Source organism: Myripristis murdjan, chromosome 6 (assembly GCF_902150065.1).
Source record: "Myripristis murdjan chromosome 6, fMyrMur1.1, whole genome shotgun sequence".
Classification (NCBI taxonomy): domain Eukaryota; kingdom Metazoa; phylum Chordata; class Actinopteri; order Holocentriformes; family Holocentridae; genus Myripristis; species Myripristis murdjan.
In genome coordinates, this window is record NC_043985.1 from 5,140,501 (window position 1) to 5,201,448 (window position 60,948).

The 60,948-nt window shown below is 40.8% G+C and overlaps 1 protein-coding gene across 3 annotated transcripts; it reads left to right on the forward strand.

Moving 5' to 3' along the window:
- The first annotated feature begins 26,595 nt into the window (after positions 1–26,595).
- Positions 26,596–60,264, forward strand: kitlga (kit ligand a). Of its 3 annotated transcripts, XM_030053923.1 has the most exons (10): positions 26,596–26,887; positions 49,957–50,067; positions 51,207–51,263; positions 51,420–51,572; positions 51,847–52,030; positions 53,001–53,063; positions 54,143–54,243; positions 54,467–54,573; positions 56,175–56,239; positions 56,381–60,264. In XM_030053923.1, exons 1-9 carry the CDS (start codon positions 26,873–26,875, stop codon positions 56,203–56,205), a joined length of 822 nt encoding a protein of 273 aa, XP_029909783.1. In that variant the 5' UTR covers positions 26,596–26,872; the 3' UTR covers positions 56,206–56,239; positions 56,381–60,264. The 3 variants fall into 3 exon arrangements, with proteins under 3 accessions (XP_029909783.1, XP_029909785.1, XP_029909784.1); XM_030053925.1 differs by lacking the exon at positions 53,001–53,063; XM_030053924.1 differs by lacking the exon at positions 56,381–60,264 and having other exon boundaries at positions 54,467–54,577; positions 56,175–56,235.
- The last annotated feature ends 684 nt before the right edge of the window (positions 60,265–60,948 follow it).

Sequence of the window (60,948 nt, forward strand, 5' to 3'; positions counted from 1 at the left end):
AAAGAAAAAGTTTGCATCCTCAACTACAGTAACTAAAGGCAGTTAATGTATGAGTCAGAGTCTGAGTCCTGGACTTGAGTGTGCATCTAAGAATGCACTGCGGCTCTGGAATCTCTGCGGCTGAATCTTTGAATCTGTCATTGCACTGTTGAAATTAAAAAAACAACAACTGACAATGTTAGCGATCTGCTTCTCATGCAATTCCCAGAATCACACAAATCACAGGGCATTTAACAAACTTACAATGAAGCTACAGTTGGCAAACATAATAAATTAAACTGCATGGCATTCCTTTTGTTACATTTAAAAATATGCTACATGTTTAACCTGAGGATGGTGCTGGAGGAAAGGGCATGGCCTCACTCAAGTTGACAGAGGGTAAAAAAAATCCCACTTTTGTCAATGGTAGAATATCATTAATCATCATGCAAATTGTGCACTTGCCAGGCTGTGTTCGTTTACAATAAATGCGTACATTGAAGTAGGTCTGGCAGTTTGACATGTGTCCAAGTAAAAATCAGGCCACACCTAGTTAGCACCATATGTGAGAACCATGTGGCTGGGACAAGTTCCAACCTTGACACCGAGACTCTTGATCAAGGAACAGGCCTGTTCACTGATACTAACTTCAACCACACCTCGTAAGGCAGTTGTCTAGCCTAGCAACTTGGATGGCACACATCTAACAGGATTACCAAATCCTAATCTGGATAGAGTTGTATTGACAGATGCAGGAGTTAATTAAGTGAAGAGACACCTTAAGCACAATGTTCCAAACGTGAGGTATTAGAGAAAGTCTGTCAGGGCGTGACCTGCCCTGAGTTTTATCATCTTTTGGAAACGTGACTCATGCTGGATGTGGGGGCTTTGGATTGTGGCATGGAAAAGCCAAAGGTAGCAAGTAGAAACAACGTTTATCAGTCCAAGGTTCTAATGATATGTGGCCTTTATTAAATATGTAATGAAAAATCATGAAAAGAAAAGAATGCAAAATTAGTGTGGAAGAAAGCCTCCTCTCGCATCAGATAATTGCTGTTTTAAAGTACTTTTTAATAAGTCAGCTTTCAAATGAATTCATCTTTACATGCAACCAGACCCAACAGATTGGAGATCAGATCAAATCCTGGCGCAGGTTCCTGCAGCTAAGCTCCTTTATAAAGCTTTACGCCAAGGTACAACATATTGAATAGTCACCTGGGTCCAGGGGGCTGGAAAGCTGTTATTCATTTATTTATATATGTATTTAGTTATTTAATTAGTCTTAATTGGGGTCATGATGTTCCTGGCATGCCTCCAAGTTGGTCAGTGTCAGCTGGGTTTCAGGGCTCAGTGTTGGGAAATAACAGGCTCACTTATTACTCGCTCCACAAACTCACAGTGAAAGCCTGTCAGACCTAGCTGTCTTAGATCTTTTAGATCTCTGCTGAACTATCTCATTCACTTTTAGTTACAGACCGTTTCTCTGCCAGACAGGGCTGTCGATGGTCATTGGTTCATAATTCTTGGTAGGTACACAGCAGAACTAATCATATCAAGGAGAGACTTAATCACAGCAAACAAAACGTAAACGAGAGCAAAATGTGCTTAAATTTTAAAAAAGTGCAACATGTTGAAAATGCATTTCAGATTTTACCATCACAGAAAAGGCAGTCACTGAATTGTTGACAGTGAAGAGGTGGGGTTGTTGGGGTGGGTTAGGGTTGGAGGGGAGTGACCGCCTCCCCCCGTGCCCCCATGTTTGAAAAAGTATGGCTAAAGTGCCCCCTAGAGTGCCAAAACAAGAGGAAGGGCCCCACTGTCTTCCCTTGACATGGAAGAAAGACTGAATGCCCTCTAGGTTGCTCTTCCAATAAATAAATAATAATGATAAACTGTAATAAACAAGGTGCTCCTCTAATGGAGAAGTGCCCCTCCAGTAGATGAAATGTGCTGCAGTGCTATAAAGGCTGTCCTTACATGTGTGAGAATGTGAGGCGTTTCTTAATGGATGAGCCTCCAGTGAGGTGTGCGTGTGCATGTGTGTGTGAAACAAATGTTGGAGGTGTTTGTGAATAAAAATTTGCAAGGTTTTCACTTCCTTGTGTATTTTTTCAGCAGTTTACTTTTTGATCTGGATCACCAAATAACAAGATTAATCTTAATCGCGGACAAAGACTATTTCATCATACGCGATGCATAATGCATAACTTTTTGCATGCTGGTGGGACCACCTTTCGTGCAGTAGGTGCACTTTTTTTTGCCCCTGCCCTTGAAAGAGCCAGTCCACCATTGGTCGATGCTGTAATCCACTGTGGATGGACTCTTAATGGTGCAATGAAATATACTTTATTGTCCCCTTGGAGAAATTTTTCTTGGGCTCAAAGCAAAATCACTACATCATATAGTATCATACAACACATACAACATATCAAAATGATGATATGAGTCCCACTGGGAATCAAACAATATGACTTCCTACCTTGGGAAAATGCACAGCACCACAACACTCCATCTACAGCTCAGCCCATGAGCAGCTCCTGCAGCTTGAGACTCTGCACCTACCCACATTGTCACCCCAACAATGCTCTCAAGGCACAATGAGCAGGATTTGTCATCGAGGTTGTAAACACAGCATTCAAAGTTGTTCCCACCTCCAAAAGTGAGTTTTTGTTTCCTAGGAAGGTGACGAAATGAAATGACCATCCAAAATGTAAAATCATTGTCCTGGGAAAAAATTGGCCCATCTGTCCAACAGAAAACAGGCCAACACCGTGTCGCTCCTCATTCTCATCTTCTCCTTCAGTGCATCAGCAGGTCACAGCTAACCCTAGATTCACTCTCGGGGAGCAAACTTTGTCCACTTGGCGTTGTGCCTCGCTACATTTCCTTTTTTCCACAGTCGACTGGCTGGGAGCTGCATACCCACTGCATAAAGGCTGATGCCCAAAAAGTGCCAAGTTCAGCAAAGCAAGGAAATCCAGGCAGAAGACAGGGTCTCTGCAGATCCACACACCAGCACACGCTTTGATTGAGAGGGATTATTTTTTTTATGAACCCACACACTGCTTTTTTTTTTTTTTTTTTTTTTTTTTAATCCTCATTCTGGCTTCAGGTAAGGTTATGTGATATTACAAAACCTGGCCTGGTGCCAAGGTTCATAGTAAATGAAGGAACCCATTTTCAGAAAAATTATTTCCTTGTCAGTGAAATACAATAAGATTTCCTGGTTTTTGTTTTCTTGTCAAACATGACTACATTTTGAAAAATCAAAGCATCAAATACATACATGACAGTACATGAGTATATCTCACTTTTAAATAGGAAACTGTCATCAAGCTCTCATTAGACATCCAACAAGTCGTAATTGCAGCCAAGACAAATGCAGAATGCAGCAATCCTGAGTTGGGCTCAAAGGTGGGTAGCCCATGTGACTTTGGTTAAATAATTAGTTCTCACAGCAGCAAAAGGACGGCAGCTAGGACAGAGCAATAACACCCGCTGACGCTCACTGATTCTTAAGAAATGCCTTTCCTCAATACTCCCATATCATCCATACATGTTGACCTTATCCATATCTGTTACCATTTACTAAATCTGCCAGACATTATCACAGCTCTCTGGCGCCAGAGGTGATGAGATAAACTTTACTAGGAAATCAGTGGTTCCTCTTGTCCACAGGCCTAACCTGGAAATGATTCACCTGCAGCTCAAAAATGTTTCATTTGATGTAACTATCTTGATGAACTGTACTGATAAATTTTGATCTGAAAATCTGTCAGTCGCAGGTAAACTAACCCTCAGAAACAAATCTTCTGTATCTCACCATGACAGTGAAAGCTGGTAAATACTGAATCATCGTCTTATCTCAAGTCTTGTTCTTGTTCACTGAGGACTGTTTCACAATCCTCCACACTGTTTAATTGCTCTGTGCATACTGACCGCGGTAAATGCCACAGAAGTCTCACTGATTTGTAGTTCACGGAAGACAAAGATAAGACTTAAGCCGTGCGTTGCCAAGCCGGAAGTGTCTGAGCTGATTTGTTCGATGTAGGGGGTAAGGAAGAAAAGGTGAAAAGATAAGCAGCAGCAGAAGCAGGTTCTTTCTCAATGAAATGGATCATAAGACACAACACTGACTCACATAATCAAAACACAGCACTCTTAACGTGATAGCACCATGCAAGTTTTCTAATTTAACTGTTGTGTCACACGAGGTGTAATGTCATTTCATCTCTGTAACCATTCACTAGTGACTGTGTCATATTTTTTGGCCTATAGGAGATTTTAAGACATTATAAAACTGTTGGTCTTTCTTGGGTTTGTATTTCCTCTTGTAACCCTGGCCTATATCCTTACCCCAGCTATAGTAAACCTAAAAACTAGACCCCAACGGCTAACGTTTTTATCAAAGTGAAATAAATGAATAAATAGAATGATAAAAAAAAGACAAATTAAAAAAGAAAAATTGGCAACTATGGAGTTTTATACTCACACACACACACACACACACACACACACATACACACAGACCCTTCTGATGATTATTATTGTACAGTCCACCATGTGCAGCCATACACAGCTGCATGCCAACACCTTCACCTGTTACAACCCACTATTTCAACACTCAAACTGGCAATAAATTTATCACAAACTATCTGAAAGACAATAACCAATGTAAAATGTAATTTTACCATGTAAAATGTAAAGAAACTATAAAAATGTGTATGTAGGCTTCAGTGACATGTTAGTCCAATGTGGAATCAACAAATGAAAGAAAGGAGGGAGAAAATGGTATTTGTGGCTCACTACAATGCCACTTTGAGATCAAGCAAGAGTAGGCTCCCCACTGCAAAGTGGACTGAAGAGGTGGTTGTTTTTGCAGATTGAGATTGAGATTAAGATTTAGAGTCAGTCCTGCACAAATAATGACAGAAGCATCGTTCACAACACTGAAACTAGAGATCCAAGAGCAATCAGACTAGAAAACAAGATGAAGGACCCCGGTGGAATAGATTGGTATCACAGATGAGGGACACAAACATCGGAAATACCCATCAGGAGACAACATGGTTGATCCTCAGATGAAAGGCTGGAGGGGTTAGGTCACTGCTGGGAAAAGGCTTCACACTGAGGAGGCCCTCTACTGGTTGCCAGGGTGGATGGAGACCACTGATGAGCTGATGGCAAATGCCTGAGGTAGAACATAACTCGCCATAGGCTATATGGGATTACTTGAACAGGAAGCATATCGCCTCCAAATCACATCACCTTCCCCATACATTATTATTTTTTTTAATTTGCATGAAAATACTGCTCTTATCATACTTACTTTTCTCCTTTGCTCAGATTTCTTTCATTAACAATTCTCTGTCATGTCAGGGACTGCTGTCTGTTGTCAGGGTGTTGCCACATTGATTCTCCCTCCTTTGCAGTTGGATCACAAATCTTGTCTGGTGCCATCATGATAACTTTAGCAGCATGCAGATGACTTTAACTGATTTTGTGCGTTAACTTTAACCTACCCCCCTGCCTTGTTGCTGTGAGCTACACACCATGACATGTTAATTAAACAAACTCTTCTGCCAATAAGGTGGCATCAACTGAACATGTACAGATGTTGCCACACCATGGTGAACCACCTGGAATTTCTGTGGTTGAAACCTACAATCACACCTATCACTCAGTGTAAAAACACCAGATCAGTTCTTATAATGTCAATCAGCCATACCAGCCCGGGACAGGAAGAGCTGGAAATTTACAGATGGCTGAGATTATAATCAGGACATCTAACTGACACTTTCACTTAGCACAATTCACGAGTGAGTGGGTTCAACGTCAGTGTCAAGGATGCAGGAGGCAAGTCACATGGCTGATGATGGACACAACACTGGTTGTTTGAAAAACTGAACCTGTAACCCTCTTGTTACAGAACTTCATAATCTCTAGGCCACCTGCCAACCTCTGACAAACGTGAAAATAAGCCTTAAAGCTAAAACTTTCTCGCCTTATACTGGATTTTATATAATATCCACCAAGTTTTGTGTGTGTGTGTGTGTGTGTGTGTGACAGGAGAAGAGGATGTACAGTATGTGAGCATGTGACATAATAATTAAGATAAACAACAGTTAATGTCACAATTGTAACACTGGCATGAGGGCTGCATCACAAACATGTTATCCTTCTGTGATTTAAAGAAAATTCTGATCAGTAAGCACATGGTCAGGAGGGTACTTACTTGATTTTTGTTACATTTTCTATGCATGCAACACATCACAATCACTGACCACCCTCACCAAATTAAATCATAGAGTGGTCAATTGGTTTGCACTGTAACCTTTGAATAATTTTACTTCACAACCTGCACAGTTTTGCACATACAGTAGAGTTTAAAAAGTGTGCAGTTGAATGGTGGTGACTGGAGTTTGTGTAATGTGGAGTCTGATCAGTCGAGTAAGTAAAAGAAAAGAAAAGTGAAACTTGAATTACTGGTTTTTGAAGAGGGAGAGACACAGTGGGCATCAATTTCACAGACAATAAACACATTGGAAGTAACAAAGCAAACTCCCAATGAAGTAAAAAAAAAAAAAAAAAAGACATATAGAAAAAATTAAGAAGAGGTTCCTGTCAGTAAAACAAAACAAAACAAAAAAAGACTAAAAAGACTAAAAACAAGACTCATGCACACTTGTTGTATCCCTTCTTTGATTGGTGTTTGCCCATAAAATGGTCTGATAATTTGTTCAATATGTGTTTCAATTCATTGATGCACTCATTAAATAAATAAACTACATATTACAGGAACCTCCTAACTTGCAGATCCTATCTTAATTGTAAGGTAGCCATGTTAATTAGGGTTAGGATCTGATTTAAGAAAATAGTCATTACATATTAACGGTCAATGTAATTAACTTCATATAGGAAAAAATGTATTACATAAGCATCTTAGCTTCCCAAAAATCTTGAAATTGTTGATAGTGACTTTAGGATAATGTTTAAGCCATCCTAACCATTTCACTTGTCCATACAGCTGCTCTGTTATCACTTTTACAAAACCAACAATATGTCAACTGGCAGAAGTTATTCGCCAGATGATTACTATATGATGTGTTGAAACGGGCGCACATTTAAAAATAAATACAACCACGCTGTATCGATCAAATTTACACACCGAATTTACACCACAGCAAGCTTTATAAATTGATGGAACAATTTAATAGACTGTCAACAAGGTGTAAACACACAGCAACTTGGCACTGAAGCAGCTCAGCTATTACACACGACTGGGGCTGCAGGGAAACACTGAGAGCGTCAGCTCTGCAGGAAAGTGTGATAAACAGACTGATCCCAGGACACCTTGGACAGGATCTGGTCTGTATTGCCCCTTTTCCACCAAAAAGAACCTGGTGCTAGTTCGGTGCTGGTGCTAGAGCCAGTGCTTAACTGGTTCCAACAAAGAACCGGTTTGCTTTTCCAAACAAGAGCGGCCAAGAGCCAAGCGGAGCCAAGTCAGACCCACGTCATGACGTCAGCGTAAAACGTGATCACGTGGGTGTGCGAGACGCTCGCTTGGAATCATAATAACCAACATGGACGACAAATAGACGACCCATCGTAGTATACTAAATACTGCTCGTGTCTTTACAAGCCTACATTGTGATCCAGAGGTGAAAAACACATTTATTGCTGGCTACCTGTCGTGTTCGTGGCCGGAACGAATGACGACTATGTTTAGATATGCGTTTATAGCGTTCACGGTTCCCATGTGGGTCTGTAACCCCGCCCACCAATGACGTGGTGGGTCGCATCATTGGTTCTTTCTCTGGCCCCTGTTTAGCCCCTGCTCGAAGTTGCCTGCTTGCCTGGAACCCATTTGGAACCAGTTTGGCCCGTGCCTGGGCAGTGGAAAAACAAAGAACCGGTGCTAAGTCAGGCACTGGCTCCGAACCAGCCCTGGAATCTCTTTGGTGTAAAAGGGGTATATGCTGCAGCGTTTTAAGGCTGGGTCCTGAGGATCTCTGGATCCAGTTGAAAGGTTGATCACCATAGAAGCTGAAACGTGTATAACTTCCTCCTCATCATCATCATTTTACTTATTTAATCCTTGAAAGACAAACCTTCATTTGCAATGGTGCTTGTAGGCCTATATGGATGTAGTATTGAGGGTTTATATGAGTATAGGTGTATATAACTCTAGAATGTAATAAAATACAATTTCAAAATAAGTAATTTGCAAAACAAGTAAGAAAAAAAAACAACTAAGCAGGCCTACACGCAAATAAAAGTATCAACTTAACTTTCCCTTAAAAATAGAAACGAAAATAAAATCCTGTTCTCTTCAGTCCTCATGTGAACAGGACTGGGTCTGTATCCGGAGCTTTAATCAGTCATCTACTGATGACTGTAAAGTACCTGTTGCAAAACTGAGGTAACATTTGGTGCACAGCAGCTTTACTGGATGAAAAACAAAGTGATTATTTTGAACAATTGCAAATGCATGTTTAAGACATCTTGGCCATTTTTCTTTTTTTTTTTCTTCCTTCATTTGCTTCTGTGGCTCACTCAATACAAACACTTTCTGTGTACAACCACTTTGATTGGCCGAGATGGTTGAGTGATACAAATTACATACAGATTTGGACAAGACACAAGAGATACAGTGGCTACAACAAAACAACAACACTATGAAAAGTTAGGGAACTGTTTGGCAGTCGGACTGGAACCATCTCTGGGTCCAGACCTGGACCAAAGTCCAGTAACTGGCTGCACCTAATATAAGGGGATTAATTGGGGATTTTTGGGGTCTGTGTACAGTAACTGCACCTACACCAACTAAAGTCATGAAAATAGCACAGAATGCCTGAATCTCCACTGATATGTGTTCTCAGATGTGGAGGCACACCAACATTGCCTACTTCCATCTGATTTTCTATCACCTCTCCACGCCACTGTGCTCCACACAGGCAATGCTTTGGTGAGCCTGGAAATTAGCAATTAAATTACCACTCTGCCCAGACTAAGTCATTGCACTTACTCTGTGCGAGCACAAAATGACATGATGATTATGAAGTTGAATTCTCAAATGCACACAACTGAGAGATTATATAGTGAACATTTTAAAATTTAACATTCTTGCGGCCTATTTCATGCAGACTGTAAGTAAAGCTAATAGGACTAGATATTTCAATCCCTTTGGTAAGTAGGTCCCTCTTGATGTAGCAGTCAGTGTGAAGTGGTGAAAGGGAGGGTATGCATATCATTGGGGTCATCAGGTGGGCACCCTGCTTCATCGACGTTTCATTGATTGAAGCCCACGACGTCTCCAGAGGGCTCAACAGTGTACCCAGCGTCCCAGGTACACCCCCCTCCATACCATACCCTCCATAACCCTCGATGGACTCTGCCTGGCGTGGGCGCCTGGCCGCATTCCATTTGTCTCTATCTTGGTGCCCAGTTGTTGTCGTTTCGCTTGATCCAGAGCCAGTTGCTGCTTCTTTCGGCAGCACTTGACACGGTCTTGATAGCCTGTTGGAGGGAGCGGCCTCTCACCCCCATTTTCCTCAGCAGACTGATGGTAGATGTTGCAACAAATCCCCTGCACCCCACTTCTACTGGGAAGATGATGGTCTTCATGCAGACTGTAAAACAGTTATTCATCCACTGTTTCTGTATCTCTCATCATAAGTAGCATATTCACCTATACACTGCACTGGCACTCTTTTTGGGTGTGAATTTAGTGTGAGAAATAAGATGCTTCTTCTATCCTTGAAACCATTTTTACAAGCCTTGTAAAACCACTGTGCTTATGCGGACAAGGTACTGTTCACATTATGCTTCGCCACCATCATCTTGGTTCTAATTTAGCAGTCAGGGATTGAAGAGGAAATTTCCACTTATGTAATGTCTACTACAATACAAATCATTGGTTCAAAAATGTGAAAAGGTATAGCACATCCCAAATTTTCAAGTCAAGGAGGACAAAATGCTCACATTTCAAAATACATTTTACCTCCTTGACCTGTCCAGTCAAGGAGGACAAACTACTCACATTTTATTTGATATCCTTTGATTGAAAATTTGGGATGCACTACCTTTTTTTTTTTTTTTTTTTTTTTCAATTTTTCAATTTTTCTTTTTTTTCTTTCTTTCTTTTTTCTTTTTCTTTTTTTTTTTTTTTGAATATGCCAATTGGATTTTGGGTACCCTCTGAGAGTCATAATGTTGAAGTGCAACCTTCCTTTCCAACACATATCATTGATTGTTTCAAATGGCCAGCAGATATGGCTATCACAGAGGGACACTTCAGTGGCAAGGGTGTGAAGACGGAGAGATATCAATCTTTCTGAAGTCAGCAGACAGTTTTAGTGGACATTTCAGCAGTAGCAAAATATTATATTCCCACTGTACCGTCTGTCTGGTCAGCACCCTGTCAGGGATCTAGCACTGGATAAGACAGCTAGGAGCCGATGATCCCTTTTTGGAAACACTCCAACTCTGGGGTAGTGAGTTCACTTCTCTTAGCAAATAGAAATTGATCTAATCCCATAGTGCAAGTTGTCTCTAGAATGATTTCAGACTCAAACCATCAATGATCTAATTGCTCTCAAGGTGCATGTGTCCTAGACATGGCGCACAAACATTTGGATTTTAAAATATATTTAAAAAAATATCCTCAGAATTATGAAGTCATTTTTTTTCCTGATGAATGGTGAAACAGTTGATTATTACATTAGTTTTCTCTAAAATTGGTCAAAACCTGCTGCACCTGCTGTGTTCTGTTAGTAGTCTATCCATTATTTGTGGTTACATAAGTATTGTGTTGATGACTCTATACTGAGTACCAGCACTTCATTATAACTAAAGATGAAACAACAAGCAACTATGAGCATGTAAATGTTTCACCACACTACAGTAGAAAAAGAAATATGTTATAAAAATCTTCAGATCCTTGGAGGGTGTGATGGTGTGAAGCCAGTCACTTCAGAGGGGGAGAACTATCCAAAGAACTGCAAATTGGCTAATTAAGAAGTTTTCCATCCTTAGAACTACTTTCATGTTCAGTTGCTGGTAGTTACTATTTACCTCTGCTGTTTTGCTTGTAAAAGTGTTCAGTGCATTTTATACTCTGCCCACCCATGCTAGCTACTCTATATTAGAACATGTTAAATACAGCACACAAAAATATCTTACAATGCCCAGTGTGCATTGTGGAGGAGTTGTGACTGTGGGATTTTGGTATTCTCATGACAAGATATTCTTGGTGCATTTGGAAGAGGAATATATAAGATATGAAAGATTAATGTATTATCAGTGGGTATGGTAGGGGTTTTGTTACCACTGCCATCCAGAGTCCTGCTGTTGTGATCACTGCTCCAGCCATTATCTGCATTACCTACAGCTGACATGGAGTAAGTAGACAGTACAAAAAACATAAGGATCTACGTTGAGGAATTGCCAGAATTCTGGCAGTATGACCGTCTGTTAATGGCCAGTTAATGTTGACCATTATAGGAGTTGAAGCAATCTTTTCTTTACAGTAAGTTTGGACCCATCTCCAACTCCTCCCATTCATATGTCTCACATCTCAGGAGACCCTGATGCTCCACAAGTCCCATCTGCCACACCCAAAAATATATGCTGACAACCCAGCCACCTGTCAGGAGTTTGTAACTAAGTGGGGTCTGGTGATGGATCCCCAGCCCTCTGTGTTCCTTAATGACCAGATCAGAGTCTATTATGTGGTTGCCCTGGTCACTGGCCCTCACCTTGCCTGGGCTACTTCCCTGTTGGATTAGATGTCTCCAGTTTGACAATCCTATGAAGAGTTTACAGCTGAGCTTAACCAAATGTTCGACCACCAAATAACAGGACAGGACAACAAGTCCTCCAACCCATACCTATTTGTTCCTACCCTCTAATACGACCCACAGGAGCGATTCCTATAGCAGCAGTGCATGTGCGCTATGATGTTGGAAAACAAATGTTAGCTTGCTAGCTCATTAGCCAGAATAACTACTTGGTTAAGGTTAGGAAAAAGGTCATCGTTAAGGTTCGGAAGTGTTAGCTAACATTAGCTACTTAAAAATGAACACTGTTTTCACTTCATGTCTGCTACCTAAAAATGATCACTGAACGTCTTGACCTATCCACCACCATACCTGCTGGACTACTAGAAGTCACTTAATTTTAAAGCATAACTATAGGTCATAATAAGCTGTTTGTGCAAGTGACCTATTGGGTGGTATTTTGCCGGAGGACAGTCTCAGACACAGCACCACTGCTATGTACATGCTCATCGCATGCTGTGCGCAGGGCACCAAGTGCTGGATGGGGCACCAAAACAGCCTAATGAGCATCATAATAATCATAATAATCACAATAATAAATTATTTAAATTTAAGATGAAGCACAAGTACAATAGGCACTGTTAGACCACATAACTGTTTGAAATAATAAAATGAATTATGGTGCCCCCACCCCCCATCTCCGTGTGGTTGGTTTGATGGTGCCTGCCCTGACAAACTGAACCTTAAGCCCCAACCACCACGGCCAAGGGCTTCTTGTCTCCATCCATATCTGTATCCGTGTTTAACATTTAGCATAAATGAGCATCATCACTGAAATGCTCATTGCTGATCAAGCATTTCAGTGACGTTAGTGATGACAATACAATTCTTGAAACTTGAGCGCTGTTTCCAGCATTTTTCTTGTGTAATCTAGTCTGATTTTCTTTTTGACCGCTGTGAGCTGTCGATCAGGAAGTGTTTACATGGAGCATGATTTACAGCCTGTGATTGGTTAGATGGTGAAACAGAGAGGGTTAGGGTTGGGAGCGGGCAATATTTTTTTAAAAGGGGGCATTGATGTGTTGTTGGGGGCAATTTGTTTAAGGGGAGTTTATGCCAAAGATTCACGATGAGTTGAAACTTGCGAAAGAATGTGGTCTGCAACATTCTACTTCTTCCTGGGGCTTAGAAAGACCTGCTTCTGTTGAAGTGCTGCGTGAATGTTAACCCTACAACAATATTTGACCCATAAAACATCTTCATACTAAAACTGTAGGTGAAGCAGATCCGTGTAAAAAGTATGTAATCGATGGAGTCAGAATTTTCAGATTTTACCACATCATTTGAAGTGGAAAATTCCAGGAAGTGCTTTTGGGCAAATGGGCATCTTACAGAAATGTAAGAATGAAATGCATCCCTCAATTCCATCCCAAAAATGAATTTTTTGTCTTAACTTTTGGTTTTGCTACAACCAAGCTTCCGAGAACCCAGAGGCAGGACTGACTCTGTTTGTTTGAGTTTGTGCTCTCCACACCCTCTAGTGGTCAGAAATCGCTTAGTGCAGCTTTGTGGGAGAGGGATCAAGAACGCAAATGGGTAGTTTTGCAGGCACTAATTTAGAGATATTCCTCAAGAGAAATCAGTGAGACTGTACACAAGCCCCATATCACTCAACAGACATCAAACAGATTAATTAACCAATCTTCTTTTATTTTTCCCCAGTTTTTCAAGATTTCTTCTATTTTTCCCTGTTTGATTTCTGTTTTTTTTTTTTTTTTTTTTACAGGGAGTTTTTTTCTTGCTGGCTATGAGGGTTTAGGTGAGGGATATCATTTTTTTGTTTTCTATAAATTATGGGCCTGTAAAGCCCTTTGAGACAGTAGTGATGATTAAGGGCTCTAAATAAACTTGATCTTGAGCTTGATAAATGCAACAACAACAGGACTGAAAAAAGTTGTGCGTTTTTAGCAATTCACTGTGTATTTATTCCCCAGTATCAAATGTAATCAGTGAGTGGTCAGTCAGCATTGGAAGACACTCTGGCTAACGAGATCTGCACCCCAGAATAGAACTTAATCTAGACTAAATGTGATCATGTGGAAGTTGTAATTCATGCTGGGCAAAACAAATCAGTCTGTATGTTAATCATCACCTGCAATCCCAGCTCAGCCAGCAACTGCTCAAGATCTGTAAGACGGGGTTGAGGTTAACCTATGTGGCCTCCACAATTAAGCTGATCTCCATTTGAAGGGTTCATGACCTCAGCTGAAGAAGAACAATACTCAGCAGACAAGTGAGACTTACCGAAAGATACATAACATGCTCCCATCCCTACTCCCCTCTCTAATAACAAAGGCTGCAGTTTTACTGGTAATCGGGCTTGAGTTTTAAGACAACATTCTGCTGAACTGTAGCCAGAGGTTAGGAGTGATATTTTTGTTTTGTGTGTGTGGATGTGTGGTTGTATGGGTGTGGGTGTGCTCTGGGTATGTTTTGCATGTGCATGGATTTCAAGACTCTAACGGGGAATCCACAATTAAACAGATATACAGAAAATCATGAATGTGCAAAAAAATAATAATAATAATTAAAAACTTCACACAACAATGCAATTAATGGCTTTCGTTAATCTATACAATGTTTTCCAGTATGCATAATGTTTGACAAATGATGACACGTGTTTCAGACTGTGCTGTACAGAGAAATCCTGGAAAAGGCATGCAAACAAGCTGCTCACAAATCTATCAAACCCAAGCAATAATTTTCACTTTTAAAAACATGTCCCCTCAGCCCTGGTTCAGCATTTTCTTTTTCATAGCAAGTGCAGCTTCATTAACTCAAGTTTGTTTGTTTTTTCACTAGCACTGTCACATGTCACACTACCTTCTAGTCAAGTGTCATGTCTAATCTTGTATTTTGGTAATATTTGATAGATATGAATTTGATTTGCATAAATGTCTCATCATCATTCTTCCAAAGAGGATAATGTTCATTTTTAATAGAAAGATTTTGACTAAGGCTTGGGTACCTGACAAAGCTGCAGGCTGACCCAAAACAATGACAGCCACAGTTTCATGTGTGCATTTACTGTGTATTAAGGCAGAAATACATACATGCATACAGCAGGAGGTTTATGGTTGCACTTAGGCCACAGATTTCTTCTTCCCCTCAAAATAGAACTCTCAAATAATAGCTAATGTTTTTTGTGGTTACATGAGGACTGACCTTCTGTCAGTGTCTGTCCACAAACTGGAAAAGCTAAAGGAAGATGCTGCTGCCAGATATCATCCTTAAAATGAAACAGAAAAAAAAATCTTTTTCTAGAGGCAACTATCACATGATGTGATCCGAGCATCGGAAACCAATGTATCCTTGACCTTACAAGTCATCTAAAAAAAATTGCTGATTATGGCTATGGGGGAGTATCTGCAGCATTAGGTTTGAGTCCACAAACTCACACCTGGTAGCTGCTAGGACAACCACAGACTTCTCTCTTGGCACTGAGCCAGTGCTTGTTCAAAGACACTGAATGGGAGCTGCTATAGGAATGGATTGTTACACATTCACCTGCCCAAGCCAGATTTCCTTAACCATTCCAGGAATTCAATCTGACAGCCTTTCAGTCTGCTTCTCTAACCTCGAAGTCACTGTATGAAAGTCAGAAGAGTGACAATTTCCACCCAAACTTTAACAACCACTTTTATTAACAATAAATGTCTCGCTCCTTCTCTTCTTAGAGTATTCATGGCTATTTTAGGTTAAGTTGCCATAATTCAAGCTAATCCTATCCCTATAACAACAATTACATGCTGAATCAAGCACATCAACCCCAGACAGGTTCATTTGGTCACTTTATATCCATTTTCAGTTCAAGGGAGTCAGTAATGTACTTATAAGTAAATCCTTGACGTAACCCTCCAGGGGCCAATTATAGGTTTGCACACCAATGCTGAGTTAGTACTTCAGGGACTGCTGTTCCCTAACACAAAGACAGGCCTGAAAGTAGTGTGGTTTATTTTTGTGCATTTAATCCTGTCACCTAGTTTTTGAGGGGTATATAGTGCTTCCTGATGACACCAGAATTTAGGTTAAAATGTGGACTGATGGTTGGTCCCTATTTAGTTGCATGGCAACATTCCATCTCTCTTTTGTATTATTTTGTTTTCAAAGGTCCTGTGTTAGGATCGCAATAATGTGAGAAGTGTTCCCAGTAGATTGGGCCATTGAGTCATTCTGCAGAACAATAGATTGACTCACTGGAAAGAAAGTCCATTTTTTTTGTGGAGGGCTGCGGGTCAGGAACCAATGGCAGTGAGGATTCATCACCAGGGACTACTGTGAAACTGCCTATAACACTGGTCATCAGCGTGGCAAAAGTAGCTGCAGAGACAGACAAGACAAGACAGGACAAGACAAGATGTCAGGAAACAGTCTTGACCAACACACCAAATTCCTATCAGGTCCTGAGGTCAAGCAGCACTGTTTTTCTGGTGAAATTTTCACCCTGAGGTGAAAACTGAGATTCCCCCAGGGAATCAATTAAGCATCTCATTATTTATATGGATTTTAATCAATGGTGCAGCATGTTACACTAGACTCTATCCTGTCTACCTTTTATCAGTTTGTGAACTGCCCCACCAGGAAGAACAGGACAATAGATTTCCTGAATGCTAATGTGAAGGACGCATACAGTGGCCCCTGACAATGTTGAGGAAGTCTAAGCATAACCTGGTCCTTCTATAGCCCCAGTACAAGCCACGTGCTAAAAGGCGAACCACAACAACATGCTCCTTCAGGAAACAGTGGCTCTGCAGGACTGTATTCCTGCAGTGTCTGGGCAGAGCTGAAGCACATTCAGCAGAACTTAAGGTCCAGCTGAGAAAGACAAATGAGACCTACAGAATGAAGGTGGAGCAGATGTTGCAACACAACAGCATGAGCACTTCTACAACAGGTTTGACAACCTTGTTCATCATGGACTTTGTCATGTGGAGACCACAGTATGTCAGGCTGACGGCCTGCTCCTCTGAGACTGGAGCACCACAGGGGACTGTTTTTTCCCCTGACTTGGTCAGTCTTTATACTCCTGACTGCAAGTACACTGCCTTTATGACACATTTGAGGGCAGAGAAGGCTGAAGAGGGTTACCACAGTTTTCTGGCTGCAGCTGTTATGTCCCTGGCCTAGGGGAACCTGGATCCATAACATGAGTGAGCCCCCACTCTTCTCATCCCCAAGAATGTTGGACAATAGGGTGAAGTTTACAGAGCAGTTTCTTTATTATAGCTCGGACAGGAGACTATGCCCAAAACAACAAACAAAACAACTAAAGGAGCCCTGCCCTTACCTGGTAGAGAACCAAACAGCAAACAAAAGACATTATCTTACCTACCTCCTAGAGTCAAAACATGAGAAAAAGTTACAAAATGAAAAGGCTTCTCCTTCCTGCAAAGCTGCTCTGGGTTTTCCTTTTTACAATATATTATTTACAATTTAACACAAAATAACCTAGTAGCTAGGTTTGCACCAAACTAACAAAAGGTCACCCTAAGTGACTGTCAAACACAGTCAAATCACAACAGCTCTCTAATCAATCTCTGCATGGCCTCCATGGTTGGGGATGGAAAGAGGAAGAAGGGGCGGGAGACCAACACCGGCAGGAAAATATAGGCGGGCCCATCCAATCAGCTACAGCCTTCAGTCAGCTGACCAATTACCCCACACACCTGCAACTGAACTCACTGATTTGCAGGTATACTGAGGGAGAAGAGGAGAGGGGAGGGAGAGAGAGCAGTACACCAACACAACACAAAAACACAATTCACCTCCCCACCCAAAGAAAATCAAACATTTTCTCCCCTACAGAAAATGTTTGATTTATCAAACTCTCGACAAAGCATCAGCCATAACATTTTCTGAACCCTTCTTATACCGGATTTCGATGTTAAAATCCTGGGCCAATAGGGACCAGCGCATCAGACGCTGGTTGCTGTTCCGCATCTGGGTCAGAAACACAAGTGGGTTATGGTCAGAAAAAACAACAGTGGGCACCGAACAAGAACCAAGATACACAACAAAATGTTGTACACAATTCATAACACAGCTCCACTGCTGGTCGCCCAGCCCCCTGACTCAGTTTTATGGGGAATGACAAAGCAGTATGATGGTAGAATGGATGGTCAGGACAGTGAGACTGGGTCATGTTTTCCCATTTTTCTGTGTCCCTTCTCCATTCAACAGCATCAAGGAACCAAGGCTATCCTCCCAGAAGGAGATAGATTTTGTCTCATAAGAGATCCAGGACCTTAGAGCTATTACAAAGAATTCCACCAGGGTAATTCCTCGTAAGAGTTGGTGTAATACACAAGCAAGACTATTCTACTTGTTGATAAGACCAGAAACTAGTTTAGATTGGGAATGTTATTTTACAATGTCATAAGCACACTAATACACTCTGAAAGGCAGACAGGCAGGCAGATCTTTCCTGATTAGGAATCTATATTTCTACTCATAAAATACTAAAACAACTGACGTTAATCACACACACACACACAAAACTACAGCTACTGATTACAAACTTCCAAACTGCGTTACATGCAAGGTATTATATAAGGTTATATAAAGAGCATAAAACAATTGATTAGCAAGTGGGATGATTGATCAGTGCAACTCAAGGAAATTAGCTGAACCATTGGAAAACACACAGCTTGAAGAATCATGAACCAGTGGTATTGCCTTAAAATATTATGAAATACATACATTAACCAATCAGCTACCATATACCTGAAATAGCAGCACTGCATCATGCTGGACATGAATTCAGGGGAATTTGAAAGACATGAACCAATGAATTAGCGCGGTGTAATGCATAAAACACCACGAGGTCAGAGGTGTCTAACAACGGAGTTCGCATCAGGCTGCCTGTCTGATTGAAAGCCCCCCCAACCCCCATCCCCAATCTCAAATTCCTGGCCAATAAATACCACACAGGTGGCCTTCCCTGATGCAAGAGGCAATGCATATCAAAGATTACAGAGCTTTAATAACTTTAGATGCACTTGTTTTCAATAATGCACTATGTTAAACTCCTTCTCAGTCTGATGAGCAGAATGATACCTGATATGGCATATTGATTAGTGACATAGTTCAGATTCATGCTTATCACCTAATTTAATGATCAAAACATAATAATCAAAACATTGCAGGATCCATCTGGTCTTCTCCATCTCAGTAATATTAAAATAGAGCATTTACCTAACCTGGAATACATAGGGCATAGCGAATCATGGTGGTCTAACAGTTTTATGGATGATTTTAAAGCATGTCTACATTCAGTTCAATCATGTACTGGGTTTTTATGTTCCATACAAGATTACAATAATTTTTCAACTGGCACAGCTAAAAAAATGCAAGATAGATTTCATATCCACCCAAAATACTAGACTCATGCATGAAACAACATGACATAGATGAAAACTAAAGTCACTGTCCATTTTATTTATTTTATAAACACCCAATTCAGTAAATGATAATAACCTTGATTACATATGAAGTATAATCCATTTACAACCAACATGTGCTCCTGGCTTGGCCGCAGAAGAATTCTGGTTGATTGTCCTGTGACTGCATGAGTCTGTGTGTGTTTGCCTCTGTTTATCTGTGTGAGACTGGGGGGGTCAATGATCTTTACTTCCTGGTCAGAGGAGGATGTTCATGCGAGTCTTTGATTGCTGCTTGCTGGCTCCTTCTTTAACTCAGGAATTCAAGCATTAACTGTATCCATTCTGTCAGGTGGTTCTTCGATCTGGAAAAGGGGAATTAGTGACCTTGAATGCTGATGGTCTGGGCTCCAGATTGTTTGGGAGATGTCATTTCAATGGAAGTTTAATGCCGCGACTAACAGATGCCAGTCAGGCTTGGAGTCGGAAAGGAAGGCATGAGACATTTGGCTCCAAAAAGGTGACAGGGCACCTTTTATTGGTCTACCACTGATAGGGAGGAACTGGCTTGATGGGGAAAGGTCAGTGGTTGAATGCAGTTAGTCTGATCTGTTGCTCTGTTATATTATGCTCTGTCCAGAGCATAATATAACAGAGAGATTTACATAATCTGCACATTGCATAATTTGATTACACTTCCCAGACAGCTACGTGAGAAACAGGCAGCCAGGATTTAATCATTCAGGTGGTCATTGTACTGTAAGCAGTAAACAAACAAGCCTTTTTTTATAGATGATAATCCTATTGTTGTTTTCCTGCAATCTATCCAAGTTTGAAGGTCTTTATTGTGCAAATTCTGCACCCAAAAATCTTGCAACCAGGGCTTGAAAGTGCTTGCAGATTAGCTACATTCCTCTTGGACTACACTGCGTTGTTCCTGATGAACCACAGACAAGCAGGTAATTACTGTTTCACAATTATGCTCCAAAGCACTTACTGTTTGCAGATTCACTAAACTACTGACCACAAAAGTAGTTTGCGGTCTCCCTGAGGGAACGGACTCTTACTGAGCCAGATGCATGAGCCAGAAAGCCTGTCATTAGAGATTTCTGTCGCAACTGAATTTACACCTGCTGTACAGCCCCAATAACACACCCAATTGCTGTAAGCTCCAAGAGAATATCTGAATATACTGAACAGACAAAACATAGGGAACACTTACTTTTGCCATGAAACAGAATGAAAAGGTGAAACCAGGTGGGAACTGCATTGCTTATCATTTTCACCTTTTAAATCCAATTCTGCCATGATGACTCTATGTAAATGAAGATGAGGCAGGTAAAAGGCTTTTCAGCCTTTAGACAAACATTGTATGGATTTTTTTTTTTTTTTCAAAACTGAACCCTCCCCTTCATCTACAGCTGTTCTTTATGACAGAAATTGATTTCAAAGTCAAAATAAGTAAGAAATTTAATTTGCATCTAATATTCATATAGAAGGGGCATAATATCCCTATTAAACAAATAAATGCTGTAACATACACTCAGTGGCCACTTTATTAGGTCTACCTGTACAGCTCTGCCACAACTTTTAAGAAAGTTTCTCATGTTCAGTTTTTGTTGACATTGTAGAGAATTTGTGTAAATTTAATTCTGTGTTTATTATTGAGGTTGTAGTCTGCAGAGGTAGTTTGCAGAGGAGGAAAACACTATATTGTGGACTCTGATTGCAGCTCTGTGCACTCTTTCACTCTCCAGCCAATCAGCCAATCATTCTCACCTGCCCTGCTGCCTTGCAATCAGGCTCATTAGCTGCACCTGGTCTGCTCACTATTTAAGCTGCACTCTCCCCCTGCTCCCTGCCAGATTGTTCTTCAGCGTGATGCAAGACTCTCCAGCACTTTTTTCCGGATTGATCCTCTGTTGCCAACCCATCTGGTAATGCCCTTTGGACTCACCAATGCCCCTGCTGTCTTTCAAGCTTTGGTGAATGATGTCCTTCAGGACATGCTAAATCGCTGTGTTTGTCTACTTGGATGACATCTTGATGACATCCCGTGAAGAGCATGTCTACCATGTCCAGGCCATCTTCCAACGCCTGCTTGACAACTTCCTGTATGTTAAAGCTGAGAAATGCGAGTTCCATGCTCCCTCAGTCTCATTCCTGGGCTACATAGTGGCTGAAGAGAGCCTACAAATGGACCCTAGTAAGGTCTCAGCTGTCACGTCCTGGCCTGTCCCTGACTCCCGCAAGCAGCTTCAACATTTTCTGAGGTTTGCCAACTTATATTGACGCTTTATTCGTAACTCCCCTCACAGCCTTGACCTCCTCCAAAGTTCTTTTTACTTACAAGATGGCTGCTGATAAGGCTTTTCAGACCCTCAAGACCTGCTTCACCTCTGTTCCCATCCTCCAGGCGCCAGATCCTGACCGCCAGTTTGTTGTTGAGGTGGATGCCCCCGATGTAGAGGTAGGGACAGTTCTGTCTCAATGTTCAGCCTCCGATCAGAAGCTACACCCATGTACTTTTTTCTCCTGCCGTCTGTCACCTGCTGAGAGAAATTATGACATCGGCAAAATGGCCCTGGAAAAATGGCGTCACTCGTTGGAGGGGACCAAGACTCCATTCTTGGTTTGGAAGGACCACAAGAACCTTGAGTACATCCGTGTTGCTAAACGGCTGAACTCACGCCAGGCTCGCTGGTCCTTATTCTTCACCCGCTTTAACTTCTCTCTCTCTTACCGTCCTCCAAACCTGATGCCCTGTCATGCCAGTTTTTGGAAAATGACTCCCCTGCTGATCCAGCCTCCATCCTGCCTGCTCCTTGTTTGGTTGCCTCACTCACATGGGAGATCGAAGAGAGAGTTAAAGCAGCAACGCAGGGATAGGTTTGTGCCACAGGCACTGCGCTCTGACGTGCTCCAGTGGATGCACTCATCCAAACTCACGTGCCATCCTGGCATCCAAGGACTTTCTGCTGCAGCATTTCTGGTGGCCCACTCTCAATGAGGACCCTCGAGAGTTTGTTAAAGCCTGTCCAGTTTGCAACCAACACAAACCTACACACCAAGCCCCTGCTGGCTACCTCCAGCCTCCGAGTTCCTCATCGGCCCTGGTCCCACATCTCCCTGGACTTTGTCACTGGTCTTCCCTCATCTGACAGCAACACCACCATCCTTACTGTTGTGGACAGATTCAGCAAAATGGCCCATTTTGCTCCGCTCCCTAAACTACCCTATGCAAAGGAAACTGCTGAGTTGCTTGCCCTTCATGTCTTCTGGCTCCATGGTGTGGTCTTCTGGAGGGAGTTTTGTGGGCTGCTGGGAGCTTCTGTCAGCCTTTTCTCCGGGTTTCATCCCCAGTCCAATGGACAGACAGAAAGGATGAATCAAGAAATGGAAACAGCCTTGTGCTGCCTGGTCTCCCAAAACCCTGCCTCTTGGTCTCAACAGCTTTTATGGGTTGAATACGCCCACAACACCCTGACCAGCTCAGCCACCGGTCTTTCTCCCTTTCAGTGTGCTTATGGGTTTCAGCCTCCCCTCTTCCCTGTTCTTGAGAAAGAGGCCTCCTGTCCCTCTGTCCAAGCATTTGTCAACATACCTGGGCTCAGGCCTGCAACTCCCTTTAAAGCTCTGCTGACCGTTACTCTTCTGCTGCCAACCGTCATCGCTCTCGGGCTCCTGCCTACCAGGTTGGCCAAAAGTTGTGGCTTTCAACCAAAGACCTGCCTGTTCGAGTGGAGTTCAACAAGCTTGCCCCCAAATTCATTGGTCTATTTTCCATCCAAAAGATCATCAACCCTGTGGCAGTAAGGCTAAGACTCCCCAAGACCATGCAAATTCATCCCACATCCCACGTCTCCAAGATCAAGCCAGTACTGGAAAGTCCCCTAGTGCCTCCGTCTCCACCTCCTCGTATGGTGGAGGGTGGTCCAGTTTATGCTGTCCAGCGCCTCCTTCGCTCCCGATGTCGAGGACGGGGTATGCAATATTTGGTCGACTGGGAGGGCTACGGCCCTGAGGAGAGGTCATGGGTCCCTGGCAGCTTCATTGTTGACCCTCAGTTCACTGCAGACTTTAACAGAAATAACCCTGACCAGCCCTGTCTGTCCTCCACTGCTTTTGTGCCTCCTCGACCAGCTTGTCTTCAAGAAACTATCAGCCTTCTGGTTTCTGACTCTGAGTCTTGCCTCTGCCCTTTGGAGTCTGTTTTCTTGTGGCTGCCCTGTCTACTACTCCCTCTACATTGTGGAGTTAGCACCTGTTGCTGGAAGCCTACCTGCCTATTGTGCCCTGTGTCATCTGCATCTGCCCTCTTACTGCTGGTTGACTGTCATATCTCAAAGTGTCAAATTAAAGTCATTACCAACTATCACCTATTGTCAGTTGTGCTGCATTTGGGTTCAGAACCGACCCGTTACAATATTAAGAGGTTTTCCTAATTTTTTGTCCTCCTATTTGCATGCGTGAGGGGGATAGAATAGTGGAAACAGCTCACAATAAAATGCAGTCCAGTACAACAGCACCACTAACTATGAGCTCAATGCCAAACATAGAACTGAATGAACACCTCTATTACTGTGACAAAAATTCTCTGAAATTTGTTTGAAAATGCCAGACACTTAACGGCTGCATGTCTTTATGCTTCTGTAATCCATAATTGTTTATACTTCATTTTTATTGGTCTTAGTGTTTCATTGTTTTAGTGATTATATTATGTATTTCTGTCTTCCCTGTGCATGGATTAGATAACCAAAGTAACAAGGAGAGTTAGATTTATAATTTGGGAGAAGAAGAGGGCAGAGGTAGCATTTACTGGGATACATCCGATGTAGCTGATCATACAATAAAGCCATCAGCGCTTGGGGTAGGTCTGATGTTAGGATTAGGCTCCCTCATCAGTCCAACAGCATAGCTCATTTTAGAAAATGTTTGGCATTTTGCTTGCTAAATACTTGGCCAGGTTCCACTTTTCACACCTAGAGCAGGACCTTAAACTAAGGCATGCCAGTGAAAGGTGTTTTCTCATTTCACCTTGTGCCAGAAGGGCCTTGCAAAGAACCTTTGATGGCAGTTCATTTCTGTTATGAAACTGCAAGTTGTCTTTTTACTCTAACTCTTAAACAGGAGAAAACTATGGGATCTACATATAAGTTGTACAATGCAATACGCTAGAGTTAACAATTTTACTTTCAAGACTGCCATTGCCAAATTCAGGTTTTATAAATAGGGTAGCCACCATTAACAGAGTCTGCCTTTACTGGAATAAAAGTAAAAAATAAATCAGCTTTAAAAAACTTAAAATAGTATGCAGACACAAACTCCTCAGAATAACCACAGGTGACACCAAAAGGGAATCCCATTAACATAAGGTAACATAAGGTAACATAAGGTCACTGTTAACTCAGTGCTGAGTAGCAGAGACATCTCTGCTACTCAAATTCCCACAGTTGATACCATGGGATGTATAAACCATGAGGTCCCTATAAAAAAATATTTGGCAAACCTGCAGGCTGCATATCCATATCAGATTATTACTGAGCTGCTTAAAAGCACAGTACACCTCATTAGTACTGTACTATATTAATTTTTGAACAAAAAATGTCACCATCATTAAGGCAATCTGTTTGCTCCCTGATCAGAATCCTTGAATGAACAAAAAGGTCAGAAATCAGGCTTAGAGATGCTGCTTATAGTGCTAATGACACTGCAGCCCGATAGGAGCTAATCTTAAATGAGGAATTAAAGCAGCAAAACACGCCTACAAACTCAGTTGTAACAATAATGATCCCTGATGCATGGTGCAGGGTTTACAGGCCATTGCAGATTATAAAATGAAGGATAGCATGATTGCAAGCAGCGACCCCTCACTGGCAGAGGACCATAACATGTTCTGTGCTCACATCAACAGAGAGAACACCAGCAGGGAAATGGATAGACTGCTACCAGATCCTCATTGACTAACACTGGACACTAGTGAGGTCAAAAGGGCACTGAATGGGGTCAATGCAAGGAAAGCAGCTGGGCCTGATGACGTCCCAAGGTGTGTACTTTGGGCATGTGCCGACCAGTTAGCCGAGGTCTTCACCAAAATTTTCAACCTTTCCCTGTGCTGTTGGGTCAATGTGCCTAAAATCAGAAAGTATTGTGCCCCTCCCCAAGCAAAAAAATTGGAGCTTTCCCAACAGACTAGTGTCCAGACCCTGCAGCCTGGACCTGAACACAACCATTTGCAACAGGACACAGGAATGCAGGTTTAGCCCTCTCCTATGTGATCTCTTTACCTGTAAATGCGACAAAAACATCACGTTGAGAAAATACATGACAGTCATGGAACTGACCTTTAACAAGGTTGAGTCAGTGTAGAGGGACAAGGCACGAAACCCGACAACCTGGTGTTCTGCCAACAATCTTGTTCTTAACAACAAGACTAAAGAGATTGTGGTGGACTTTAGAAAGCTGAGGAGAACAGATCTTGGCCCAGCTTTCACTGACGGCGAGGCTGTAGAGAGAGTGTTCAGTTTTAACATCACTGAAGATTTCTCCTGCACCATTCACTCCTGTGCTGTCACAGGGAAAGCACGACAACGCCTCTGCTTTCTGAGGAGGATGAGGAGAGCCAGACTGCTGCAGAACCTTCTCATGAACTTTTCCTGGCGCACAGTGGAGAATATGCTGACATGCTGCATCACAGAATGGGACGCCAGCTGCACCAGGGAGGACCAGAAAACTCTGCAGAAGTTTCTGACATCAAGGCGGCCCAAAACATCACTGGGACACAGCTAAGGACATCTACCAGGCCTGATGTCCGGGGTCAGGCCCTCCAACATCAATTCTGACCCAGCCCCACCCTATCCATCACCTCTTGAAACTACTTCCCTCGGACAAGCGATACAGGATAATATATGTGCACACCGTAAGCCTGGAAAACAGCCTTTTGTTGAACAAAGCCCACCCCCCACTGACACACACACACACACACACACTACAATAAACACACATACCCTGTGCATATATCACTCCCCCCACTGAACAAACTCTCTACCTGTACATATGGTATACTTGTTTACACATATTCTTACACTGCTTGTGATAGTATCTTGTGTTGCTTGTATGCTTCTAATTGTTTATTGCCACACTGGATAGCCCTTTGAGTGCTGCTCTAATTTTGAGTCTTTTTTGTAATATCGTTTTAATATCAGGGGATTATATGCAAATGCGACTACCACAAGCAAAACTGAAGATGATGTTTGTATGTATGATTCTGTGGGATGAAGATGATTTAGGAGCGAATTCCTTCATGCTGTAGGCTCAGTGCAGCCCGTCAGAGGGCGGCTCCAGTGTGCTTTAACGCATCATAAAGGCTTGTCCTGCTGATTAGTCTCCAACTCCCTCCCTCAGTCCGCAGTCCCGCTCTGCCGCTGCGAGCCCGCTGTGTCTGGATGTAATATTTAGAAGCTTAGGTATATGGTCTGGATTAGACCCACATTGAGCCTACAGGTCGCAAAGGTTGAAAAGCTTTGTTTCTCACTTTTTTCACCCCTGCTTGGATACTACTGACCTAGGCATTGGATATGTGCACACGGGATGATGACAACCCCTTTCCTCCACGTAGAAGTAAGATAAAGTAGGCTTTCGCATAAACTGGATTTACTCCTGTCGTTCCATATGAAGAAGTCAAAAGTAAGTCATTTTTAAGTTTGCTTGTTTTTTTTATTTTATTTTATTTTATTGTAAGTGTTTGTCTCTCAAAAAACATTTTGCATTCAAGCACGCGGGACACTACGGGACATAGTCCACCGACACTGATAAAAGGATTTTTTTTTTTTTTTTTTTTATCTCAACGTGTTTGCATAGTCTTTTTTTTTTTTTAAAAAAAGGTTATTAGGATATGAATAGCCTTTACTTATACATGCAACCTGTTAAAAAAGAAATGACTGTCGCTATTATGAGGCTGTGTAGTCCTACAGGATACTGTGACTCACGTAGTTACAAAATAACTTGCGGTGCTTTCCCCAAACGCTCCACACTACCTTGAAGCAGCTGAAGCAGTTTGCCCTACATCCACGTCTTCCTTGTTTCGCAGCCAACAGACAAGGCAGAGGCTGTAATTGCTTGTAAATCAATACGTTTATTTTTTTTTACGGCGCCAGTCTGGTACTTGTGAGGTTGATGCCACTGTTATCTCGCTGTTAGCCCTCCTCTGATATGATTGAGATGATCATGGAGCGACAGCATAGAGCAGTCCCAACCGAACCGCCTTCCCAGCCATTTACCTGCGGGAAGGAGTTTAAGCAGCACACAGTTTTAGACCGGCATAAGTCCGTCACAGGTAAATTAAATTGCGGTAAGCTGGTATTAAGTATGCTGCTGAGCTCTCCGATGTGAATCAAAGCATACATCAGTGCTCTACTTAAGGTGTGTGATTAGAGCCCAGTGATGGCAGTTCGCATCAGGAGCTTTCCGCACTTTTTTATCCGCCACACATCACAGGTGACCTGCACTGGTTTTAACAGAGTCTGGAAGAGCTTTAGTTAGATAAGACTATTTGTATCTGCAAGCCTTTAGGCCAGAAGCCGTGGCTCATCACCTGTCTGGCTTACTTACAATACTGCACGTAATGATGAAGAAGATCAAAGCCATTAAGCGCTGCGGTGCTGCACAAATGCTTACACATTCCAGGGGCTCATTAGCCGCATCCATAATTACACCTCCAAAAAAGAAAATAATATCCTATATTTTCAAAAATGTTGAGTTGTTTTCCCGCTTTCTTGTATGAAGTAGCCTGCTACTATGGCTATTAATTTAAGAGTAAAAATGTGGATGAACTAGATTTAGACAGGTTTATCCTGCATTACATCCCACAGGCAGTTCCACTGAATAGCCGGGCATTTGCATATCAGGTTGTTGGCCACTCTGTTGCTTATCTCTGCACTCAAAGATATGCGACATACTGCACTCACCATGTCACATTGAAACAAATACATAAATACATAAATACATTAATAATTAAATTGTAAGTAGGCCAAGTAAATAAGTAAATCAATGAATAAATAAATACAGGCTATTGATGCTATTAACCTTGGGCTTCAACCTATACTTCGACTAATGACTAATGATCACTAATAATGAGGGTAATGAGCTGCGACTTATAAGGAAGGTCTTCATTATAACTAAGTGTGTGTGCATCTGGGAGAGGGAAAGACTTTGAAGTTTCCTGTTCGAGTGGTGCAGTTCTGCAGCGCTGCTGCCGCAACTGTAGGCTATTTATTACCGTTTCCTTTATGTTTTTGTTTTTGTGTATGTGTTTTTTTTTTTTTTTTTTCAATGAAAATGTGGTTTACTGTGCTTACATTTATGGCCATATTTCCCCTCCCTCCCGTGCCGTCGGCTGTTGATCACATGTAAAGCATATGTAGTGAATTTTTCTTATGACAGGAAGGCAGAAAAAAAAGTCAATTTCCACTTCCAGTTCTCGTCAGGGAAGCGCTGTAGGCTGTAATATTTCTGTAATACTCCCATCGAGAGTATTACAATAACTTATCGTGTCTATGGTGAGCTTATAGTGGCCTATAATCATAATAATAAAGATATCCCTTATGGGAAATTCAGGAATATTGACGTTTTGCTCCACTATTTGTGTAGTATAGCCTAATTTATTATGGGATTGCTATGGCTCTTTTCCATAAGTGGATCAGGACTATCATCTGCCGAGATGATTGTGGGCTCTGCAACAGAGAGAAAACAGATGGAAATACACTGGCAATTTAAAAAAAAAGATTCTCTCTCTATTATATTGTTATATCTATTGTATAATCATTGGTACTGTATTTATTTGTAGTAAGAATTGAAAATGTAATTTCAATTAGTACAGTCAAATTTATTCTGCTGAGTGAGACTATGCAACAGGGTGAAAATGCAGTGTAGCAGGATGAAAAGTGGCACACACGGTCTGTGTGTGTGTGTGTGTGTGTGTGTGGGTGGGTGGGTGGGTGTGGGTGTGTGGGTGAGGGTGGGCGGTTAGAATAGGGTTTCTTAAACTTGACAGAACATTTGGCACCGGCACACACCAGTAGATAGCGCCACTTTTCTGATTCCTGCTGTGCTAAAACACCTTAAATGTCAGGGAGGCAGATAAGGTGAAGATACAGTGACTGATGGCAGGTAAGAAATCAGTCAGATAATTTTGGGCAAAATTTATTGCTCAGATGTCCTCTGAAGTATTTGCCCTTTGGGGTCAGATAGTAAGTGCTGAGCTTGAGTTCGAAGTAAACACAAAGCGCATGACAGATATATGTTTCATTGTTTTATATTTTTTGGCACTATCATAAATACCTCAGAGATTATTGGTTTAGTGAACTATAATGTGCAGGTTTAGCATCTCCATCTGTGGGAAGAGCTGCAGGCAAGCGGTGAGGCAGGTGGTGGTGAACTGGATGGAGCAAGTTAAACTGGATGGATTATTGAGATGAGCACAGATGACCAAGCTGGGACAGTTGCAAACTCAAGCCCCTAATGACGTATGCTCATTTTACTCCTGTAGTTTGGTACAGTTTGTTCTGGGGCTCCTAAGCCAGAGTGTGACTTTTTAAAGTAGGTACATGTTCACAAAATGTAAAGGAATGCAAAGACAAATGACAGTCCATTAAGCACATACAGTGATTATACAGACTCTCTCCACTGATCACACTCAAATTGAAGAGTTTAACTTTTACTGTTTAGAGAGACTAAATTTAGCAAAAATAGAGCTGGATCTAATAAATAGTTTTCAAAACCTAGAAGTCATCAAAATTGAGTTTTACCTGGTTAACTTTCTGATAATTATTAGTATTACATTCCAGGTCTTGCGCACACATTGCGGACAGTAGGCCGTCATTTTGTAATGCAATGCAAGTGTATAAGACCTGAGAAAATCTGAAAGATTAAGACATCTTTTCTTTCTCTTATTCCAAGAGAATTTTCCATGTTTTTTTTTCTTTAACATTCCCATGCTATGGGGCCCTAACATAACTTGCACATACACCCACGCACACACACACACACACACACACACACACACACATGGAAATACGCCTCTTCTGTACTAGTGAGACAGTTGACCCAACAGCCCTCTAAACCATTTGTCTTTATGATTTGTCTTACCTTAAAATTGTTAAAGTGACCACTAGATTTCCTGTTATGTCTCTTAGAAAATGAAAATCATTTAAAGGAGATTTTAGAGCATAATGATGATCATGGAAAGGAGACATGCCACTCTGATCGGTCACTGGACGATCACCCTCCTGTGGTCTCTCTCAACTATCCAGTGTCTCAATGTGTTGAACTAATTTATGTTTTATTGCTGCTTTCTTTTGTTCATGATGTTCTTAAGTCTTTTATCGAAGTGTTTGAATGGTTTGTTTTACCTGTAGTTAAACTGACCTGGAACATAATAAATATTACTGCCCTTGATAAGAAAAAAAAAAAAAAACATTCAGAACAATGACACTTAATATTGATCTCCATAGTTCCATACATACTTGTGGTATGAATATTTAATGTCTAAAAGGAGTGTGGGGGGATTCCTGTGGTATTTTATCAGTTAGTAGTTCTGAGAGACATTTCATTTTAACATAATAAGAGGGTCCTCGGTGGTGTTTCGCAACTCTGTGAATTTCACTTGCTGCAGAGCATTTATCACAGGTTATCACTGTCAGTTTGAACCCAGTGAATTTCCTGAGAAGTGAGAAGGGCCAGTTAACACAACCACATTCCCGCATTTATCTTTACAGTGTTTCTAGTTATCAACGGATGTATCAGCCAGCTTTTGCCCTAGGAGCGCTCTGTCAGTTTTACATATTAGATAGGCTCTGTGACTCATGTTTTAGTCACAGATAATGTTCGACTGCACATCGTTGCGCTGGATGTTACTTAATGTTCACTTTGTGTCCAGCGAGGAAACCTGACATCGCAGCATTACTGTGCACTGAAGCCCAATATCACATGCTATTGATAAAAGTAAAACCTATTTGATTTGTTTATTCGGTTCATTTTGTGGTTAGGTCAGTGACTTTAAAGTGTAACACAGTTACATAAGCTTAAGTAAAAAACAGTTATATAAAATAATTTTTAGTATAAAGTGATGATTCTAACTCAGTTTAACAGCAGAATCACATTAGTCTCATTCATTTCATTTCATTTCATTACTGGCAGGGCGCTGGAGTCATACCTCCAGAGATTTACATCATGGAAAAGATAAAATATCCATCAAAGACACACCTTGTAAAAAATCCTTTTGGTTTTTACTGTCTGTCAAAGCATTTGATGGAATGGAACAATGAGGAGACAGGAAAAAACAAAATAAAATCAAATAAAAATCAACATGCGATGGGAAAAAACGCTTTGCTCAGCATTGTTGTAGTGTAAAGGGGATGAATAGCCTCATTTCTGACTGCACACACAGCTGGTGTTGAGCGCGCTTTGAGGAATCCCTTCTGCAGTGACATATTAAAGGTACGCTACGCAAAGTTGGCGACGGTGAGAACCCTTCAGACACAACTGACCAAAAATGTGGAATCAGTATTCCAGTGGGTGAGTCTCTATGATTTTCACTGTTGCACTGACTCACTGATACTTTTCAGGTAAATGGTCCTCACTTCAATCAACCCTCAGCAATTTTGCATAGTGCACCTTTAAAGAAAGCCCAGCTTTAGACTGCGGCTTGCATTCTCCTCATTCATTAAACAGGTTTACCTCCTGAGTGTTACCGCTCCCGCTGTTTTGGCAATACTGCCTCCCTCTGCTCATTTGCATGTCCCATAAACGATTTATTAAAGCACACTGCAGTGCAAAAAATATCACCACCTTTTTCCGGCTAATTATTCATACATTAAATTTATTTAGTGCTGTCCTTGAAAGAAGAGGAATATGGCAATGAACTCATTTTTATCATGAATTATGGTTCATTAGCTGGTCTGTTTTATAAATGCCACTCCCCAGTTCACTTTGATGCGGCAATGGCGGACAATGAATGGACAGCAGTGGGAGTGCATGGGGTCAAACCCCAGGTCGTGCGACAAAACCTCTTCTCATAATACACAAATGTCTGCTGGCAAAAATCTCAGCTTTCTAACTCTTTGTGGTGGTTCGCTTTGCATTGTGCTTCCAGGCGCGGCTGATTGTGGTGGGTGTTAAATAGGCCTATGCTTAAGCTCATTAACATGGTGATTCTCATTGGCTCTCGCCCGGGACACACCGGACAATAACGCCATGATAATGTGATCCCGCCGCGCTAATCAGTGACACAGTGACTTTATGAATCACCTCAAACTGCTGCGCCGCTACGTTTGTGTGGCACAAAGTTGTCACTTCTGAGTTTTGTGAACACAGGCCTGTATATTTGCAGACTTACAAGATTCTGTTCTAGATATTATTGTAGATATTGTAGACACTATTCCAACGGGATGATGTAGTGGCTGGCTGATGGTAGTAATTTGAAATAGTTTATGAAAGTCTTTCTTGATAAGAATGCTTTTCTGTATAACAGATAAATTAGAGAGTTCATGCTGATTAGGTCCATTCACCACACTCACCTGGCTGATGGTCTCTGTTAATGTATGATATTTTTTATAATAGTTTTTGATGATGTTTGTCATTAAAACCTCCACTAATACATAAAGAAATCAGTCTGCAAAAACCAAGGAGTGAGCTTGCCAAAATTTGTGAAAGTGCCATAGTAATAAACTTTAGTTTTACATGATCACTCATTGTGTAACAGTTTGAAATGTTACATGAAATCAGCCTGTGGAACAAAATGCTCCCTATACAGTTCATCGTTTGTTTTTGTATTAGTTCAAAACCCCACAACAGCCGTAAAAGAATCACAGTGAACACAGTTTGAGTGTAACCTTTGTGACTGGGAGTTTGGCAGGTTGCTCCTCCAACCGCACATCAGTGATCAGTGTGCAGTCGCTGGAGGAACTCTGGGTTTTTGAAAATACTATTTTCAGATGTCAGAAACATTAAGTGCTGCACGCTGAGGTCTGTCAGCTGGTCAAACATTTATTAAGCCAGGCTTCTGCTATGTAATACTGTGGGAATCTGTCAGGTCCTTGTGGAATACAACCAGAGCAGTGGTGGTGGTGGTCTGTTCTGTGGTTTGGCAGGAAGTGTAAAGGATTTGCAGGAGCAATCTATCAGTCTTAAAAGGCAGTTTCCAGTACTTACCATAAGAGCGCTTTCTCCTCGACAGTCAAAATGCCAGCTTTTGATGTTGTGTGTTACAGATTTCCAAGCATGACAGATTTGAATTCTGTCTTGTGAGTTTGGAGCTTGTATTCGAAGTTGAGATCACAGGAAGGGAGGAGGGTGGGGGGGTGGAGGGGGGTCATCTGCAAATCTTCATGTTGGCACTCAGACATCAACTTCATCCTTGCGCTGAAGCTGTCAGCAGGCTCCTCTTGAGCAGCTGCATGTGATAGTCTGATAGCTGCGTGCGACAGAGGATAGTGTGGAGGGATTGCAAGGTCGTTTGGAAAAACAAATTCTCCCACACAGTTTTATTATAGATTTTTTTTTTCTAGTTTTACTCTGATTTTTCCTTCTGAAATACATCACTGAGTAGTTTTCAGCCCATACAGGCATCCGCTGAGAGTTTATCAATCAGATCAATGTGGAAAAGACTATCTGGTCTGCCTGTGAGCCGGGATGGCTATGAGAAGGCATTGCTTCACTTTAAGGCAATAAGGTTGAGAACCACGACTTGTTAGGCCTCAAGCCATTAAGAAATAATAACACTAGATCATAGACGATCATATAATAGGTTTAAGGAATATAAATAATGATAATATATAATCAAAGGCAACTACATAACTGGAAATATTAGACAGTGTGTAGACCTCTTTTATATCTACAGTGTCTCTTTATAAAGTTTACCTTTTCTCATTTTGAGGCTGTGGCTTTTTTCAAGGCAAACAGAACTGTTAATGCCAACCCACAAAAATGTATTTATGCTAAAGCCTAGCAGCTCGGCTGGCAGGTGTGACAGAGAGGTGGTTTAACTATTAACTCATGTGACTAGAACACAAGGATTGTGTCTCTTGTAGATTTTGCCTCGGCTGAAGGATGCAGGCACATGACGAGTTGCGAGCGCCAACTCCAAATCCGAGCCTTGGTGCAAAAAGAATGAGTTCCTTCAAGAGTGTGAGGCATCGTAACTTTTTTTTATTTTTTTTCTTACATCTCTCTGATACATGATCGTTCATTCAACCTCACTTGGTCTTATGAAACCCTTTCAGGATCAACTGGATGCACTCTAAATGCATGGCGTATCAAGCTGAAAACAAAGATATTTTCTTGGTTCTGGAAAAGTCGATGCTTTAGACACACAAGTTTCACACTGGACAGCACAGATTTGATCTTTCCTGGGAACTGTGACTTTAAAACCTGCAATTTTATAGTTTAAAGTTACTGGAAATGTTGATGAAACAGGAATTTCAACATATTATACGGTTCCACTGACTGTAAGTCACTCTGGAGAGTGTGCAATGTGAAATGTAGCTGCAACTTGAGATCAGAACATGAGATCTGACATGCTTGTATCTAAAATCCCCCAAGAGGCTTAATTTTCCATCCATACATTTATTTACTTGAAGCGAGCCTTTTGCTTTGGATTCTATAATGCCGTGGTTAATTTGCCGTATCAAAGGGAGATTTTCAGTAACATGCCCTTTTGATTTCACTCCACAGTTTCATCCCACCCCCTTTCAGCGTGCTGCTGCAAATTACTGTAAGTGTAGGCACAATGGAAAATATAGTGGAAAAGGCAGCAAAATGTCTAGTGAACCGAGGATTATTTCCACCCTTCTGTGCGGAAATATCTCATTTAATTAGAACACTCATGACGTAGTTATGCTGTAGATGTGCAGGGTCTTTCTGCGCCCGTTCCACTTAAAGGGCGTGTCACCACAAACTCACATAATTAACAGGGACAGGAAATCCATCACGTGCAGAGCCCCTGGACATTTCCAGAGCCACAAAGTCAGCCAAAGAGAATATGCACCCCAATAGATCCAGCCTATATCTGACACAGAGCATTTACTGTTAGATATAGGGCTTAAAATATGGATTTGATTTGCACTGCGCTCCTATAAGCTCAAATACATTAACCAGATGATCAAGTCCTGCCTGAGGTGGTGTCAGAAGATATACGAAAGACCTTGTGCAGTTCGTACGCCGACTGAAAAATGTGCCACTGTTGTTCAACAAATATATTATATAGGCAAGGCCATACGCCCACTTAAATTCAATTTTATGCATGTTCATCTATGCACATGAATTTCTTTTTCTTGCCATACCAATGCTCACAGTAGTGCTCAAGATTTTTTCCTCTTGATTTAATAGGCTCTCGAAACTATTTTTGTCACAACTGGTCTTGTGAGCTTGACCCCTGTTATTTCTGGAACAGCAGCAAGCATTAAAGAATGTAAACTTGTTGCTTGTCTGCTGCATTATAACGTGGAAGAAGACTTTGGTAACTAGACTCTGGATGACTTACATGGTGCGCTAAAGCCCCGATCTCCTAAAATTATTAGTGCGTACTGAAATGTTTTCACTTCTCACAGTCAGCATTAAAACTTCTTGTTGGGGCAAGCCGAGTCTTCTTGACCCATCACAGTTATGTCATTGGTTTTGCACGCACTGTCATTCTGTGGGATTTGGCCATGTCTCTATCAGAGATGATTTATTGAAGTCAGTGCTTGTCCACCTGTGGGCCAAGACTGTTTGTCAGCATTAAACCAATCATAGTAGCTGAACTGGCTGCGTCATCAAGCTGATTGTTGGTGTTTTGATTTACTTGTGAGGTAAATTTTCTTGAGAACAGACGAACAAATTTAGCTCGCAGTCAACAACATCTCAGCTCCTCCCAACCACTGCCAAGTTTGTTTACTCAGCATTGCCACTCTTTTAAGGAAATACTTTTTCAAGGCCATATTCAATGACTTATTCAGTGACTTGTACATGTTAGCGGCCATCTTCGAATGATTATTTATTGTGTAAAAAAAAATGTGTAAAAAAAAAAAAAAAAAAAACATGTTAAGAACAACACAAACGATGTGCAAATGTGTTGACAACACTGTGTTTGCATATTTTTGGCTACTTGGCCTTCCATACATGTGAGACCGCAGGAAGCCAAAACACGATGACTGGGTGGGAAGGGGCATTGATGGATTTCCCAGGATTCCACTTTGAATTTTCTGGGTATTATCTATGACTGGAAAAAAATAAATTTCCAGATATTCCATGCGTGGGAACCCTGTTACTTGTCTGAAGTGAAGGCATCATCAAAAATCTGTTGAGCAGCCAATCAGCAATCTCACAAAGAGCAGTTTTGGACCTCAGGGACCGCCACATAATGTGGACTGAGCAATCCACAAGGGCTGGATCCAGGCTAAAGCTTTAGTAAACCAGAGCCACAGAACCACACAAGTGTGTGTAAGTAACCTTTTATAGTGGGAGGACTTTTGTCTAAAATTTGACCCCAAACAGCTCAAACTTGTGTAAAATGAGGAAGAAGGATGTGGCGAGCTGTAGCTGCGGTAAGATAAGCTGAATTACTATAGCTAAGGTAGATAAGGCAGAGGAGTTTTTTTTTTTTTTTTTTTTTTAGGATAGAATAGGAAGATAGCCAAGCATCCTTTGTCCCAAATTTTAACAAATGAGACTACAACCTCCACCCCCACCCCAGTCTTGAAATCTTTTTAAAATGAGAGAAAAAAAAATCTGTCTTTGGGATGAGATAATCCACAGGCTTCCAAAGCTAATCAAGTTGTTTCCAGAATTTTGTCATTTTCTTGATACCAGTGGGCTGATCTGCATTATTCTGCCTTGTTTCAACACACTTAAACTTGTTCCCAGAAAAACTGCTGAAACAAGAGAAACTGCCAGAGACAAGTGTGATTTTTCATCCCGTAGTCAACTTTTTTTTACTCGTTTCAAGAAAAACAAAATGTCAAAGCTGAAGATGAAATGACTTACAGAGTCTTTGCAGTGAATATTTGCACTGATGATGAGTGTGTGCCAAGCACACGTTCATCATCAGAGTGTGTGGCCTGAGATCAAGGTGATTAGTGGCGGTCATTTCATTAAAAGCTTCTTATGTGCCCGATTAAGTTAACAGTGCATGTGTGTGCACACGAGTACAGTACCAATATCTGTACTTTGTGAGTTTTATATCATTACAAAAACATGTGATCTTATTTTTAGACCACATCGGGAGCCAGACAGGAAAACAACAAGGGCTTGAGAATCTCCAGGTTTTTGAAATAATATTTTCAGATCTTCAAACTATTTGTGCTGAACACTGAGGTCTGTCAGTAAGGAATTCCTTGAAGTTTGTAATGACTGGTTAGGTCTGAAAAAACATTTATGAGACCTAGGTTCAGGCTTGTCTCTATGTAAGAGGCACAGTGAGAGTGTCATATGAATGCCATCGTTACTGTGGGAATCACTGTCAGATGCTGATGGAATGTGGCCAAAGCTGTGGTGGTGATCTGTTCTGTGGTTTGGCAGGAGGTGTTAACCGAAAACTGCTGTGATATACTCTTGAGCTCAATCTATGGGATCCTATAAAACAATAAATAGAGATCAAAGCTCAGTAGCACAATGCATCATTCATTTTGGATTCCTTGGAGCGCTGTCTATGAAATCTCATTATTTATTCTTAAATAGCACCCTGTATCTGTGAGTGTTACGTTCTGTTAATTCACAGCAATGAACAAATGACAATGGGTGAAACATAAGACACACTGTTGGGCCTTGTGTGATCAAGTTGCCTGCATCATTTTGCAGACAAGATAGCTCTTGAATCACCTTTTCATCAGCGTTCCCAAGAGCTTGTTAACATCAGGGAGTTAGCCATAATAACCCACATTACCACTGATGTATTCAAGGATGAAGCACAAGATCAAAATGTAAAAGGCTAAAAAAATCATCATAATAAAGCTTCTTGTCTCTTTACTATGCAATATCTGTTTGATTTGGAGGCCAGCCTTTGCGTAACTTATGGTTTTAGATTTATACTGGAGAATGATAAGGTTTGTGTCGAGTTGAGCCCGGGTTTTTATCACAAAGGAGATGCAACTATTATAAAGGAGGAAAAAAAACTGGCACCACGTCTGTAAGAGAACCATAAAAAACCATCATAAAAGTTGCGCAACTGAACAGTCGTCCTTGTCCAAGCCAAGTTCCCCTTCTTCGGTTGCTGCATAGAAACCAGTGTGGTCCGCACACAGTTATTTATTGACTCAGTAATTGATGTGGCTTTCTAAAGGGACTGTAATGGGATATTAAAATAGTACTTTTCCTGTCCAAGGAAAACAACAGAGGGACAGAATACTACCTCCAACTGCATTTTATGTCCCCTGTTCACGCTTGCTCTCAGTAGTTCGGTCAGATTTCCTGCTGGACACCAGTGTGAGAACTTGGGTGCATGCAAAACATCAGTAGCTTCCAATCAAGTCCACATGTGACCTTAAAGACACAATTAAGGGATAAATTCACATTGTTCTTTAAGAGTTTGCAATCAAACAAATCACTTAAAGCCTTGAAATACATGGAAACCCCATGTTGAGCTGCTATGATGTCAGTCCTTGGATAAAAATGAAAGATATTTCACTTCACAGTTCAATAAAGTGCTATGTAAACAAAGCCACTGGTAGGGGAAAATGGTTTCAACAGGAAGCTCCGTAATTTAATCACAGGTGGGGCTTTCAGGATCAATCACAGAGACAGTGATGGAAGTAATATTTCTCTCTGAGATCTCTCTCTTTTTTAGTCACTACATTAAATGATATTCATTGCATTCATTGCATGCATTTATGAATATGCCACTTGCACAAGACATGTAGATATTTTCTATTTGATGTAACAGTGGAGCCCAAAACCAGCCTTTTTAATCTTCCTTAAGTCCATGTAAAGCATTGTATTTTGCCATTGTGCATGAAATACACTATGCAAGCAAACTCACCTTAACATGTCTGGTGTGCAAAGGTTTGTCAGTGAGGGTTTCAGTAATCAGTAGGTTGTTTAACAGGTTATCAAGTCTTGGATTCATGCCAGTTTTTTTTTGTTTTTTTTTTTTTGTCCAGATGGTTCATGGTGTGACTGACCATAAATGTTCAAGGGGAAAAAAAACTGTTTTTTTTTTTGTTTTTTTTTTTTTTAATCAGGGTATAAAAAGTACTACAGTTGTTTTTCCATACAAAACTTAAACCTGCTGCCATTCCAAAAAAAAAAAATCCTGTTTCAGCTTCTCACTACAATGAGCTAAAATCAGCTAGAATTTGCTCACCACAAGGAATATGGACGTAGCAAAGGACGTGTCAAAGTTCACCGAGGTGGAACATCTGTTGGGAGGAAGGGGACGAAATCTCTGTGCAGACAGATAGGAGCACTTTCCCTGCCAATTTCGTGAGATACCTGACCGTTCAAGAGATGAAAAGACATCATTTGCATCGGGCAAGGATGGATAATAATAATAATAGAAAAAAATGTAGTGAGAATATATTGCAGTTGTACTCTCCTCAGTGTACATGTGTACATGCTCAAAACTGCCCCCGGTAAAAGTTCAGAGATTTTTCTGCACATTCACAGCTCTAGCTGAAGAAGAATATGCCTACAGTAACTCACTGATCATTTTGAAACTGGAGGCAGTGACCTGGACAGGTTCATAAGGATGCAGTTGGCAGGTATATTGTTTCTTCATATTGTTTTTATGTCTTTGTAATTACTGTCTTCGCCCAGCGTTCACTGAAAACTGGTCTACTCAGTAGCAGCTGGGGTTGAGACACATGTGCCTCCCAGTCTCTCCTGCACACTCCTCAGTTGAGCTCAGTATTGATTTGGAGTATTTAGTTATCCATAACCTCTGTAAGTGCATCTGAGCAGAGTGTTTTCAGATGCTAATATGATTTACACATGAATAAAGTGGGACCCAGTCGCTTACTGTGAGTCTATTACACTTCCTGTTTTCTATCAAAGCTAGACAGAGTTTGTTATTTTGGCTTCTCCCACCTCACGGTTTGTTTTTGCTGTTGGTTAGTAGGAAATAAAAAATAACAGTTTAAAAATTAAATCATCATAGTGCATTTAGTCAAAACTGAACTGTGATTTCAGTCTTAATAGCATTAATAATAACATCAATAAGATCTCACTTTTTTTTTACACAGTCAAGTCTGTGACCCAGATAAAATTGTCTGTTTTCTATACAGTACAAACAACATTGAATGGATCCCTCAAGGCATATGTTGCTTTTCGATGAGGCAAATATTTCCACAGCTGTCACAGTCACTATTATGGTATTAAATCCTTATGCTCATGATAAGACTGTCCAACGAGTATCAAGAGTGTTCTTTTGGTCTCATCAAACAAGGAAGACACGAAGCGTAGGTCACTGTGGTCCGTTCTTTGCCATTTTTCACAAGGCACTTTGCCCAGAGCTAACAGCGTTTAAAAAGATTCTGAACCATGGCGCCAATTAGGCTCTTAACTCTTAGCTAACAGAGCCTTTCCTCTGGCACATTCTCCTCACATAAGAGACAGTTCCAGCGTGATTGCAGATCACCGTGGATTGGTCTCCAGTGCTTTTATCACATTATATGACATCCGCTTTTTCCTCTCGCTGTTTTGAAATAAATGCTTTAAAGATATGGGTCGCAGTAAAAAAAAAAAAAAAAAAAAAGTGTGTGCTGGTTTTGACCTCCTCAGTTCTTCCAGTCTTATCGGTGGCTTTGTCATTGCTGCGCGTTCGAGCTTCATTCAAACCTGCCGCACCACATTTTAAATTCTAGTGAAGATCCTAGGGTTTGTCCTGCTGAGTCACAGAGAAATGTCTTTAAGTGACATTTTCTCTTTGATGTAATGCCACAGCCATAAAACAATGGCAGAGATCAGATCCAAAACGTGAGCTACTGGTTGAGATTTTTTTTTTTGTGAAGAGGAAAACGTTAAAATCAAGTAGTCTTAGTTCTCCCAGTGTTCATGAATGCCCCACGTCAAATATAAAACTCTGACTAGGACTTTGTTCAAAATGTTAATGTTTATGGCCTGACATTGGTTGTCTGATGCAACTTTGCAAAATGCTGCTGTTGCCATCTCATTTTCAGTTATTGATTACTTTTACTGACCAAATGAGAAGTGTAGAGTGGTGTTTTCTGTGTCTTTTGGGATGGAATAGGACTGAATTAGCCTTGAATGTTTGGCAACATTTGTAAATATTATAATCTCTGTGTCTGCATTAAAGAGATGGGAAAATGTAAACAGTGTGCAAAAAACTCAAACCACGTTGAGATGCGTGCTTCAAGCTCCGGGTCAGTCAGTTCCAGTGTCTTCTTATGGCTTAGAACAGTAATCCCTCAGGGTCAGAAACCACCATTTCCTAAAATGAAAATAAACATGAGAGGGTAAAAACTTTGGCCAGTTTTTTTCTACCTTATTTGCTTTTTGTACCTTCCTTGCTTTTCCCGCAAATTACAACCCAAGCAGTTGTAATTGACTGAGGGGGCTCCATCCTGTGCATTCTTGCAAGGAAAAGTCTTCGTTTTTGGAGCGCTGGGAGAAATTGCCTCAAGTGCTTTCTGTCAAACATGCTGTCAGGAAAAGAAGTTAGGGTAAGAATTAGGAATAGGGATGGGCTCTCTGTCAGAAGGCTTCACCCTTTGTCCCTTGTGTACCTTTTGATCAGAAAATAGCCAAGCATGCAGCCTTAAGCGGTAGAAAACTTTGGCACCACACAGACAGCTGAGTAAAACACCAACCTCACACAAACCACTACTTCAATTACACAAAAAAGTAAAACAACCAGCCTGTGAAAAAAAAACAAAAAACAAAAAAAAAACTTGGAGATGGGTGAACATGGGCTTGTTAGGGACAGAGAGGGGAAAACAGCACCAGTCTCTTCTTTAAGGCCTGCTGCCAGTTTCCAGTCGTGATGGTGTTTATTTGCCAAAACACAACCCATATTTTTTCATAATTCAATAAAATGTTCTCCAGCAAGGATCAAATCAGAACGAGGGAACAAAAAGGTCCTTTGAAAAATGTTAAATCCTTGTCAAATTCTATCTTTGGGTCAACTCTTATCTCAGGGCTAACCCTGGACTTAGAAGGCCCTCTTTGATAGGACAGATGGACAAACGCAGCAGCCTGGCCTCTCCTTTGAACTGCTTTTATCTCTCATGTGGCCTATTTTAATCCTGATTATGAAACATGGGAACCAGCATCACACGGACAGAGTCAAAACAATGATCTCGGCAAGAGATTAGCAAAAGAAATCTCTGATATAAACAAGCTACATGAGAACTAATGTCATGCAAGGTCCTGTGTTTCTCTGATGAGATTATGTGGTGAAGAAGACCGACCGCGAGGCCTGGGGATCTGGAGAGCCTGTTGAGCTAATGATGCTGCGGGTTCAAAGTGGTGGTGGAAAAATGAGACAAAGGTAATCATCCTCGTCATCGACCTGATGAAGAAGAGCAGGCTCACAGACCTCGAGAGCCGTAATGCATCCAACAGTGACGTACAAGAGGGCTTTAGTCTGGAGAGCTGCAGCTGATTGGATGAGCCTCGCCGCCTCTTTCGGTCTTCACATCAGCTGAATCCACTCAACAGGGAGAAAATTGAAGAGAGCTACAAACTGACAGCATATTATTTATGTGAATGGTAATGTTCAAAATTACAGTGTCCCAGATAAAAATACACGAGATGAAAAACAGTGGGCTATTACACCAGTGGGAAGATGAGTGATGAGGGTTATAATGGCGCTGTGGGACTGGCCCCTGTCCCTGTCACATTGAGATCCACTGACCACTGCACTGCCTTGAAGAGCGAGAGGGCAAATGCTTGCTTTTCCCCTCTCTGCAGCTGTGACTTCAGTCCAATAAGGTCACTTAGGGCACGTTACTTAAACATTCAAACACATGAATGAATTGGACTCGTCTTGCTTTTTTGTTTTGCTATGTTTGGCCCCAGTCATGCTCTGGCCAGTTTTGAAACTTGAAGAAATGATATGACCTTGATCTTATGAGCTTTGGTTAATTACAATATTACATTTTGGCCTGTACAAACAAACCTTTGAAGGATTCACATTTTACAAGTTGGGTGTGTTTAAAATATAAGACTGCCATGTCCATGGCAGACCATGTTTGGCTTTAGACTGACTACAGTAATGAAGTACTCTTGTTGGGGAGCTTGTATTGCACTTAGGAAAATGGTTTCCACTGAGAAGTTAAAAGCCAATGTCAATACCCAATATCATGCCAATACCTCAGTATCTCAAACAGAAGTTGATGAACTGGTTACCAAGGGACTGCCAAGAAAGTATTACCACAATAAATAGGCTGTGTGTTATAGTGCAACAGAACATAGTTTGAAATGCTAACACAGTAATCCATCCACTTGGGTTTATTTAGAACATTTGTGCTGTTCTCTGTCTTCCTTGGAGAAAAAAAAAAAAAACGCCAAGAGCACATAATGCCTTTTTAACAACACCCTACTTAACATTAACCCGTGGTAGCTGTTCAATACAAGCATGACTGACCACTGAGCAGCTCCACTGGAACAAATGAAGGTTAAGTGCCTTGCTCTGGGGCACATCAACATTAGTTCTTGGACAGAGTGGTGAACAGATCGTGTTCGCCTGGCCCACACAGGGAGGTTTTAACAGCCAGCCTCTCTAACTTTTGTGCAACTGCAGTCACCGACATCAGTGCAGTTTCTTTAGATGAGGTTTCACAAACATTCTCTGCCCGGGTGGAGCAGATGCCAATGCCGAGTTGACATTATGAGGTATTGTAATGGATTATGTTGTATTTGGACAGTGTGAGAAGTTTTACTCTTGCAGACTTGCAGGCTTTTGTCTGTCAATATTCCTCAGTTTTCCCAGGCTGCCATATTTCCAGAGTACCTTTTATTTTTAATATAGGCTTTTTATTTAACTATATCTTGAAATTACACAGAATGGGTGACAAACAATGTTCTCCATCTTAATAATGATTGAAAATATGGGTACTAGTTTAAAACTGTTTATTACTTTTTTACTTTTTGGGTAGGATTTATGACCTGGAACAATGGTTTCAGTGTTACCTCACAGCACCTCTCAGCCAGGTACAGGCAACCTACTGTAGAATATCACTTTTCCTTTGGCAATTTTTGTTTGACCATGAAGCCATTCATCGAAGAAACACAACACGACAAGAAGTGTGATTTGGACTGTGTTCGTGTTTGTCCAGTCACTGGCAAAATAGGTGAAGCAATTCAAGAACAAAGCAATGAATAGTCTCAGCTCGGACAGATGACAATAACAGGTGTTAAGTTTGAGAGAACACAAGCAGGTTTGAGGCCATTGAAATAGTTAACGCTCCATGAAAATGGCATGTCAAACTCACCTAAAGGAAGTGGTGGTTTATTATGGTCAGGCTGCTCTGGAGCAAACAGGCTGTGGCCATTACGTGAGCACCCCCTTTAAGGTGAGTTCACCTGGCTCCACTAGCTTGCACTGCTTTGCACAGTCAGGAGCTGCGACAATAACTTGTCAAAGGAAGTGAAACAGCTGCTGACATATATAGATTCCCCTAAAATGCAAAATTTGTGTGTGCCAAATGAGGAGGAGTGCATTAAACTGAGCCCGCAAGACAGACAGATTTATTTGACATTCATAAAATACACACAACACTTTCACCTGAAGGCAGTTATAACTGTTAAGGGTTAAAATACGCAGGACGGCCCACAGGCTTATTTCCGTTGTGATTCTCTAAGGAAAGAGAGGGGTGGGGGGAGGGGGTTTCTAGCTGAATCCAAATCCAGTCCGAAAAAGAAAGAGGGTTTATGTTTTTGCCCCCTTTAGTTTGGTCAGTGCCATTTGTCTGCTGGTCAAGCAACACTTACACATACAAGCACTGAGCATGAAGCATCATATTTAATTTTTGAATCTGTAATCTGATCACATGAGACCAGAAAAAAAAAAAAAAAAAAAAAAAACACTGATCTGCACACCACTGAATAATTAAACAACCCAACTCTGTTTAATTACATAGTGGATGCTTAAAGGTCCACTATGTAATGTTTTATCACTTTATTGGTTTATTTAATATTATTTGTCATCTATGCTTGGTCTGAACAAGAGAAAGTCCACCTATAACCCATCAGCTGATTGTGGACAGGAACAAGTGTTTACAGTTTGGACTGTAATAAGTGCAGTGTAGAATTGCAACTGAGAAATCAACTGTACAGCCCACACCTTGAGAGGGACAGAAATAAAGATTTAGATATTTGGAAAGTCTGTTTCTCAGTGGCATCACTGAGACAACAGGAAGGCATTTTGGTAACAGTACAGAGTGGCAGAGCATTTTCAGCTCAAACAGAGCCATACTGTGCCTTGGAAAAATTTAAAATAATTAAAATAATGAAATTAAAATATATTTTATTATAGCTATTATATAAATTAAATTATATTTTATTGTTTATGATAAACTAATTAAAAAGTTATTTTAATACATATAGTTAAAGTTAGTACATCGGTTTTGTACAGTAGCCTTCTTCTTGGTAATATATGAACTTGTTTTCATATTTCATGGAAACCAAAATCCTGTTACTTAATCAAATTCGATTGACTGAGATGCTTAAAAGAAAATGTTAAGACCGTCCAAGTTCCCATACATATTATAATTTAGATTGAATTAACAGGCACAGGAAAAGGATTGTCAGTGCAATTTCCCTTCAGGCATCATAAGTCATGCATTAATGCAAACCTCTGCCAATGCTGAACAATTTCCCAACTTGCTGTTAAACACATGACATCATTATCACTCACATATCATTCACAAGTTTAATTGATTTCTTGACTCTGCAAACATCCACTTAGGATTGTCTTCTTGACAGTTAGTGTGATAATTATGGCTAAAACATAACACTGTCATGAACATTAATGAATATTTATGATTGCTGTCATAAGTGTCATTCGGTCAGTTATGTCACTTTCCCTGCAAAGCTGACATTTGTCGTGACAAAACATTGACAACGGTCATAAATATTCATCAATGCTCATGACAGGCTGTTGTGTCACGGCTATGACAGTGATTGTCAGTGTTACGAACACAACTTCAAATCAAGTGTAACCAAACATGATTTTCTAATAGGGAGAAATCCAGGATCGCCACCAATATTGAATCAACTGTTCCTTGGTTCAGTCTAGGTCTGTGTGTCCTTCAAACTTAGGGCAAACCGATAAACAATCCAACGAGGACAAGAGCATTACCTCCTCAGCAGGGTGGAAGAAAGAAACATCGTTTGGCACCTTTGCCCTCTTGAGCCAGGTGAAACGGTATAATGGGTAATAGTGCTGTGAGAGGTAGTGAGAAGTTTTTAGCTCCAGTGGGAAGTGAACTTTTAACCCGTGGCAATTCTTTACCCACTGAGCTACACAGGACCTGTGGCCTCTCAAACTTCAGAGCAAACACAACTTTTTGCCTCCTGCAGTTGCTGCTGTCTTGTTTCATTGGCCAGCAAGACCCATGTGGCTTTCACATCATGGCCTGTGGTCCTGTGGTGCTAACTGCTCCATTCATCTGACCTGTGCTTCATTCATTTTATAGATCGATAGATCGATAGATAGATAGATAGATACACACACACACATTTATATATGACACAAAAAGGATTTAAGTCCAGATATTACCACATATTTCCACTTGTATAATGAAAGTTTTGTTGCTTTTTCAAAATGACAAGTTAAAAAAATCACTTGTGTATTATTATTATTATTATTATTATTATTATTATACCGCTATATTAGTGTGTGTGTGTGTGTGTGTGTGTGTGTGTGTGTGTGTGTGTTTATTTAAACCTTTCCATAAAAGGAGATTTACTCTATCATTTTTAATGACATATTCATTTTCATTGAATATTGGCACAACATACCAGCTATCAGCAGCTTTAGCTAAAAAATTCTGGAATCAGTGTTGATCAAAAAAAGAAGAGAAAGCTGGAACCAGGTTTTCTTACTAACCAGGGTTTTGTTTAGGCCATGTTTCAAGACTGATCTAATTTGGCCAGAAATGTCAAGCAGCCAGTTAGACTCAGGGGTGGCTCCAGGATTCCACCAGCCGGTCTGAGAATGATGGCATTCAACATTTCCAAGGTTTTGTCCTGATGGAAGACTGTTTCGCACCTTACAGTTTCTAAAAGTTTGACTGTCCGCTGTCTATTTTATTGTCCACCCATTTCCTCTGGAGTCTGACCATACAAGAAACAATTGCATGACATCATGAGTCTTATTTGTGTTTCTAGCTGTTTCATTTTCACCAGAAGTTTATCACATCCTCAGCAGGAAATGATCACTGGGTGGAAGCCACAGTATCAGTATAGCCACAGCAGCAGGGCTCGAGGAGGAGTGAATTCAGTCACATGTTATGTTTGGTGAATCCTCCAAGAGTCCTGAGCAGTTGATGTCTAACTGGATATTGAGCACTCAAAAGATGCAATGGGTGGATAATGTATAATGCAAACGCGTCAAACCACCAGGAGGTCTTTGTTCTGCTGAGCTGCCAGGCCCCCGTGACATAACGGCCCATGCATTTCCTTTTGATCCTTCACAGTTCCTGCAGCTGCACAACGTAGGCAGTCAGGCCAGAATGAGGCATCTCAGGCCTGTTAAGGTTTTGATTAGTTTAGGCGTGGTGCAGCCACGTGCAAGTGTCCTATTTGTAGTTGTCTATTACCCGATGACATCCAGATGTTGGAAATAGTCGCCGACATCATCACTTAGTTTTAAGCCTTCTGCCGTGTCTGACATGTGTCAAACAACACTTCCAGAAGCTACATCATGTTTTGATGCAGACAGAGATGCCTTGATAATACTAGGATCTTCAACTTTTTTGCTTTTTTATGGCACAGCAATGATTTCTGTGAATTTGAAATGTGATTCAGTTTGAAGCATAATTTATTACATGAGCTTGCCACATAGTGCTAGTGCCATGTGAATATGGCTATGGGCAACATTTGAAGAAAAGAGACAAAATGGATGTTTGAAGAAACCATTTAGCTGCTACTCTATTTTTACAGAGCCTAACATATAGTATCATATTTGAGGGGAAAAAATATTTTCCCAAGTTATTCTCTGCACTACTTGATTTTGCCACTAATAAAGTCTTTCTCATGTCTCCACTCAGACAACTACCATAAGCAGTGGATAGGCTGTAGATAGTTGATGACGTGGGTGTATTGCTAAATAAGTGAATAGATTACTGAGGTGGAAGTGAGTGGACTCTGAATGGCTGTTAAGCTAATGGGCAGATATACTGTAAATAACCAGAAAACGTGGTGGGTATACTGCTGACTGTTCACTGACCTACATCTTCTTTAAAAGATGGCATTGTGTGCTGTTCATTCCTGTGCCCATCATGCACATTTAAAGATGAGATTAGTTTTGATAAGCAGAGGAAGTAAGGCGAAATTGAATTAAACCCCGTCTGCCCTTTACATGATGCTTTTCCTTTGGCCTTTCCTGCTGCTGATGGATCATTGTTCCATTCTCTTCCTGTTGTGGTTCTGTTGAGCAGACCAGTCATAAGAGGCAGAATATTTGGGGAGGGCGGAGGAAGTCTAACAGATAAGAGAAGTGGCAATGTGACAGGAAGGTTAGCAATTTGAATCCCCAAACTAGCAGGGAAAATGAAGACGGCGAAAGTGAAAGGGAAGAGAAAGCAGGGACTTGATGTGAAAGAGCATGCCCGCAGGTTGATGTGTTGCACCGAATATGAATATGTCAGAAAGCCCATCGCAGCTTTTTTTTCCTCCCTCTCTCTGAGTCGCAGTTGTGAAACCCTGTACAGCTTTATTCAGGTTCACAATTAAGGCTGTTGAATTGTTTTGGGTTAGGCTCCAGTTGGCCGTAATCTTCACCGTGAGCAGGTCTGTTGCATAACATGCTCACGGAGAAGGAGTAGGTCAGCCAAATGAATGACAACCATTAATGCAAGCCAGTGAAACACCATTAGGCAGCTTCCTCTAAAATACCAAAAGACAGGTTTGATGAGGCTTGTGAAACGCACCAGCTACAAAACAAATAGATCTCATCCTCCCATCTCATTGGCAAAGTAATGTTCAAAGCTGCTTCAAAATCCAGGTCATTTAAATTTAAATATGAAACGGTTGTGTCTCTAAGCAACTAATTTGTCTGGCTCCCAGTCGTGAGCAATATTGCCAGGTGGAAGAATAATAACGAGTCTTATTCAAATGACGCTGATTAAAAATGAAAGGTTTATTGAAAGTTTGAGTTTCTCTTAAAATGTTGCATTACCTCGGTTCCATAAGTAATAAGCCACCAGACACCATAATATAGTCTAAGCCGTGCCATGCCAATACTTCCTAACCATTATAAAATCACTGTAAATGACTGGTCTGCATGGTTTATAGCTTAATCAGGGAACAAAAGCCCCATAGAGCTCAGATAGAGCCATAGAGCCCCATAGAGTTTTTTACAAGCTTGTTTGGTGTATCTCAGCTTCCTCTTCAGAATCGATTATATCTCCCTTAGTCTTAGTGTTTTGTCCTAAGAATACAGCCCTGATAAGAGACGTCAGTATGCTTTTTCATAGTTTTTAATTTTGTTTTGGATCAAAGCACCTGAAATGGAAACGTTATCCTACATGGAAAGAAATGCCCAACCTGAAAATTTGGTTCTAATTGTGTGACCTTTTTTTCTTGCATGTCTTGACTTTCAGATTTGGATACGCGTCTGTGTCTATTTACTGCTGTGCATCACGCTTGGAGTACATTCAAGTGAATTTGACGTCAACCCAGTGACAGATGACATCTCTAGACTCTCTGTTTTGGTAAGAACATTACTGCAAATTCCTGCATATTTCTGCATAGTCCATGGTTCAGCAATTAGCCGTTGATTTCTGTGGGTCGAAATGGGAAATAATCTAGTTACAATTATGAATCCCTATCATAAATCCAACTTCAGTTCTGTCCAGTTGTTTTGCTGCACATCCATCCATCGATGCATCCATCCATCCATTCAATTATCCAAGTATATCTGATTTAGAGTGTCATATTTTTTTTTTTTTATTTGTGCAGCTCCACATTCTACGAAGTGCAACAGCAACTTTGTTTGCTTTGGGCTTTTTTCGACTGTTAGTCTCATCAATTGCCTGTGACAGAGTTTCCAGAAAGACCAAAGAGCCAAAGAGCAAGGAAGTACACTGGCATTCATATCAGTGTGTATTTTTAACCAAGAATGTTTCATCATGAGTTACTCCCTCATGAAGCCAGGCTGTTATTTTCTGTATTACTAAGACAGCCAGAGGGGGAAAAAAAGAACAGAGGAAAATAAAGGCAAAAACTGGACTATTTCAACATTTTCATTCATATTAGGTTACAGAATAATGGCCACGTGGTTGTCACTATTGCATCAAATGAGTCAAACGTTTGTCCATTACACCATATGGGTTTTTTAAAACAATATTATTAGTTTTAGTTTTACAAATGAGAGTAAATGAGAGTAGAGAGCCTGACCCCAGCCTTTTTATTATCAAACATAATATGTGCAAAGACCAGCAAACAGAAAGCAGAATATGCAAGGTCGACATCCTTTACAAAAGCCAACCTAGAGAAGATTTGGGAGAAGAGACAATGGAAAACAAGCTTTGTTGGCCTGTGTCTTACTTTTGCAACTGTGTTGTCTCCCATGTAAAATTCAAAGATTTTGCAGTCCAGCTGCAAGACTTGTTCAGAACACAAATCAAGAGACATTTAACATCATTTTTGATGAGTAACATCATTTTCATGATTAACATTTCTGAAAGGCTGATGACCCATTACCCATAGCCTTTAAATTTCCCCTAGAATTGGATTGTTTAATTTGGCACTTATTACATAGAAGCACAGTTTATGTATGGAATAGCAATGCTATCTCTTAGGACCTTCTATCCCTGTAAATATTCATGTTTTTATGCTCTTTCTTTTACAGAGACAAAATATTCCTAAAGACTACAAAATTCCTGTGCGTTACATTCCAAAAGAAGAGGTGAGACAACCAGACAACTGTAATTTATGAAGCCTGTTTACACTGTTGTGACAACTGGTTATTTCATCAACCGTGCCTGCTGCATTATGTCTTTTCCAGCATCGAGCCTTCCATTAACTCGCAGTCTAAATTGTCCCTCTGCTCTTTTTATTCCAGGGTGGAATGTGTTGGGTAAAGTTAAGTGTTTTCTACTTGGAGGACAGTTTAAAAGATTTATCACATAAGTTTGGGAACATTTCATCCAACAGAAAAGATATTAGCATTTTCATCCAAATGCTCCAAGAAGTGCGGCTCTACATGGAGCCAGTGGTGAGTTCATTTCTAATTTGTGGCTGTATTATAGGCTGAAGCGTACCGTGATTACCGGATAATAATTAGTGTGCACCTTCACAATTAACCAGTTTTGGCGATGCAGCATTATCTTCTTTATTATCTGCATTAATAACACATGCAATTGCTTTAAAAAAGAAAAAAATATTGTGAATGATAGCAATACTTTTTTCTATCTTTTGAATATACCCTCGAAGTAAATGTGTCATCATATGCATGACTGTTCTGTAAACTGTTATTTTTGTATTTGCAGGAGCCGGATATGTACGATTTTTTGTGCCACTACAGAAAGGAGAGGTGGCCGACAGCACGATACTTTGACTATGTGGAAGATTTCCTTATAGCTGCGCAGGATAGACAAGATTCTGCTGACTGTGATCCACCTCCCTGTCCCACCACACCATACGCAATAACAACAGCAACAGACTATACAACAGGTCAGCATTCAATGGTTATTTACATTTAGCAGGGACTTCTGTCAGCAAAGAGCACAATGTCTTGCTTGTCGGAGCTGAAAAATGGAGTTTCAGAGCTTGTGTCTCAAATGATGAGTAGATCATTTTGTAGTGAAAGTCTTCACATTGGTCCAATTTATGGAAATGATGAGTAAGACGAGATGCTGTGAATGGCTGATTTTTATTTTTATTTTACAACTTTCTCCAGAACATTTGCTCAACATGTTTGCTCTTTTCCAATGTCCTTCTGCTTCTGCATCGTACTACTGCTCACATTCACAGCAGAGGGTCTGGTGCACACACAAATTCACAGGCCTGAGAAACCCGTGAAATGAGCAGTTAAGGTTAAAATTGCACAGTAACAGCCTGTTGGCGGGGCAGGTCACATTCTCCCTTCCTCAGCTTGTCCACGGGCTCAAAACCATCAACATTCCAGTCATAAGCTGACTTCTGCTAACAACTTTTCACCAACCCTTTTGACTATTGTAAACAAAGGCTTTTTAGGACAGATCTCTGGTGTCAGTTTTAATCCAGGAAACTATTTCTTCACATGAACTTTGCAAGATAAAAAGCTAAATCAGTCTCAGTGCTTGGATGGCCCACTGAGACATCACTGAGTCACAGGAAGAAGTCCCCAGGCAGTGCATGTGAAAAGAAGAAAAGAGCCGAAACCCAGTTGTATACGTGTTGATTACAGAGCAATCTTCCAATCTTCCCAAGCGCAAGGCTTTTCTTCACCAGAGTGGTTGGATCAGATCTTTTGTCTGAGGGGGGAAAAAGGCGGTGGTGAGGTGACTTTTTAGCACCTGACAATGAACCGTTTTCACCATTGCGCATCAACACACCACCTTTTCCCTGTTTATCATCACTCTCCCCTGGTTTCTTGGTCTCTGCTCTCATAACCTCAAATCTACGCATCCACTCATGCCATCTCGTTCTTCTTCTTCTCCAGAAAAACCCTCGTCCACCAATAAAGTAGCAGACTGTGATCCAGCATCAACAGACTGCAATTCACGTAAGTATGTAATTCTCAGTCTGTCTGAATAAAGTGTCAGGCTGGTGCTCATGTTGCAAAACCAGCCCAGCTGGTGTGTCAAACAGGAACTTTTTGCCTGCTACAGTATTTTGCCACACTCTAAAGCACACTGGCCTGTTTCCCTGCAGCTACTGTCACTTCCCTGATGATGCACTGCAGGGCAAATTCCCTGGTGAAACTAACTCATGTTGTATTTTGTTCAGTGTGTTATATGTACACAACAATGCTGCGTAAGTACTTGATGAATTCTAATGAACTTGAAAAAGGCAACTGGGTGTAGTACTGCAACAGTAACAACAAGTGTTATTGTGTGTGTACATTTTTAATGATGCGGTCGTATGATACAATCAAACCAGTCAGTGCAAAAGAAAGTGCTGCTGTTTCATTCTCATTCTCTCATCACTCATACGGGGGAATTTGTATATCAGCCCTGTCTTATAAAACCATATGTCGATGATGATTTTTATGGGTGCCAGGCCTGCTGTCATGTTTGTCAGCGCTGATGAATTATATGCTCACTGAAAAATATCACAGCTTTAAGGCTCAGCTGGAATATCAATGTCCTGTATCTTTAAAACTCATTGGATTCATTTGATCCCAACATGTGCGAACAAAACGTGAAGACAGATTACGATTCAGCGTTTCACCGGGACATCTGTTCTTCATCAGTCGACTGTGCTGAATGAGAAGATGCAAAAATAGTTTCAATTTGTGACAAAATAAGCAGCAAACAGTTTTTTTGTCTGCTTGTTTGTTTGGTTGTTGTTGTTGTTTTCAAGTCGGCTGATAGTCTACCAATACTTGAAGAAAGCTTATCATTGTGGAATATACAGACAGGAATAGAAAAGTACCAATAAGGCTGAGTTTTCCCCATATAATATATTTTTTAGAGTTCAGCACTGGAATAAACTGCTTGTGTCAATGCCATATTTCGCAGAAAACACATGTAGCCAAGGCTGCATGCCTGTGAGTTCTAAACAATCGTTGACAATCGAGAAAATCAGAAAGATTCATGGGTAAAATAAAATTTAAAAAAAATGTTTGTTTTTATCTCTCAGGGAATGAGCCTCTGAGGTTCCTGCCTGAGGTGGTGGAGCGAAGCCTTCTCTCGTTACTGTTCATTCCAGTTGCAGCCCTTGTATTCCTGCTTGTGTGGAAGGTAAGCTGACCTTTGACTCCCGGCACTAACCTGTGACATTTTAAGGGCCTCTTGACATATGAATGGTCTGCTTTTATTGCCTGTGGATAGTCCTTTGTTTTATGGCCTCCACGACAGCTTCACCAGTAGATGCTCTTTCATCTCTGTAGACGCTGTGCTGCACTTTCATTGTGGTGATTTTATGCAGAATTGTGATATTTGATGGGATTTCCGCCAAACACAGGTCAGATCAAGAAGGAACCAGGAAGAGCTTCAAAATCCTGGTGAAGGAGGACTCTTCACAGGGACAGAAGGGACTGCACCTCCACTAGATGCTGAAATATCAGAAAAGTAAGTCTTTCCCACGCCTGCATGCATGTAACGGTATAAAATTTGAACGGAACTGTTCTCCTTCCTGAAAATTAGTTACTGTTGGCACTGCAGGCAAGTTGGTCAACAGTTCACGTCTTTCTGACTGATTGTGCGGTTGGTGTGTCTGTAGGCCCAATTTCAACCACAGAAACTTCCTCCAGGGACCAGGAACCAAATATAGAATCTTCATTTGGGGGCATTTTTTCTCTGGAAAAAGTCACTATTAAGAGGGACTCTCAGAATCGTTTCATTCATAAAAAAAAACAAAACAAGGAAGCGCTCTAGTATCAATTTAGGACCATTTTCCGACAACATTTTCCATCATTGGATAACAATAAAAGTAAAGTTAGACTTTGCTTCTCGACTCATCTTAAAAAAGTCAGTGAATGAGAGAAAAAGAACTTTGTTTTCTGGTTGTTTCATGGTAGTTACACTCTAAAGCACAAATTAATAACCAGAAAAAAACTCAACAGATCATTTACTGTGAAGGGAGATGCTCTTAGTTTCATTTCCTCCTCTGCATCTCTTTCAGACACACCACACACACACACACACACACACACACACACACACACACACACACACACATATAAACAGACCAGGACCCAGCTTTTCTCCTGTACCTGCAGGAGAAAGCAGGGTTGCTCATCAGAGGAAAACACTGTAAAAAGTGTCAGTAATCTGTCAGCAGGTTGAATAGGTTGAATAGTCTGATGCTTCATGCCTGTAATGATGGTAATGACTGACTTATAAAATGACTAATTTGTCTAATCTTAGAAAGTCTTTATACCACAGACAACAATGGGCTGAAGGAACCTTTTAGTTCCTTGGTGGCTTACTGTTGTAATACAATTTGTAAAGTAAGTAAGTAAAATTTTATTTATATAGCGCTCTTCTCAGTACGAATACACAGAGTGCTTTACAATAAAATTACAAAAATTTGGGTGGAAAACCAGCTTATGCAGCTCACACAGCTTAGGGCTTGACCAAGACACATACGGTATGTATTTATACATTTGAATTTACAGTCACAGTGGTTTTGTCTTACTGATGTGCTAATGCAGCATGACCGACAAGTTGTGCAAGCTCTGATTTGGTAGAATTAATCTAAAATAAACAGTAAAATGGTAACAACATTTCTTCAGAGCTTATCACTGACCTCGGTTATTGAAGTTGCAGAGATCTGGAAAGTTGTGAATGTCTGGAGTCAATTTCATGTTCATTTTTTACTCTCCAGGGAGAACTGTTGTTGATGATTCAAATTGCATCAGAAGGAGAACAAAAAAAAAGCACAGCAATAGAATTGGCTACTGACAGCTGCTGGCTGCAACAAGTTCAGACGTGGCCAAGTTCTCTGAACTGACAAGCATAACGATCATCTCGACGTCAGCCAAGTTTCTCGGGTTGTTTAGCTCTACAGGAAATGAGTGGACGTCTGGTGACTTGTTGGTCATGTTGCCTGCAGTGTAAACCTCCTTTATACCTCCGTTTGTAGAGCACAACTTGTTTCTTGAACTGCAATTTCATTTTTTGCTTGAGCCCAGTGTACTATTTTCTCCTATCTTTTTGTCCAATTCCAGAAACAGGTTGAACGTCATTGAAATTGTGTAACTCCTCCACCCTTCAATGTTCTTCAGCATCATCGGTGAGGTCTCTTATTTCATATTACATGAAAGGGAGAAACAGCGAATTAGTGAAACAGTTGTTTTATAAAAAAAAAAATATCTTGTTTTAATCTTTACTTGGCATGTAGGTCTAAAACCTTTCCCCGCACTTTCTTTCATAGGATTCCACTCTTTTCTCCTGTCGGTGTCCAAAGGTGATCAAAAAAACATGAAGCTGAATTCCATAGCGAGAGCCCAGAGCGCTCTCCGGATTGACAATGGCTTTGCCATACCCGAGATTTTCCAGTTAAATCATGCCTGCTACTGTATGGATAAGCTTGCCTTTCTTGTAAGACTACATTAACCCCATGATGTCGAAAAGACCATGAAATTTAGCAAAAAGGATTGTGATGTGTAAACCCCTCTAAACCCCGCCTCCTGGATTCTATGGCTTTTGCAAATCGTCCATCTGAACCTGCTGTATGATGAACCCTTTGGGAAAACTGTGCTTCCAGAGCACATCCCAAAAGCACTTTGCTACAACCTGCCTGAACTTTGGGCCCACCAGTTCACCTTCAACAGCAAAGCAGACAGACTGTGACATTGGTTATCTCTTGTATGAACTGAGGCATGAATTACTACCTCTGATGACCCTTAATGCTAACCATACTCTACAGCTCTGCAATCTCTCCTTATTCTGGGTTTCCCAAAGAACATAATGGTAAAACATTGTAGAACATTGTAGTTCCGAGATGTACCCACGTTGTCTGGTTCAGCCGTGTACCCATGGGGCTGTGTGACGTATTTATTTATTTGATACAGCTGACAGCGTTTCAAGTGATCACTCCACTGTGTTCTCACTCGGCACCGGTGTGTCCACAGGGCCACATTTAAAGGACAATGTATGCATCTATTATTTGTTTCACATTCTGTATAGCAACACATGTACAGTAAGCACTTGGGATATCTTAACGCCCAAAAACCACATTCTTGTACAAGTGACATTTCCTTGTATGATGGTGTAATTATTGGTGTGTGACTTGGTTAATGTGGTTGTGTGACTGGATTACATGGAGACAACACATACAAACTATGCTGCTTTGACTAACTTACATTTAGACCATTAATCTACCAATAAATATCAGGGATGAATTATATGTGTCCAGGAAGTTTTTTAATAAATGAACAAATAAATAACAATGGAAGAAAATAAATGAATAAATAAAAAGGCCATATTTTGGATTCAGAAACATCAGAGCACAGAATGCTGATGGGTCTCCCATAACATTTGTTAGCAACAGAAAGCCTTTAATTTCCAGTCATGACATTTTTTTTACAATTTCAAGGCAGAAGCTGTTAAAACATTCTTGATGGTCAATCATCGATATAAAGAAAACACAAGTTGTCCTAGGAAAGATGTCCTAGGAAAGAGCTGAAAGAACAAAGAAGAATGAATCTCCAAATGTGATAGGAATCTTACGCCAAAATGTCAGTTCTCAAGTAATCCACTATGTGTTTATTCAATAAACGCCAACTAAATTTGATAGCAAATAGGCTAAAACCTATCGGCTTAGTTATTCTGTACATTATTAGTTTCAGTACCTATTTCTTTTCCTGGCTTGGTTTTTGTCTGGTATCAGTGTTTTGCGTGTGCTGTCCAATCTCCACAGATCTGACAAAGCCAGCTCCTCTGCTTATCAAGACAACATTTCAGGTAGTGTTTGGCATGCTGTGCTACACTATCCAGATGTTATAGGGCAATACCTAACCATATATGGCAATTACATTCCACAAGATAATCCTTACAAATCTCCACATCCCACGGAGCTCGCCACATGAAAATGCCATTCAAACCTAATTGTCAGTTTTGCCTTAAAGTTGCTTAATTGCATCATACCACCATCTAATGTACACTGTCATTTCCTTCACATAATTAACCACAGCACAATGGTCTAACTTTCCAAAAAATGATTCATAAAGTTGCTTGAATATCCTGGATCCCACCAGGAAGAGCACATAGTACACGCCATTGAGGTTAAAGATAAATTCCAGCCCAGGCCATGTGCTGCAAATCACCCCCCCATCTCCATCCTGTCATTCCTGTCTTCCTCCACCTGCCTAATTAAGCAGAGATGCCCCCAAAAAATCATAAACAACCAAAGATGTTTAATTATACAAGATTCCAAATCCAGGTAGTTGACAGTAGCCTAAGGTAGGCTCCTCACAACGCATTGCACAGTTGAAAAAGTCCTCATGCCCAGTCAGATACTATAGGCAATGATCTCTCCCCTGCCTCCTTTCCTTCATGCAATATCAAATCTGACAGGTTTATAGAGCTGGTTATAGTCACAGTGATAACAGATCCTGTCAGATCAATGGAAGGGACGGCTTTTTTAAATACATCTGGACAGGGAGTGGCTCCTGCAAAGCCTCGCCTGAGACTAAAGTGGTCAAATAGATACTGTAGTTAAATACATTGTAACTATTAAGCCGACTCTCTTATCCGTATCAGCTTACAATCAGTGAGCAGGTAAGAAAGAGGTCACCGTGTCGCTCAGTTTTGACAGGGCACACTGGCTGTGATTGTTCCATCGCAACACGGTGCGTTTGCCCTGATACAAATACTGTATTCATAATCGTCGGAGAAAAATAGGGGGAATCGGCAGGACGCAAACATCGAGTCCTGTATCTAGTTCAAGTATTTCTATCATGTTTGTGGTCTTACATTTGAACCATGTCCATTCTTGGTTTTGTGCCTTGTTTGAATGGTGTGATTGACTCCATGTGTAACTGTCAAAGCCTCTCAATCTCTCTGCGGTAGAAGAAAGTGGAGATCATTACTGGGAAGATTAGAACAAATTCCTCACAGTAACCCAACATGATTGTTCATGTCATGTGATGGATGAAACTTTTTGTTGTTGTTGTTGTTGTTGATGTTGTTGTTGTTATTTTCTTTCTTTCTTTCTTTCTTTTTTTTTGTTGGTTATGAAAATGAACTCAAAACCATGGCAACTTAGTTAGACTCGACTTTTCCATTACCATCCCTCATCATAACTGTCAACATTGTGCCCAGTTCCCTATTGGCATGAGAATTTTCTAGTGAAGCAATATTACAGTTTGTCAAAAGACTTGAGGCAGAATTAATTGCAGTGGCTCTGGCATTTCTGTCTGCATGCTATGTTTTAGCCTTTGTAACTTTTAGGAAAAAGTTCAACTGGTAAACCTGCTTGTTGTATTTGGGATTATGCTGTTGGGAATTTTCTAGAAGAGAGTATATTTATTGTGCAAAAAATTTGAGTCTGTGTTTGAAAAAAAAAAAGTATACCACATTGGTGTTCATATAGTTCAGAACAACAGTGCTTTTCAGCATAAATAGCTGAAATTCTTGGTGTGGTATTGTTTGTTGTGTTGAAACTGCAAGAGAATTTTATTAATTCAAAAATGCATTTTTGAGCAACATTGAAACTACTATCTATGACAGTTTAGACCTGAGACTTTCTTTTCAATCAGCTATAGGTTTTGCTTCTCTACATGAAGACTATATGCAGTGCCCAGTATTCGGACAGAGAGAAAACAGGCTAGCCTAGCCACAAAAATCAAAAGTTTTGTTTTGTTTTGTTTTTTTGTTGTTTTGTTTTTATACATAGTCTGTAAATAACAGGTCTAAGCTGTGAAAGAAAACATGGTCTCCCATTTTCCTGTCTATTTGCGAGCCACAAACACAGTGTATGCTGATGCATGGAAGCCAGCAATCAAGCGCATCATGCATTAGTAAAGAAAATCACTGCCCTGAAGTACAGCACTGTTCCCATGGGGGTTATTGTGTGGTTGGAGAGCAAGGTGAAGTGCATCTGGAACAGTTTGCTTTTGGGCGTAAGCAATCTAATCCATCCCACTTCAATGGGAGAATCAAATGGCTCCTGGCAGGAAATAAGTCTGGGTGCCAAAAAGAAACTGTAATTATTGCCCGGTTGATAATCTGGGTAAAACTCTACTGTATTCTGTATTTTTGTATAAATGTAAACAAACATATATGAGATATGAATAAAGTACACGTATCCAACTACTGCTTATGGATGTTTGTTTCATTAAGCCACTTTTGTCAGGGATCCATGTTTATTTTTGCCTTTATTCACAAAGAAAAGGGTGGAACACCACATATCAGTAGGATATGTGGTGTTCCCAAATGGGCCTGTCCCAGCAGGCCCACGTCTGTGTAAAACTGAACCAAATCAGAGTTCAAGATTTCTGCACCCCTACCTTTTCCACAGGCCACTGCCAGGATAACGGAGAATCAACACAAATGTCATCAAGCACTTACTCTGATCACAAACAGTTCTCAGCAAAACTAGACATATATAATGGAATACATACATATATACATATATGCATATATATATATACTACTTATTTAGGTAACAATATATTTATTGCTTGTTTTAAAACTGGGTTGTACTTAGATACACAGAGCATGGGCCATATGAGAGATCATCATAAACACAATATTTAAATGATGAATAGTACTCGCCAGTGGGTGGGGTTACAAATGCACTGGTTGTTACTGTTGAGCCAAGTACATCAGCATACCAAACTGCAGCTAACACTGATGCAGCATATGTTTTGGTTTGCTGATGCCACGTCTTTGAAGCCTGTGTGTGCTTAGCACCTCAAAAAGAAAGCCACCTATAAATCACACAACCACTTGTTCCCATTGTGCCCCATTGATCTTATTCAAATAGTTCCACATTTC

Coding starts and splice junctions, on each gene's coding strand:
- kitlga (XM_030053923.1), top strand. Junction 51,264..51,419: donor GTTACATTCCAAAAGAAGAG/GTGAGACAACCA, acceptor TTTTTATTCCAG/GGTGGAATGTGTTGGGTAAA. Junction 52,031..53,000: donor AGCAACAGACTATACAACAG/GTCAGCATTCAA, acceptor CTTCTTCTCCAG/AAAAACCCTCGTCCACCAAT.